This window comes from Carlito syrichta, unplaced genomic scaffold, assembly GCF_000164805.1.
Source record: "Carlito syrichta isolate Samal-C Ts95f unplaced genomic scaffold, Tarsius_syrichta-2.0.1 Scaffold305132, whole genome shotgun sequence".
NCBI lineage: Eukaryota > Metazoa > Chordata > Mammalia > Primates > Tarsiidae > Carlito > Carlito syrichta.
In genome coordinates this window covers 11,474-83,562 of record NW_007249228.1, presented here as the reverse complement: position 1 = coordinate 83,562, position 72,089 = coordinate 11,474, and the positions used below count along the sequence as shown (strand labels likewise).

The following is a 72,089-nucleotide window of genomic DNA, read 5'->3' as shown; positions in this document are numbered from 1 at the left end:
ACCTAACCCCAGTAAGAACGGCCATCATTAATAAAGCAAACAACAACACATGCTGGAGAGGATGTGGAGAAAAAACCCTAATATTTCTTAACTGTTTTCCACCCTAGGCTGCTCTGCCAGTTTCTCCTCAGGTCCTGTTAGATCGTAGTGGTCCGCCTTGTATTCTTGTGGCCATAAGTGAAGTTGCATCATTATTTTTTATGCACTATCTCCAGGGATGCAGAGAAGTGTATGCAGATTCAGTTGGGAGAACAAAACAGAAGTACTATTCTGCAGGTATAAGATCATCTCCCTTAAACTCTAAGGAGGGAAGAAATGATTCTGGAAGCAGCAGGTGTTAGGAGATAAGAATACACTGTTGTAAAATAGCGTGTTGCAGAAGCTGCCTGAGGAGTATGGATACATGACTTTTGTCTGCTGTCATCTGTGACAGGCTCATGAATTATTTCCATTCTGAGGATTTTTCTTGCAGCCCTCACTTCTCATTGGGTTCCCAAGGACCAACACACACCCTTTTCTTGTGGAGCATGACCTAAAGGAGAGGTAGTCCTTCACTCTCTTGAAATCCCACAGTAATTGGCAAGGGCCTCTCTCACAACCTGATCACATGCCCTCTAATGTTTTTTCTTTTCATTCAACTAGGCCAAGCCAGGTGTGGGTAATGAACCTTAAGCATTACCTCCCCATAAGATGTGTAAAGTGTCTGCTTTTAGTATTATTGCTGTTCCTTTCACTGCCTTGGTTATATACAAACAGAAAGATGCAAAGCTGAAATGATTTCTGCATGTAATTTAACAACAAAACCTTCTCAATTTAAAAAAAAAAACACCATAAAGGAATTGTTCTCATCATTGGTGAGATTACAGAATAAGACAAAAAATTAGTAAAAATTTTGTCAAATATTTGAAAAGAGCCTCAGAAATCCAATTTCCCTTACAGAGACATTATTGCAGCCTCATCTATCTGAGAAAGGCAGAACCACACCCTTGCCCTGTACCTGGGGAGGAAGTCCTTCCAGAGCCTGTTGGGGGCTTGAGAAGGAGGAGCCTGGTGATTGTGTCCCAGGGCAGGTGATCCTCTGGGAGATGTGCACATCCTCCAGGAACTGAGATTGAGAGGGACAATATTGTGTCTTGAAGTGGAGGATATTTAATGTGTATGATTCTTCTGAAGCCTCAGTCAAAATTAGATCCTGGGTCATTCCTGCCTAGTGAGGGGCTGCCTTGTTTCCAAGGCAAATTAGTCCATGCCCCAGGTTCTGTCTGCACCACAGAACAGTGTGTCTGTAATTTACTCCCAGTCCAGAGCTGCTGCTTGGCCCATCTCTGTGCCTTGTGACTCCAGCATCTGTATATTCCACACAAGCATTAAAGTTTGTAACTTAAGGCCTTGTTCCGTGTTGCCTTTAACTCAATTTGTCACTGTCCAGGACTGGCATGCTCAAGGGAGACAGAGACCACAGTGCCAGCGAACTTGGGAGTTAGATAGAAATCGGCTCAGGTAAGTCCCTTTTAATGGGCGATTGTAGGAGCAAGAGCAGAGGTGAGGTATATTCTGAGATCTCTTGGCCCCACAAGATGTGGACTAATTGGGACATCATTGTCTTCAAGCACTCCAGTGATGTGATGGCAAATCGAATGTCTGGAGTGGGAGAAATGCCTGCTATCATTTACTAGTTTTCTTGGTGTCAATATGCCCCCCAAGAGCTTGGCTGTTTTCAAGTTGCCACCACGATTTCACTGAACAGGGTTTTGGAGAGAATTTGCCTACTTGGCTCTTGTGATTTTCAAAAGCTGGCTTCAGTATATCTCCAGACTCAGAATATAAGATTTCAATGCTATTTTGTTTTGTTTTGTTTTGTTTTGCTTTTTGAGTTGGAGTCTCAATCCATTGCACTGACTGGAGTGCAGTGGCATGCTCATGGCCACCCCAGCATCAACCAGCTGGGTTCCATTGATCCTTATAACTCTGTCCTCAAAAGTGCCTGAACTACAGGTGCGTGTGACTACGCCAGGCTAATTTTTTGATTTATCGTAGAAATGAGATCTTGCCAATTTGCCGGGGCTGATGTTGAACCGTGGGCATAGGCAATCCACTTGCCTTGGCCTCCCAAAGAGCTGGAATTACAGGTGGAGCCATTGAGTCCAGGCCTCAATGTTCTTCAATGCTTAATACCTAACTCCCTAAAGTGAGGTACTAGAATCTATATGTAGGGTCAGAGAGTATGACTCTGGAGCTTGGAATGAACACAAACATTTTTCCAGAAAAAGGATTGCTGAGTCCTCTGAAGCTGCTGAGACCACAGAGCAGAGTTATGCTGACAGGTTCAGGAGCTCCTAGCCTTTGACTTGAAATAATGTCACTGAAGTGTTTCTTTTGTTTATATCAAGAAATAGGATAAGTTGATTAGAGTAGAGAGCCTATTCCTTCAAAATTGGTCATAGGAAAAGTCTTTTCTTTGCTACTCTCACCAAGAGTCTCAGGGACCATGTGTGTGTAGTTGACTAAAAGTTGGAGACATGGTATAAGATGGAAGTCCTTGAAAAAGCACCTGAAGGGCAGGCAGAAGAATTTGTGCCTTGATCTCATTTACTCTCAGGACACAGAAAAACTGAGCAAAGAGTGATTTGATGCTGCTGTTTGTGTGCACACACACACACACTCACAAATGTGTTTGCAAATGCAGTGTCTGAGCTCTAACAATTTCTGATAAATGGATTTGGGGGGACTGTGGTTCACTTCCCAGCTATGTAGAACTTGCAGCACTTCTATCATGGTCTCCCACATTCCATCTTTAACTTGGAGGAGTGAACTGTCTCCGAGGACTCCCAGAGACCTGTGCTCTATCATCATACAAGCTCTGGCCAGGGCTTGAAATGTTCTGCATACCAATTGTGGTTTCAACTACAGAAGTGTGAAGGTTATTATTAAATATATAAATTATTCATATTTATAATAAGTAATATAAAATATATAAAATAACATAAAATGCAAAGAACGTGTTATTATCAAGAAAATACCACATCTTCCTGAGTTGAAGGCTGTGGTTAAATTATTTCAAATCCAAACTCTATAGCAACAATTACCACAGATACATGGGTTAGGTCAGAGATGGGGAGCTGGGGAGAATTTGATTTTCAAAGGATGCAAAATTTTACTTAAATAAGAGGAATAACTCCAGAGATCTTTTGTACAAGATAACTATACTTAATAGCAATGTATTGTGTTCCTGAAAATTGCTAAGGGTGTACATTTTATATATTCCCACCAATGAAAAAGATAAATATTTGAGGTAATACATACATTAGTTAGATCACTTTGGTTATTGTACAAAATATATACATTTCAAAATACATGTTGTATACTATAAACATTCCATTGGTGCAAACATGATTGTGGGTTTTGCATTGTTGGAATATGCCATTTGATATTGGAATATAATCTTATGCAAATGTGAGCGGGGGCACAAAACATCCCTAAGCGTTCCTGATCCTAATCCAGGTTAAGTGAGGTCTAATGTGAGGCCCCAAAATTTACCTTTACCTAAACCACTTATGCACACAGCACTGACTTCTACCCCACTAATTTAAAATAAAATTTAAATTTAAAATATACAAATAAATAAATGTGGTTAGGGTACATAATTTTAATTTGCATTTTGCACTTTATATTTATTGCTAATGACATATTTCGTGCTGTTTATTTTATACTTATTTTAGTCATGGAAATGATGTTAGACAAAAAACAGATTTGAGTGATTTTCTTATTTGAGTTCGAAATGGGGCATAGAGCAGTGGAGACAACTCACAACATCAACAATGCATATGGTCCAGGAACTGCCAAAGGAACATACTTTGCAGTGGTGTTTCAAGAAGTTTTGCAAAGGAGACGAGAGTCTTGAAGATGAGGAGAGTAGTGGCCAACCATTGAAAATTGATAAGGACCAACTGAGGGCAATCCTCGAAGCTGATCCTCTTACAACTACAGGAGTAGTTGCCGAAAAACACATCAACCATTGGATGGTATTTAGGCATTTGAAAAAATTGTAAAGCTTATAAAGCGAGATAATTGTGTGCCTTGTGACATGACCAAAAAAAAAAAAATCATCGTTTTGAAGTGTCATCTTCTCTTATTCTACACAATGAATCTTGAACAGATTGTGATATGGGACAAAGCATGGATTGTACATGACAACCAGCGATGACCAGCTCAGTGACTGGACTGAGAAGAAGCTTCAAAGCACTTCTAAATCCAGACTTGCAACAAAAAAACATTAAGGTCATTGTTGCATGGTGTCCTGCCGGTCTAATCCACTACAACTTTCTGAATCACGGCAAACCATTAATTTGAGGTGTGCTTAGAATATCGATGAGATGCTCTGAAAACTGCAATGTCAGAGGTGTCTTAGTAGAAATTGAATGTGGTTAGTATAACATTGTCCTAGGAAATCGTCCTTCAATCTTCTTAGACATGTTTTGAACCTTTTTTGCCTTCTGTGGCTTTTCTTGTTTGGGGCCAGGTCAACACAAGAGAGGAGGTATCTCTACAGCACTGTACGCTAAGCATCATCATAGAAATGTAAGGCAAGTCCATCAGTTCTGAGAACTTCACTCTGGGATTTGTGTCAAGTCAGTGAGTTGATCCACTATAAATCTGTGAAGCATGTTCTCATATTGAAGCATCAAAAAGGAAAGCAGAACATTTGTCAGAATAACAGAATCGGGTACAGGAATGCTGCTAGAGATGAGATTACCTCCTAATGCCTTTACACTGACATGGGTCCCAATAACCACAGAACCTTGGCAGGAAGGAAACTTGGGAAGAAGTAGGTAGAAGCAGAAAGCAAAGCCCTGCCTATGGGTAGGAGGAGACCGAAGTCACAGTCTTGAAAGAAAAGTGAGTAGTCAAGCCTTGGAAAATCTAGAACAGAAGCACCCAAGTTGTATCCACATTCACTTAGGCAAGAAATGTGTCCTCAGAAGAGAAGTCTAGAGACCATGGCAGGAGGAGATAGGTCTGTGACCAGAGGACTCAACCTGGGAGTATCGATCCTGTGTTACATGTGCAAATTCAACTTAGGGAAGTCTAGAAACTTTACTTCTCACTATGACTTATCTATGGATTTCTGTTTTATAGTTTAGCCAAAAAGGTTTTCACATGAAATTTAGAAGATACTAGAAAACAGTCACCACTCCACCTGGAAGGTGATTGCAATCAGACAGAGAAAGGCAGTGAACCACAGATACACTGGTGGTCAACAGACCTGGGATTCCAGTCCCTTCTAAACCTCCTGTCTAGTTCATCTTCCCAAATATAGGTCAAAGTGGTCAGGCCATGCCCTGTGCTTAGAAGTGCACCTAAAGAAGTGGCCCCACTCATTGACCACAGCTTCCTCCAAATCGAAGGCCTATGAACTTTCATTTTCCTACTCATTCATGGTTCTACTGGGTGGTCTGACATGCTCAGATCCTCTCATGCTCCTGCCACACAGACAGTCTTGCATCAGAGCTACAGGACCCCTAGATGATGTATATCTCTCTCTGAGGTGTGTCTGCTCCTTTCTAGATACCTTATTCATCAACTCCTCCCACCTTTATAAGTTTCAATTACTATTGTAAATCCCATCCATACAGAATACTTTTAGTGGCTCGATTTTATTGATGAAAACCTAATAGATTTTAGTTCCAGAAATGGTTGAAAATAATAATCTATACATGGATTTTTGAGTGGGTCTGTGGTCTGTCTAGAATTACTGGGGTCAAATCTCCTGAAGAAGAAAACAGATACCTGGAGGAAGTCTACTGCTGCAGCCAGAAGAGGAAGACTTGAACCAGGTGAGCCCACTTATGCTAGATGTTTCCCGTGAACTTCCAGGACGTACCTGAGTCCAAAAGTCAAAGGGGCAAAATTTCCTACAGTTCATGCGAGATCTCTGCTGGGGGAAAGTGGAGCTATGTGTTCCCGCTAAAGGTTCATCTATCCGCTCATCGTCCACTCTTTCAATCACCCATTCGTTTTCTGTACAATAGGCATTCTGGTGCCAGGCCCTCCTGCTGGTACGTGCCACCGGCACAGCCGGGATCTCAGGAGTTTAAGATTTAGTTGGGAAAGAAAATAATTACACAAAGATTGGAAAATTCCAACCTTGCTAATTCTGCTGACTAATAAGCACATTATACTTTGAAAGCATATGAGAGGGAATTGACTTCTGCTGGAATGTGGGGGCAGGCTTCCCTCAGCAGGGTGAAAATGGTGAGATCAAAGGCACAGGTAGAAATCAGCTGCTAGAACAAGGAAGGATCCACGCCTGGGTCGAGAAAATGGCCGTTGAACTCCCTGTGAAGGGAAGTTATGTGGCACAGATGAGAGGCTCACAGCCTGGCTGGGGCTGAGAGTGGGAGAGGTTGGGGGAAGAGAGAACCTGCAGGACTTTGTGGGTGATTGTCCATCTGGGAAAGCCAGTCTGAAGGACAGAGACCACATGAGAGTTGGAATCAGGGAAGAATCCTGGAGAGATAAAGCAGTATGGTGCCCGGGGGAGAAGTAGTCCAAATACATCTGAAATTCAATTCATGTTTTATCCTGGAGGGCTCAAACTCAGGGAGATGACAAGGAAAGTCATAGCTGGGAAAGCCCTGTCTCTACCTAATAGGACAGCTCAGAGGTGCCACCGGAGAGCAACCATGGAGACACTTTCTTCTGATGTCCTGGGATCCACTCAGGCCTGAGTGAGTTTGCCTGCAGATGCACCACACACGAACAAAGCTCACATTGTCCAGGCTCCTCCGGGCTCTGAAATTATAGGTGCAGAGAACTCGGCCAAGAGCTCTGCTGAGTTAGGAGTAGGGTAGTGGCAGTGCTTTCCCTGCCTTTATGTGGAGATGGTCATGCAGCATCTTGGAGGAAGTGTTGACACAGAAGTACACAGATGTCTGGAAATGGGTAGCTGACTCCAGTTTGAGAAGGAAGTTATCTGTACTTGATCTGGCTACACTGTTGCCATTGGGGACCTCTCCATTGCTAGTGGCATCAGCAACCACTGAGTAATGGATCAGCTTCAGACCCAGTCCTTGGTCTTGTTGATACCTGTACATGCCATTGTGGTTCATATCCTGGGCTCATGTCAGTGTCATGCTCTGTCTTGATTCCAAAATCTGGAACTTTGGGGTTTGAGTAGTGCCAGCATTCCCTGGACCTGTAGACAATGAGGAAAAAGTCAGAGCCACAGATCTATTGGAGAGTCTGGTACTGGGTTGAAATCCATGTGAGGGCCCTGTCCAGAGGAGACAAAACACCACACAGCACAACTGGCTGATGCTCATGGCAGGGGCAGGATAGGGGAGAGGGGTTTTGGTGCATGTGCACTGAAGAAAGGGAACAGGGCTCTCTAGCAGTCATCTGAGACCTCCTTCTCCCTGAATGGTCCTCAGAATCTTCCTGTCAGTAGGGGTCATGCTCCTTGTCCAAGGATTAAATCCAAACGGACACACAAAGGAGTATCTTTGAAAGAGACGAATCGATTTGGCTAAATTGAGCAAGTCTTATGAATTTTTTAAGATTTTTAAGGTACATTATACTTTATTCCTGTGATGCTAGAATTCCTCAATAATATACTTGTTTTAGTGATTTAAATATTTTGTAGTCATTAATCTTAGGGAATTTTAAGACTTCTGTGTCCCAAATACTCCTTCAAAGTATCATTTCCTAATTTGCTTAATTGATCTTAATCCTATTAACATTCTTCTGTCTATATTGATTCTCTTTGGCATAAATTTTCAAGTCCTGGGACAGCACTTTAGCATTTGAGGAATTGTTAGCTCTGTTTTCAGTCAATTCACAGACAGATGGGACCCCTGAAAAACGAAGCCAGAGACCTACCTTTTCACCCAGATCCGTTGACTTCTGTGTTTGGGGAAAGGCTGCAGAGGACAGAACCACCTCAGGCTGGTGATTGCCCTCACCTTGTATAGGAAATGGCTGCCCAGTGCTGCAGATAACATATTGGGAAGGGGTGCTGAAGTGTGAGGGACTTGGGACAGGGAACAGATTCTAGGTAAGGAAATAGGCTCTGATTTTATTTGAGACATCATAATTCATGGAGAGTACTCCTCATGCACGATACCTGCAATTAGTTTATTAATAAATAAAAGGAGCTGAAAGACTTAGCTTGTTGCACAGAGCTCCACCCTTAGGAGGATCCCACACTTGGTTTAACATTCAGCTTTCAGGACCTTCAAATTCATAACAGTGTTTTCACAATGTACCCACCATAGGTCATGTCACTTGTCCTGAGTACACAATTTTGTCTCAGATTGCACGTATCACCTCATGTGTTCTTCCTCTGGGCTCTGGGTCTCAGCACATATGAGGCATAGGAAAAGGACACAGAAATAAAGTCAGAGCCAAGGGCCACACGGTGCCGTCGCCTATAAGCATGGGTCCAGCAAGTCACTAGTGGGTTTGACATCGGTGACCAGGACTCTTCTGGTCCAGGAGACTGAGGAACACATAGCATAGGAGACTGAGCAGAGCAGGTGGGTTTTCCAGCTCAAGGCTCAGGTTTCATGGTTGACACTTGAGGTCAAGGTCAGGAGAATCATTCTCCCTATGGGGTATCATCTTTCAATAAAGTATCATTGCTTGTGGTTTGGTTGACCCTAGCACAATTGGCAGGTGAACACAAATCCCAGCCCAATACTGAGGGTTACTCAGGCATCACATAGTAGCATAGGGGAATTTTTGGGTGATGGAAATATTCTATATCTTAATAGGGCGGGGGTTATATGGATATATACATATATATTGCTCAACAACTACTGTTTTGCTCTTTGAAAATGTGTAAAGCTTAGTTCATAGGATTTATGTCTTAATTCATTTGATTTTTATATGTCTGAGAAGATATATTTGAGGTATGCTTGGGATATTCTTTAATGAAGATAAAGTACATATTTCATTAATTTCATGCAATGAATTATCAGGCATATATGAATTCACTTCTGTAACTTCTGAGTCCTCAGCTTAAGATTCCTAGGCAAAATGTGTTCATATTTGCCTTTGCATATGTGGAGCTGTGGAAGAGGCTTTCTGAAATTAACAAAAGATATCCAGATATTATGATTCCTGCCTTAAGCTAGGTTCTTCTACTTTTATATTCCGTGTACAATTCTGTAGATGAGTGATGATTTTTATGCTCATTTTTTTTTTTTTTTTTTTTTTGAGTTGGAGTCTCACTCTGTCGCCCAGACTGGAGTGCAGTGGCCGCTCCCGGCCACCACAGCCTCGATCTGCTGGGCTCCGGCGATCCTTCCACCTCAGCCATCCAAGTAGCCAGAATTACAGGCATGCGCTACCATGCCCAGCTGATTTTTTGATTTATTGTAGAGATAAGGTTTCGCTGCCCAGGCGGGTCTCGAACCCGCAGGCTCAGGCAATCCACTCACCTCAGCCTCCCAAAGGCACAGGATTACAGGCTGAGCCACCAAGCCCGGCTTATGCTCATTTTATAGATAAAATCTAAGTAACCTAGTCTGTGAAATATTAGTCTCAGGCCTTGATGATGTGGTGTTAGCATAGGAATCATGGCCAGGTATCATGGATCCCAGTCAGAGTTCATTCTCTTCCCTGTTTTCTTCAGGATTAAATCATTTCTTTCTATAACCTCATGGAAGTAAGCAGGTCTGAGAAGGACACCAGAAATATCATTCTTATTTTGAAGGTAGGCATCTTTCTTTATGAAAATGAATTGTAACATAGAACTGTAAACACAGTTAGAGACAGAGACACACTTAGAGACAGAGAGACCAGGGTTATAGTGCCAACACTGCATCCTAAGAGCTACCTGCTTAACGTGGTCATGTTATTTAACCTTTGAGCCAATTCCCTCATCTGTACAATGAGAATAGCATTTGCGTCTTAAGGTTTTTCCTAATAGTTACATTTCTAAATAATCAAAAGCTTGCAAATGAAGAACTATTAATTGTTATATAGTAAATTGACAATAAATGATATAATTGTTTTTTTCTGAGTCTTATCCTAGGAACAGAACTGAACTGTTACTGTACTTAATATTCTTCAAGTGATTCTGTCATTCATGTGACAGACGGTTTCATGGAAACAGTTAAACATTATATATTTAATACTCTAGGACTTCAATGTGGTATGCACATACAAGGTAATATTAAACATTATAAAAGAAGAAAATCCTGCTGGCTGTGACAACACGGATGAACCTGGAGGACATTATGCTACTTGAGTAATCGAGGCAGAGAATGACAATTAGTGCATGATTCTGCTTATGTGACATAACCTAAATATTCAAATCTGTGAAAATAAACTCTACAATGTTGGTTTTCATGGGTTGGGGAGTGATAATATGGAGTTCTTATCTTTGGGCATAAAGTTTAAGTTAAGCATGATAAGTAAATTCTAGAGATTTGCTGTTTAATATTGGAACTCTAGATTATGATAATGTACAGTTAAAATGTATTAAGAGAATAGGTCTCATGATAAATGTTCTTCTTCAATATTGCAAAAAAGATAAGCTGTCAAAGAAGGGTAGGCAGTCAAAGAGGTAAAGTAATGGGAAAAATTGTAACATCGCACTATTCAAAAACTGAGTAACTACTTTGAAGGAACAACAACAACTTAAAATGCAGACCTAAATACTGTAAAAAACAAAGGAAATTTGATTTAGTTTAAATTTGTTTTCTTATTTTGTTTCCATTTTCTATATTAAGTCATGAAATCAGTTGTACAAAAAGGAAGCCCAACACTCTTATTAAATAAACAATAAAATAAATTAACAAGCAATATATTCTTGGGTTGTTTTTACTTTATTTTTGCCTCATGGAAGGTTGTTTCACGTACAAGAAGAATGAATTTTGCTTTAAAAACTATCCCTCAACTGCCAATCCCACCCCCGCTTCCCACAGTTTCCCACTACTGCCATCAGTTTCTTATAGCATTATAATTGTTCAGGGTCTGTTTATGAGTGAGAACATCTGGAACTCTATTCTTTGTTTTTGTGATAAATCACTGAGTATGATCGACTCCAAATCCATCTAAGTTGCTGCAAAGTCCATATATTTGTCCTTTTTTATGGTTGCATAATATTCCACTGTGTATATGTACCACATTTTTGTATCCAGTTCACCTTCGATGGGCAACATGGTTGGTTCCATGTTTTTGCTATTGTGAATAGAGTTGCAACAAACATACATGTGCAGGTATCTTTTTTGTAGAATGATTAGAGTTCCTCTGGGTATATTACCAATAGGGGAATTGCTGGATTATATGAAAGGTCAATTTCTAGTTCATTCAGAAATCACCACACTATCTTCCAAAGAGGTTGCACTAGTTTGCATTCCCACCAGCAGTTCAGGGAAACTGCTAGGGGAAGGAGGGGCAAACTTCATCAACAAGGGTACCTGCATGATCAGTATTTATATACTAACTCTTAATTGTACCCCACATCTTTAAAATAAAAATTTAAAAATAAACACATAAATAAATATATAAATCAATATATGTGGATCTCCCAAGAGAATAGTATACATACAAACATAAATGCAAAAACATTTTTCACTGGCTGCCTTACATGGAAAAGTTTTCTTTGAATATTGTAATCAACTCCTACACTTCAGTACATATTATTCTTTACTTATAAGATGAGTACATATTATTCTTTACTTATAAGTTGAATACATTATTCTGTACAATATGTTTTATTAAATATAGAAAACTTTAAAAAGAAACTTCCCAATTCCTTTCTTGTGCAGCTGGAAGACCCTCAACTCAGTCAGCCTCCATGAAAGAAATAAACTTGCCTCCTCCACAGGAAAGCTACAGTGCTACAATTTTCACCACTTTTTGTCACAATGAAGGATGAATGGAAATGCTTTGACTATAAGTCATGTGTTCCTTGGACTCATCAGGAAGAGTGTTTGATGACAACACAGAGGCATGACCTTGCCATCCTGCCTATGGAGACATGAAAAGAGAACGCTAGATTAGAAGAAAGATATACAGAGTGGAAGGGAAAGGGTGTAGAGTGTTTTCAGGCATCTAATTTATTTATTCATATTGATAAATATGAGATGCACATATTTTCAAAATACAGGTGATACTTTGATACATGCATATAATTAAACCAAGGCAACTGGGATGCACATCACCTAAAATATTGATTTTTTTCTTTGCACTAGGAATATTTTAATTATTCTTCTCTAGCTGTTTTGAAATGTACAACCAATATTCACTACCTCACTCTCTTGATCTATCAAACACCTGGTCTTGTTTCTACTTTCTAAGTGAATATGAGACCCAGCAAAGCTGTTTTGCTCAAATCTATAAATGACATAATCCTTACTTAGTGTGATTCTGTGAGCATTAAAAAGATCACATACAGAAGCAGCAGAGTGTCTGGGAAAGGGCTGTCAGCCCACCAGGGCCTGAGACTCTCTGGATGGCAGCACCAACCTCAGAGTCGCTTCCTGAGAGAGTACAGGATGCTTTTGGCATCTCCTTACAAAAGTGGCCTTTTCCAGTTGCTTTTCTAACAGGCCATCTCCTGCTCCCTGCACCCTATGACTGGACCAGGATATGTGACTCCACACACCTGCACATCTCCTAAACTAAAGCTGGGAAAGGTGGAATACACCATCCAGGATCCCACGGCATAGCTTATAGACCTCAATCGCTCCCTGTCATATTCCTAGCAATCATTTCCCAGCCCTTGTGGCCCCAGCCCCTTAATCTTCCACTGCCCATGCAGAGGCAGAAAAACTCCCTTGGTGCCAACGGAGGCTTCTGACACCCCTACCCAACCCTGCAGTGAGGACTTTTTGTCATGTGTTCACTTCCCACTCCAGGAATTGAAATCATCTTCCCCATTCCTCCCCTATGCCAGGCATCCTCTTCAGCTCTCCACTGTTGGGCCATCCTCCCACTCAGCCAGCCCCAGGGTTCCCAGTAGCAGTGTATAGCCACAGCGCCCCCCCCACAAGTGTCCAAAAGTTCACAGTCTCATTTATTGACACCTGACCTGGTGAGGTCAAGATTGTCCCAATCTGCATCAGAGTTACCCAGATTCCCACCCCTGCAACCTCCACCCTCTCTCACACACACCCTTTCTATGTTTTCCCAGAAGGGTGGATTTAGCTTTTCAAGCCACCCTTAGAAAAATGGCACATTAACCAACATTTTGTTGCCAAATAACCAATTGTTATATCATTGCAATTAGTATCTAAAGATAGAAGAGAAGAGCCAGAATAGTACCTTTCATGAAATTAAACAATGTGAGGATATCAAGCTGATACAGCCTGGAAGCACTATATTCCTTGGCTCCTTTTGACTAATCAGACTCAAAGTTTTTATATTTTGTACGCAAATTATTACTATTTTAGATGTGTATTTTTGAAGAGGAATTCCAGTTTTTAAATATATGTGTTATGTGTATAATGTATGCATGCATTTATAAATAAATAAAATATTGATATAACAACTCTATAAGCTATAACTTGGGCAGATTGAGTGGTCTGACATTACCTGTCACTACCCAGAAATACCTATGAGTTTCACCAGAACCTGTTAACAAATGCAATCCAAGAACTTTTTTTAATGTGGCTGAGTCACCTCAAGAAGACACACAAAAAAACAGTCATTCACACTCACACAGAAAGAGAGCACCTTTCAGTTGTCAAGGATAAGCACAGCTGATTTTTCACTCAGATTTATAGGGTCATTTCTAAGGTACACCTGTGACGTTTCCAGTTCCAACAAATCATTAAAAATGGAATTGTGGGGCTCAGAAGGAGAAGCAGCAAGATGGCGATGGGACAACCCGGTCTGTGAAACCCTCTGCAAAGGAGAACTGCAGTGGGTCTCTGACTCTCGCCCTGGGGGCTGCGGACCCCAACATCGCAGCCTGCTCTTCACACGGAGCTCGGCTGTTGCCACCGCTGGGGCATTGCAGCGGACTGGACAGTCACTGCAGCCCAAACAGCGCCACTGCCGCCATAGCCCCGCCCGGCTGCTACAGCCCCGCCACCACCGCCGTGGCCTCTGTGGCAGCCATAGCACATTGCACCACCCGGGCCGGAGGCAATCCACTTCAGTCCTTCAAGCCCCTTCAGGGAAGATCTGCTGGGATCGCTGCCACCTCTCCTGCGACCAAGGCGTCCTGCCCGCCGTAAGTCTCCTGCCATCTGCCCTGAGGCAGGGAGCCATCTTCAGCCTCTGCCGTTCCTATCCGACCCCACCCGCTCTGGGGTGAGCAGCTGAGATAGCACCACCTGCTGGCGATTCAAGGTAACAACACCGAAATGGGAGAAACAAGCTTGATAAAGACATAGGCCAGAGTGGTGAATGGAGGGTGATCTGAACTGTACTTCACAGCAGAACATGGGCAACTGACCCTAAATGCAATCTAATTTACCAGCTTGAAAAGAAAACTAGAAATCAGCGAAAGGACATTGGACTTAAACAAAATGTCTCAGCGTGTGCTTCATTGATTCTGTTAGTTTAATGACTTATTTCTATTCCTACTGTATTGTTCCTTTTTTTCCTTTTTCCTCTTCCTTTTCTTCTCTCTGTAAATCAAATCTTTGCATAAAGGAACAGCACACTAATAAGGTGATTGGTTAGCTTGTCTGTTAGCATCACTATATGTTTTATTTTATTTTTTTGTATGAGAGTTGGTTCATCTGTAGCTGTGGTCTATTGTTTTTAACTGCTTCAGTATAGGTCTCTCTATTTGTTGGCACACTCGTTTGTTTCCCCATTACTCCTCTATCTCTCCACGCCCCTCTTCAACCCACTGTCTGCTCCATTCTCTCCCCTCTGATAACCACATTTTATTTCAGGGAGTAAACCTACAGCCCCACTGCACGGACAGATTCCAAGGCAGTGGGAAGTGGGTTCCAGATTATCCACACACCTGTCAGCGAATAGCAGGACCTGCAGACAGATTTTGAATCACAGCTCACCCCTTAAGTAAATCTCAAAACTGCAAAAAGGACCACCCCAACCTACAGTGCAACTCCAGAATTGAACAAAGTAAAAGGGCATACATAAAAAATAGGAGATTGAACAAACAGAAGTAAAACCAATCCCTGTACCCCTGAATAACAGAATTAAAGAAGACGGTGACGTGGAGGGAAGGAAAAAGTAGGGAGGGGGAAAAAACCACACAAATGAAGAAAAACCAAAAGAAGTATATAGGTCTCACACAGATCCCTGGGATATCAGACACTGAAAAGACAGATTCTGGAACACAAACAATGAAGAGCCCCCAGAAAGACTGGTTACATGCAACAAACCCAGACATCAAGACATTAATGGAGAGAATTAAAAAAATTGAGGAGAGAGCCGGGCTTGGTGGCTCAGCCTGTAATCCCGCACCTTTGGGAGGCTGAGGTGAGTGGATTGCCTGAGCCCACGGGTTCGAGACCCGCCTGGGCAGGCAATACCTAATCTCTACAATAATCAAAAAATCAGCCGAGCGTGGTAGCGCGCACCTGTAATTCTGGCTACTTGGAAGGCTGAGGCAGAAGGATCGCCGGAGCCCAGCAGGTCGAGGCTGCAGTGGCCAGGAGTGGTCACTGCACTCAGTCTGGGCGACAGAGTGAGACTCCAACTCAAAAAAAAAAATTGAGGAGAGACAAGAGGAAAATATGAAGGAGCTGATGTGAGAAATGACAGCAGTAAAGAATACTGTGATGGAAATGAATAACAGACTAATAAGCATGGAAAGCAGAATCAGCCAAGCAGAAGAATCTCAGAGCTCAAAGACCAAAACACAGAACTAAACCAAACTGTCAAAAGCATAGAAAACAAGCTCAAAAAGACAGAACAAAGCCTGCAAGAGATGAATGATCACTCCAAGAGACCAAACCTAAGAGTAATTGGGCTTCCTGAGGCAGAGAGAGAAATAGAAGCCACAGTGGAACAAACATTTCATGAAATCATTCAAGAAAACTTCCCTCATCTCAACAAGGATGAAAAAATTCAAACACAGGAGATTCAGAGAACCCTTGCAAGACAACAAATGAAAAGACCAACTCCCAGACACATAATAATTCGCCTAAACAAAGTAGCTATAAAAGAAAAAATCCTAAAGGCAGCAAGAGAAAAAGGCCAGACTACCTAACAGGGAAAACTAATTAGAATAGCAACAGATTTATCCACAGAACCCTTCAGGTTAGCACAGCCTGGAGCCCTATCTTCAAAGTTCTAAAAGATAAAGAATTTCAACCAAGAATAACCTACCCAGCCAAACTAAGCTTCATTAGTGAGGGAGAAGTGAAATCTTTTCCAGATATCCAATCCCTAAGAAGCTACGCTGCTACTAGACCACCTCTACAAGAAATACTTAAGAAAGTACTGAACATAGAAGAAAAAGAAAAAAGAACAACAACATTCTTCACAAGAGTACAGGCAAATGATTGTAAACACACATGAACCAACTCCAAAACCCAAAGAAAGACAACAAACAAACAAGAACAACTCTGTAAGAACCTTCTGACAGGGATCAACTCTTGCATTTCAATTATTAGCCTAAATGTGAATGGACTAAATGCACCACTGAAAAGACATAGAATGGCAAAATGGATAAAATATCATCAGGCAATAATCTATTGCCTTCAAGAGACTCACCTCACTAGAAAGGACACCCACAGACTCAAAGTAAGAGGATGGGAAACAAACTTTCAGGTGAATGGAATACAAAAGAAAGGAGGAGTAGCAATCCTAATTTCAGACAAAATACCCTTCAAGCTATTAAAAATAAAAAAAGATACAGAAGGCCACTACATAATGATAAAAGGTTCAATCCATCAACAAGAAATATCTATCCTAAACATATATGCACCCAACATATGTGTGCCAAATTTCATAAAGCAACTTCTAGGAAAACTAAAGAATGATATTGACTCTAACACCATCATAACTGGGGACTTTAATACCCCATTCACAACCCTAGACTGATCATCAGGACAAAAAATCAGCTAGGAGATACGGAACCACAATGTGACGTTGGACCAAATGGACTTAATTGATACCTACAGAACACTCCATCCAAAGAACACAGAATACACATTCTACTCATCACCACATGGAACATATTCTAAGATAGACCACATACTCAGCCAAAAATCAAGCATAAGCAAATTGAAAAGGGCCGAAATTCTACCATGAACTTGCTCGGACCACAGTGGAATAAAAATAAACATTGACACCAACAAAGTCCCCCCAAAACCCACAAAGACATGCACACTAAACAGCATGATGCTAAACAACTCCTGGGTCAATGATGAAATCTAAACAGAGATCAAAAGATACCTGGAAACAAATGAAAATGAAGAAACATCTTACCAAAATTCTGGGATGCCCTGAAACCTGTAGTAAGAGGGGAATTTATATCCCTACAAACACACATGAAGAAAATGGAAGGAACGGAAATTCACAACCTAACAAGTCACCTAAAGAAGCTGGAAAAGCAAGACCACAAAAACCCTAATTTCAGCAGAAGAATCCAGATCACCAAAATAAAAGCCCAAATCCAGGACATAGAAGACAAAAAGATAATACAAAAAAATCAATGAAACAAAAAGCTGGTTCTTCAAAAGGATAAACAAGATTGATGGTCCCCTAGCTAGACTGACCAAGAAAAAAACTAGAAAAAAAACAAATAAGCACAATCAGAAACACAAAAGATGAAGTCACATCTGACCCTGAAGAAATACAAAAGATCATTAGAGACTACTACGTACACTTGTATAGAAACAAACTTCAAAACCTTAAGGAAATGGAGGACTTTCTGACATCACACAACCTACCTAGGCTGGAGCAAGAAGAAATTGAGACCCTAAATAAATCAATAACAATCAAGGATATCGACTACGTAATAAGATAACTTCCTACAAAACAAAGCCCTGGTCCAGATGTCTTTCCAACAGAATTCTACAAGACATTTAAGAAGGACCTGATACCAATCCTACTGAAGGTATTCCAGGCGATTGAAAAAGATGGAACTCTCCCCAAATCATTTTACGAAGCCAAAATCACACTGATACCCAAGCCAGGTAAAGATCCAACAAAGAAAGGGAACTACAGGTCAATATTTCTGATGAACATAGATGCTAAAATTCTCAACAAGATCCTAGCAAACTGGACTCAGCAATACATCTCAAAAATCATCCATCATAACCAAGTAGGCTTCATTCCTGGGATGCAAGGCTCGTTCAACATTCGTAAAACCATAAATGTAATTAAAGACATCAACAGATGTCAAAACAAAAACCACATGATCATATCATTAGAAAAAGCTTTTGATAAAATCCATCACCCCTTCTTGATAAAAACCCTTGAACATCTAGGCATACCAGGAACATACCTCAAAATAGTAAAAGCCATCTACGAGAAACCCACAGCCAGCATACTCCTAAATGGACCAAAATTGGAACCATTTCCCCTGAAAACTGGAACAAGACAAGGATGCCCACTCTCACCCCTCCTGTTCAACATAGTATTGGAAGTCCTGGCTAGAGCAATCAGAGAAGAGAAGGCAATCAGGGATATCCTAATAGGAAAAGAGGAAGTCAAGTTATCTCTCTTTGCAGATGATATGATTGTGGGAAACTATGGGGGGGAGGGGATTAATAGTAGCCAATATCTGTCTGGGGACGGGGAAACACCTCTTATCAACAGGGTGTCTGAATGAAACGTAATCGTATACCTAACCCTTAACTGTACCCCACAAAACCATAATAAAAAAAGAAAACTGATATTTACTACTCCCAACTTGATTAACATTGGTTTTTAATTCGAGGGTGATACAATTAAGATTATTCATTTAGTACAAATAAAGTTTCCACACACACAAAAAATGGGATTGTGAAAAATGTGGCTATGGTGAAGGACTTTTTACAGGATCATAAAATAAATAAATATTATTATAATGTAATAGTTTTGTTCCCAAAGAATATTTGCAAAGAACCACTTTAGATGCACTTGGGGCACTTTAGAGTCCTGGTGACCGATCTTGACCGTGAAGATATATTTGTTCAGAATATGGCAGAAGTTGTTTAGGAAATGGAGGCTATTCATAATGATACTCCATTATATTTCAGGTAGGTTGAGTTTCTTGTAAAAGGAGAATAGTTTAGTGATTAATAATATTCCAGGATTCTATGTAAGTGGGCATTAATGAATTTCTTTCACAAATATCAACCAATTCATTCACATACTTCAGTTTTCCTATGAAAGTAAAAGGAAGACTGTGATATAGTTCACTACCAGAATATGTCAGAAAAGAAGCAAAAACGATGGTAGGTGTGAGTCAGTCCTTCACAGATGAGCAATTTCTGACTGTCTCTGGGGAGAAGGAAGATTGTTCCAGTCCTGGAAATTGTGAGAACAAATACAATGAATGTAAAATCTTTCTGTGCTTTAGGAAATGTTCAAACAGCGATTTGGTCATAGAGTTTAATTGGTTGTGGTGGAAAGTGTCCAAACCTATTTTTGGGAATCAGATTTAACTCAGGGAAAAGTGGACAGGGCCTCACCTGTTTGTCATCAAGGGGTACTATGACCTCCTCTGTATCTTAAAATGGCCCTGGCTAAAAATCTGATGCTATTTTACCATAAGTATCATTTGCCAATGGCATTTGGTTATTCCTGTGCAGACAGTATTTTTTAAGCATATACCATTTTAAGATAACAAGAAGCATAAATGGCTATCACACTAGACTTCTATAAATTTTACTCATTCATTAGAACCCTCACATTAATGATATATTCATACAAATATAATTTAAAGAAGATTTAGTAGTGCTTCCCATAAAATTTAACACATCAAACTAGCCTAATTGTTTTAAGATCTCTACGAGATGAGAGAGAGATACAGTACATTCTCTCAGGTTCTCTTGGGACACAGTTAGAAAAGCCCAAATTCCATTCTAAATATTTAATTTAGAATTTAACTTTGTGAATTTTTTCCCCAAATGTCAAGAGATTTGGAATGTTTTATCACAACAGGGTCACAAGACACCGTGAAACAATGCTTATTTGCTTAACTAAAATGACAAAAGATTTTAAAGCAAAATACAGAAAATTACTTTCATGAAAGAACTTTTAGTAGCTTTAATGTCTAGTGAGTAAGTAGGAAAGAAGCAATTTTTCACTGTCACATATAACCATTGTGTGGGTACGGTTTATCATGTCTAAAAATATCTTTTCTCACAGAACTACTTTTCTATGTGTGACAGGACATATTTATTGATAAGTGGAGATATATTTTGTCTCATGCAATGTAAGAAGGCAAAAATAGAAAAATTCAAACCTTACATTTAGGAATTAATGTTCCAGTATTTTCTCTTATTTGAAAATGTCCCAGACATTTAACGAGCATCTATTCCTTAATTTATCCACTACTTAATTTAACATGACATAACTTAAAGTTTTCAAGTGATAGGAAAAGTTTATTTAGAAATTCATATTCCACTTACAATTACTTGAATTATTTGTAGCAATTATGAATAGATTACTTATGATAATTCGATATTAGGCAGAACTAGTAATTATTTCAAGTTATTTTCCTGTTAACCATTTTAAATCTGTAAGTATCAGGCATTCATCAACCAAGTATGATCTTTAAAGTTAAATACATGTGCTTTTGTTATATGTTGTGCCAGATAAAGAGAAAGTAAGGGATACTGCATTATATTCTTATCAACACACTTTTATTTATTTATTTATTTTACTCATAGTTTAACATGTAACATCTAATGGAAATAAAGTTACGTGTATATATTATATATAATGTTGACAACTTTGAACATATGTCTACCTTAATTAAACTAACAATAGCAAATGATCAAATTTGGTCTGTTGCATGAACTTGAAAGGCATATGTGATAATTGCTATTTCTGATAAATTACTAGATTTATGCACTGATTTTTTCATTAAAGCTAATTAAATAGACCTCTTTCATATTTTTTGGTAAACCTATGTATATATACACACATACAAATATCTCTTGGACACAAGACTTTAAAAATATATTGGTGAAGAAAATTTTTAAAACTCTGACAGTGATCTTAAACCAGGTGAAATGAGGACCAATGAGAGGTTCAAACTTCACCTGTACAATGACCACTTATGTCCCTAATCCTTAATTGCACCCCAGATCTTTAAAACAAAATAAAAAAATAATAAAAAGATTAGTCATGAAACAATAAAACACAGTAGTATAAAGTTACTGGTTTAAATGGATTTTTGGATTTAAATTATTTTTCTGACCAATTAAGACAAGTTAAGATAATCTATTCACATGATTAAACTTCAATTTTTCTTTTTTTTTCTTTATAAGAAAACTTACAAAAATTTTGGACCAAATATTGAGTGAAGTAGTTTCTCAGCAGTTTTACTTTAAAATAAAAATCCTGTTTTACCTGGTTTCTTGTCTTTTTTCTATTTCAAATTAGTATAGGGTTAAATGCTTAGATGTTTACATTTCATTGGAATGCCATAAGAGAAACCATCTTTAAATGGACTTTATCCTGTCTTTGTTTCACTATGTAAGTCAAGAATAATTACAACATTGATTTGTATATCTCTTTTACTTCAATAGAATTGGGGGGTGCAAATACTTTTGGTCTGGGCTTCAAGTGTACACACTACCCACACCTGTGCACATTATACCTGATAGGTAATTGTTTTTGACTCTATACGTCTTTCCCTTTCCCACATCTGAGTTTCCAGTGTCCATTATACCATTCTCTATGCCTTTACATATCCTCAGTTTAGCTCTTTCTTATAAATGAGAACACAAGTGTTTGATTTTCTGTTCCCAAGATAGTTTACTTAAGGCGATGTCTCCAATCCCATCCAAGTGGATGCAAAAGATGTTATTTCTTTCTTTTGAGAGTTGAATAGTATTTCATGGTGCATATGTACCACATTTTCATTATACACTGATTGGCTGATGGGCATTTGGGTTGATCTACATCTTTGCAACTGTGAATTGTGCTGCAGTGAACATGTGATTGCAGGTGTCCTTTTATATAATGAACTCTGTTCATTTGGATAGACACTTAATATTGGGATTGTTGGAGCAAATGGGGGATCTACATTTAGTTGTTTGAGAAATCTCCACACCACTTTCTATGGAGCTTGTACTAATTTACAATCCCACCAGCAGTGCATAAGCATTCCCTTTACTGTGCTTCTGGACCAGCATCTATTGTTTATCAGTTTTTTAATCATGGCCATCTTGACTGGTGTAAGGTGGTATCTCACTTTGCTTTCATTTGCATTTCCCTGATGATGAGAGATGTTGAATATTTTTTCTTTTTTCTTTTGGTCTATTAGTGTACCTTCTTTTTGAGAGATGTCTGGCCATGTCATTTGCCTGCTTGTTAATGGGGTTGGTTATTTACTTTTTTCCTTGCTGATTTCTTTGAGTACTTTGTAGACGCTGGATATCAGTCCTTTGTCATATGCATAGATTTGGAAATCTCCTATTCTGTAGGTTGGCTATTTGCTCTGTTGATTATTTTGCTTTGCAGAAGCTTTTGAGTTTAATGAAGTCCCAATTATTTATTTTTGTTTTTGTTATATTTGTCTTTGGGGTTTCAGCCATAATTATTTATCTAAGCTAATGTCCACAAGAGTTTTTTGTAGGTTTTCTTTTAAGACTTTTTGTGGTATCAGGTCTGACATTTAAGTCTTCAATACATCTTGACTTAATTTTTGTATACAAGGTTTGACAATTAAGTTCACAAATTTGCCACAGTGCACTTATATTGGTAACACCATATGAAAAACTTGATAAGGTTTCATAACCTTCATATAGCAGTGTCTCACAGCTGTGTTTGTGTTGATATGTGGCAGTGTGTTGCTGAGTGGCATTCATTATTGTTGTTGAATGTTTTTGTGTGCCATTGCAAGAATGTTGCAACTTGAATTAGAACAATGATCATACATTAAATTTCTTGTTAAGCTTGGTAAGAGTGGAAGTGAAATCAGGGACATATTAGTCCCAGTTTAAGGCATAATGCCAAGAAGAAAATGGCATTGTATACATGGATTAAATGTTTACAGAGTGGAGAGAAAGCGTCACCAATGAAGAGAGGTTCAGATGGACAGTAAGGAGCAGAACTGATGAAAACATTGTAAAAATTCCTTAAATTGTGCATCAAAAACAAACACTGACTATAAATGCATACCAGACCAAATACACATATAAAAAAATAGGAAAATCTTAACTGAAATTCTGGGCATGAGAAAGCTGTGTGTAAAATGGTCCTAAAGGAGCTCTTGCATCACGACAATACACAGTTCATACAGCACTGTACGTGAGGGAGTTTTTAGTCAGTACACAAATAGCTGTCTTGGAACACCCTCCCCACTCACCTGATCTGGCCCCCAATGGCTTGTCCCTTTACCCCAAAATGAAGAAAATATTGAAAGAAAGACATTTTGATGGCATCCAGGACATCAAGGGTGATACGATGGCAATGCTGATGGCTGTTCTAGAAAAAAGAGTTCCAAAATTGCTTTGATGAGTGGCCTAAGTGCTGGCATTAGCATATAGCTTCCCAAAGGGAATACTTCAAAGGTGACCACAGTGATATTCAGGAGCTAGGCCATGTGGTGCTCCTAGGACAGAAAGTGCTCCTGACAACCTGCCTCTTTCTTCCATTAGGAAGCCTTACTCTTCTCACTTAGTGTCCCTTCTTGAACGTGTTTAGGATTTTTCCATTTCTGAGTGCTTGTGGTCGGCCTGATCTTCAAAACAGCACTTGTACTTTGACACTAAGTCTGCTGCCCCTGCTACATACTTTCCAGTTTCTAACCTTTAACTGGTAACATTTTTGTGCAATGGTTTTATCCTGAAAATTCCAATAACTTTGTTTATTTTATGATGGATTATTTAAGATTACAGCAAGCTATGAAAAACTGTACAATCAGTAGAGTTGAGATAGCATTTTATAAAACCAGGAGACAGCCCTGTGCCCTCCTTGATTGTGTCCTGTTCCTCTGTTTCCACTTTCTGGTTAGTATTCTATGAGTGCCTAGATCCTTTTATTCCAACCCATGGGTTCTTCAATCATACAGTGTGTTGTTTTCCATGTCTGTAAATTTCTCTACACATAATGCTCTTAAGTTGTTTTCAATTTTTTGGCTATTAAATAATGCTGCTCCAGTATTCTTTTGTACTTCCTTGAGAACATATGCAGGAGTGTAGTAGCTGGTTCACAGGCATGTGACTTGTTTAATTTATACTACACTGTAAGCTGAATTGGCCTTCTAGGATTATAGATTTGTCTGCATTTGCTACAATTTATGTAAATAGACATACAGGATACTACAGGCTTCTTCACCCAGCATAATTATTTTGAATTTTGTCCATAATGTAGATATTAATTTTACCTTATTTTTATTTCTGAGTGGCATTCCTTTATATGACTATTTCACAACTTATTTAACTTTAGACTTATTGAAAGACACTTGGGTTGTTTTCATTTCTGACAAGTACAAATAAAGGTGTTTTGAGCAAACAATTTTTTATAGACATAATTCTTTTGTTTCTTTTGCATAAATAGCTGAGAATAGAATGGCAGGGTTGTATGATACAGTCTATATTTGACTTTTGAAAAAAGCCAAGAACTGTTTTCCAAAGGAGCTGCATCATTTTGCATTCCCACCAGGATGATATGAGAACTCTGGGTGCTCCACACCTGTGGTAGCACTCAGCTTGGCTAGTATATTAACTTTAGACATTCTCATGGCTGTGTAATGAGTGGCATCTTATTGTGGTTTTGGTATTTTCATAGTGACAGATGATGAGTATCTTTTCATGTGCCTAATTGTCCCCTTACATTTTCACTAGTGAAGTGAAGTCTCTTTTCACATCTTTTGCAGATTTTAAAGACTTCCTTATTATTTTTTGTATTACAGAGTTTTGAGAGCTCTTCATATAGTCTACCTAGAAGTCCATTATAAGGTATGTGATTTACAGGTATTTTCTGTAGTAGTTTGTTTTTTATTCTTTCAAAGAGAAATTTTGAATTTGCATAAAGTCCAGTTTTAATTTTTTATCTTATGAATTGCACTTTTGGTGGTATGTTTAAGACAATTTACTCTAAAATAAGGTGAAAAATATTTTCAAATTTTTTTATTTTAGTTCTTGCGTAATTCATGATTCTATAATTAAGTCTATAAACTTATTTTGAGTACATTTTTCTGCTTGACATAAGGTCTGAATTTAAATACGTTTTTATGTGTGCATACAAATATCCAATTTTTCCAGCACCACTTATTGAAATGACTCTCATTCTGAACTGTTTATGTAGCTTTGTTGAAAATCAATTGATGATATATGTAGGGTCTATATCTGAACTGACAGTTTTTTTCCCATTCTTCTCTTTGTGTCTCTGTTGCCAATAATTTTGGTTACTGTAGCTTGAACTCACTGTCAATCTTCCAACTTTTGTTTGTTTTTTTTTCCAATTTGTTTTAGCTATTCTTTGTATTTCCATATGGATTTTAGAGAGAGCCTGGCAAGTTTTACCAAAAAATGCATGGTGGGATTTTGATTGGGATTGAGTTGAATCTATCACCTAGTGGAGAATTACATGTAAATAATGCTGAGTCTTTCAACACATCAACAAACTATAGCTCTCCATTTACATAAGACTTCTTTGGTTTATGTCAGCATTGCTTTGTACATTTTAGCATACAAAATTTATACATCTATTGTCAGATTTGTCCCTAGTATTTAATATTTTGATGCTGTTTTTAAATTTCAATTTTAAATTGTTTATTGATGGTACACAGAAATACAGTTGATTTAGGTATGATTTTGCATCCTGTAATGTTGCAGAAGTCACTTCTTTTTCCACTAGAATATTATAAAAGGTTTTCTTTGTCTTTTGGATGAAGTGTGCATGACAGTCCCTAAAGTTACTTATGTTTCCAGTTGCAGATATGATTTTAAAGACTCTAGGTAATGAATTGTCTGTAGAGAGAGTTTTTCTTGGCAGAATAGTCAAAAATAAGATATAAATTCTTCATAATTAAAAAAGATAACAAATGAAATAAAATATAAATCAGCATTTCTATTTATAATTGTCTGTCTAGAATCAAGGGTCTCGCGGTAAGTAGTCTAATTCCATGAAAATGTTCACTTAGTTCTGACAGGGCACTGTGGAATTCTGATTCAATTTTTTGCTATGGCTTGCTATTTAGTTGGTACATTTCTGATTGGTGCTTTTTAAAATTTGTTCCGGGAGTGTCAGTTCCTAATCTGTAATTTATAGCAGAAACATTAAGGTAAGGGTAAGGTATAAAGAAAAAACTAACTATGGATAAACCCAATGACTTGTTTTACTTATTACAACAACGAACAATGTCAGAGTTGATAAAGGCAGAGTTACCTATAGAGGGGTGTTCCACAATTATTTATAAGGACTTTTGATACATAATTAATTAGGAATTATGGAATGAGCTTATGGACACTGAAAGCATTGCCAGTATCCAGATCCTATAATTTATGCCAAAGAAAAAAAATCTTTTAAAAAATCAATTTGTATAGTTTATGCTAGTTTTGTGCATAGATACAAAAGAAGCTTCTTAAACCAAAATGTATATAATTTCTGAGATCTCTTTATACTAGTAACAAATTATTTACTTCAAAGCAAATAACCTTCAAGTTTTGAAGTTAATAACTTTCAAATGCTGAATGTCTCTTTTCACATGGTTAGAGTGTTAAAAATCCTCAATTGCTAAGCATAATTGTGTAACAAGTATTGTGCAATGCCATCAGAAGAACATACTTGGCAGTAGTCTGTCCAAGAGCTAGAGGACAGGACCCTTGTTTGTCAGGAGGGCAGTATCAGAGATTCCTCTTCTTTGAGAGGACTTACAGCTCCACATGGCAGTTTAGGTTGAGTGTAAAGAAATAGGTCGAGTGTGAAGCAAGTTGATGTGGAAGCCACCCTATCCTAAAGCCTCATTTGACACAGGAACCAATATTTCTTGGTTCAGCTTACATACTCTCTCATGGGTACCCCATACATGAGTCACCACAGTCAAGGAAGCCCAAAGTATAGCTCCTCTTTAGATGCTTGGAGCTTGTTTATTGTTCCTTCAAGTTCAGGGTCAATTGACTAACCAGGAGTCATTTTTATCATAAGTAAGATTGCCTAGTAGCAGTTGAGAAAAGCCATCTTTATTTTTTTTCAGGGTAACAAGTAGGAGGTTAACTGAGTTAACACAAGTCATGTCAAAAAGGAAAGATTATTGTTAAATTGTCGCTCACTAATGTTGATCTTATCAAAATCTGGAAAATATCAAATAAACATGAACCTAATTCTATTTGTAGTCTCTCTTTTACAAGGTGGAAAAGGACATATCTGGTTGCTTAGTAGCCATCTCAGAAATTCCACAGATAATTTGAAGTATAAAAGATATTATAAGTGTTAGATTATTCTCAAAGCTGAGATTTGGGAAACAATGTTGAAAAGAGTCATCAACATAAATTGGTTAGAAGAAGAAAGAATAGTTGTTTTGGCTATCTCATATGTCAGTGTCAACACAATACTGAAACATAACAGGAGTTAAAGTAATAAACAAAAATAATTTTAGTACTTCCAGAAATGAAGAATTACTGTTACTTTTTGGGAAGTAATGGGAACTCCTGTGAGACAAGACGTCTCCATGCTTAGGACACCTGCAAACACTAGAAATAATGCACAAGGTAACCAAAGGGGAACACTGGAAGGTGAAGGAGTAAGTTGGGCTGTTGTAGCACTCTGTTCCTGGAGGAACGTAATAGCGATAGAGCATCTTACATCTTCCCTGTCCAACAGAAAGAAGTGACACTGGCCTGGTGTTTCCCAGTTTCCAAAACTGGTGAAAGATGGCAGCCCCAAGGGACTCACTTCTCCCCTGAATAAGAAGTCTTGTTGACTACATCAGGTGAATTGGTAGCAGGAGCAGGTGGATTGGTTGAACCCCACTGTCAGTAAGTCATAAAGGGTACTGCTCTGTGTTTGCAGGTCTGGCAGTCCTTTCTTCTCCTCTAGAGACCATAGAAGGCTGGTTACAACCACCCAGAGGCTTCCAGGACACACATATCTGTTCCTGGAAGTGCTGTTTTTCTTTATAGGCCTGAGATTCCCCTTCCAGATGCAAAAAACATGGCAACCAGATGGCCGCAAAAAGGAGATTCCCTCTAAACAACTCCCCAGCAGAGGAAACCCAGGAAGAGATGTCTCTCCTCTTCCACCAGCAGGTACCTGCAGACCAGAATGCACTGCGAAGGGGGATCCTAGCATAACATACGCTTCGTCCTATAAAACCTCTTCCTTTGTGCCAAAGCATTCCTTCTCCCATCTAGGTAAACTGGGCAGTCCGTTCTGTAGAAGCTTACTATGGACACTGAGGTAACACCAGCAGGGGAAAGCAGGAGCAAAAGTGGTACCAGATAAATCAGGCAGTCTCTAATAATATTACAAGTACCCTGAAAAGTAATTTTCATTAGAATGAACAGTCAAAGAACGAGGCTAAAATCTGGGTGCAGAACCTAATAGGATATGAACCTGCTAAAATGGGAATTAAATAGAACCCAGAAACTCCCAGCATGGTAGTCAAATGTTCAGGATATAATAGAAAATCACATGTCATTTCAAGTACGGAATTTACAACTTTAAATAAAAGAGACATTCAACTGACACAAAAACTGAGAGATAGTAGAATCATCTGACAAGGATTTTGAAGAAGCCAGTTGCTTTAGGCAATTACAAATATTTTGAAACAAATGACAATGTATAAAATCTCAGCAGAAAAATTATACAAAAAATGAATGTGAAATTATGCAACGGAAATAGACAACAGAGATTCAAAACCTCATTGGATAAGCTCAGAAGTAGAGTATACAGGACAGAAAGGAATCAGTGCAAATCTGAACAACAGAAAGCAGGCTGAATAAATAACAGTCTCAAGGACCTTTGGAACAGAAATTAGCAGCTAACAATCATGTAATCAGAGTTACAGAAGAAAGTCATATAGTGGGATGGAAAAAAATAGTGGTTGAAAACTTCACACGTTTTGGAAAAGAGAAGCATGAGGACACAAGAAGCCACTGGAACAGTAAATTATATACACCCATATAAATACACACAAAGATCATGTTAGACTAAGTTGGTCAAGAAATTAAAAAAGAAAAAATTATAATAATACACCAATATACATTATAAGCAAAATTCTAAAAACTAAAGACTAAGAAAAGAATCTTTAAAGCAACCAGAGAGAAGAAGTTGCTTCGCCCATAGAAAAACACCAATTCCAATGACAACAGATTTTTCATTCTTTTTAAAAATGTTTTTCTTTTGAAGATTTGGGGTACAATTCAGGGTTAGGGATACATTATTCAGTTGCTGATGAGGTGTGCCCCACTCTCCACTGGCAGTTTCCCTCTCCTGTCAATCCCATCACCCCTCCCCTGGCAGTTTCCAACTACTGCCAATCCCTTTCTAACAGCATAATGAAAATAGTTCATGGTCCGCTTATGAGTACGAATATATGGTACTCAGTTACAACTAGATTTTTCATAAGAAACCATGGGTTTCATGAGGAAGTGGTACAGTGTTTTTCTTCAAGTGCTGAAAGAAAATACCATCAACTGCAAATTCTTTTTTTGTTAAAACTATGCTTCTGGAATGAAGCAACAATGAACACCTTCTCAGAATAAAAGTAATAAGTAATTTGTTATCACCAGATCTACCCTTAAACAAGAGGTAATGGAAGTTCTTCAAATGAAGAAAATGGTAAAAGGAAAAGTCTCAGAGTATCACAAGAGGAAAAAATCAATTTAAAGAGCATTAATATGATTACATACAATAGTTGAGTCATTACCCGCGAGTTTTACAATCACGTGCAATTATTAAAGCACAAATTTAATATAGTATTATAATCCAGACAGTGATATTGAAAAGTGTAGAAGGTAAATGGACCTAAATAAAGGTACCCTTGCTTCACTCAAAGTGGTAAAATGTTGATACACGAAGCACGTATGTCTATTGTGATACCTAGAATGACTACTATGAAAACTATACAAAAAGGTATACTAAAAAACACTATGAATTAATCTGTGAATATAATTCTAAAAATATTCAGAAAAACTACATTAATGTAAGAAAAGAGAAATAGAAAAACTAGATCTAGAAGAAACAAATAGGAAATAAATAACAAAAGGTCAGACATAAATTCAAATATAGGCATAATTGCCTTAACAGTAAAGGTTTTGTTACACACAGGGAAAAAGACTTACCTGGGACCCAAGTGTAGGCACCAGATTAGTCAGAAGACCTCCTTTACCATACATCAGAGGAAGCACTCAGGAGAGAAGCCATATGTGTGCAGGGAATGTGGGTGACATTTCAGGTATATGTCCTCTCTCACTAACCACAAAAGGATTCACTCTGGGGAAAGACCCTCTTCATGGCAGAAATGTGGGCAAGGCTTTCGCCAGAACATAGCTCTTATTCTATTCAAGAGGACACCCTTGGAGGAGAAGCCCTTTGTGTGTCCTGAGTGTGGGAGAGGTTTTTGCCAGAGGCATCACTCCTCCAACACCAAAGCTCACACACCGGTGAGAAGCCCTTCTTGGGCCTTGAGTGTGGATGTGGCTTCAGAGATCAGTTGCTACTCATCAATTACCTGGTCACACACTCAGGGGAGAAGCCTTATGTATGTGGTGAGTGTGGGCACGGCTTTCACCAGAAGGGTACCCTCATCAGACACCAGACGACACAAACAAGAGAGAAGCCTCACCTGTGCCCCCAGTGTGGGTGAGATTTTAGCCAGAAGGTCACCCAAATCGGACACCAGAGGACACACAAGAGAAAAATCTTACCTGTGCCCTGAATGTGGGCTTGGCTTTGGTCAGAATTTCACACTCATCTAACACCAGAGGACACACATGAGGGAGAAGCCCTATCTGTGCTCCGTGTGTGGACGTGCTGATGGCTAAAAGTCACTCCTCACTAGACACCAGATGACACACTCAGAGGAGGAGCTTTATGTAGACAGGGTGTGTAGGCAAGGACTTGAACAGAAGTCATACCTTATCTCTGACCAGAGAACGTACTTAGGAGAGAAGCCTTGTTTTTGTGAGTTTGGACATGATTTGACTATTAGGTTGCCCTCATTCAACATCAGCAGACCCACTCTGAAGCGAAGCCATGTGTGCAGGGCATGCGGGCATGTCTTTAGTCAGAAGTCACACTTGCACAGACCAAGTCTGTAGACCAAGTTAGGGAATCAGCTCCTACCACAAGAGATGTTCTTCTGTCTTCTCCCCTTCCTTACCCTCCTTTCCCCTTCCTTTCCCTCTCCTTTCCTCAAGAGTGTGAAGCAGGCAGAAACCACCAGTAAATGTTCCATTTTCCAGAATGGAATGGGAAAAAAATGTCTGTCTTTTATTGATCATGAGATAGTTGGTTTATGGTTTACTTTCCTTCTTTTTTTTTTTTTTTTGAGTTGGAGTCTCACTCTGTCGCCCAGACTGGAGTGCAGTGGTCGCTCCTGGTCACTGCAGCCTCGACCTGCTGGGCTCTGGTGATCCTTCTGCCTCAGCCTTCCGGGTAGCCAGAATTACAGGCATGCGCTACCACACCCAGCTGATTTTTTTGATTTATTGTAGAGATGATTACTTTCAATAGTAGTAATGTGCCTTTGCTAGGGCTGCCATAATAAAGTACTCAAGTCTGAGTGGCTTTAATAGCAGAAAGTGGTTCTTAAAAGAGAATACCAGAAGTCCCAACTCAAGGTATTGACAGGTTGGGTTATTGCTAAAACCTTTCTTCTTTGCTTGCAGACGTCTGCCTTCTTGCTGCATCCTGTCAAGGCCTTTTTACCTGTGCATATGCTGTCCTGGTGTCTCTTCCTCTTCTTATAAATGATATCAGTCATTTTGAATAGGGCCACATCTATATTATGTCATTTAACCCTAAAACCTTCTTAACGGTTCTATGTCCAAATACAGCCACAGTGGGGAATGGGACTTCAACATATATATTTTGGCAGAACACAATTAGTCTGTAATTCTGGACACCAAAATTCATGTTCTTCTCTCATACAAAATTTTCCAGATCCTAAAGTTCTGGCTTCTTTTTGCTTAACAGTTTCTCCAATGTATTTCTCTCCATTCATATTTTACTCTAAGCACAAGGAAAAAAAAGGCCATGGTTTCATCACTTTGTGTAGACACCTCATAGAATATTCTGCACTTACATCACTTAGAGTGTCTACATTCCATAAAACACTAGAGCACAACTGGAGCAAATCCTTTGCAACTGTATAGCAAGGATTCCAGTTTCCAGTTTCTTCTTCCACATTTCTGTCTGAGACCTCACCAAAATCAGCTTTAACATCTATATTCCTACAAACAGTCTTTTAAAGGCAGTCTAGGATTTTCCTAACATGTACTTCAAAACTCTCCTAGCCTCCACTCATTATCTAGTTTTAAGCCACTTCCACATTTTAGGTTTGTTACAAAGCACCCTATTCCCAGTACCAAAATCTGTATTAGTGTGCTAGGGCTGACTTAAGAAAAACCAGACTGAGTGCCTTAAGCAATAGAATATTTATTATTTTCACAGTTCTGGCAATTGGAAGTTCCAGAACAAGGTGTTGGTAGGTTTAGTTTTTAACAAAGCCTTCTCTCCATGGCCTGCAGATGGCTGCCTTCTCTGTATCTTTACATGACCTATTCTTTAATGCATGTATTTTGTGGGTGTCTCTCCCTCTGATAAGAATACTGGTCATATTGGGTTAGGGTCACACCCTAAACACCTAATTTAAACTTTTATTACCACTTTAAATTTCCTATATTCAAACAATTTCATTGAGAATTAGGGATTGGACATGTGAATTGGGAAGGGGAAGGGACATAATTTAGTCCATAACATTCTTCCTGGGACCCTCAAAACTCGTGTCCAACCACCAACTCCTGCAATAAGGGGTGTTCTCTTAACCAGTCCTTTCCTTTCCCCGTAAGTGTAAAGATGGCAGAAATCACTAGTAAATGTTGTTTGACTTGCCTGACATGGAATGGAGGGGAAAAATATTCCTTTCATTGATCATGAGATAGTTGATTTATGCGTTCTATATAGCAGTATCTGTATTTTATGGCCTTTTCTTTTAATAAAATGCTACTTTACAAAGCTGCATACCTGGCTATGTGTCTTATTCTCTGATCTGTTGAGGAGAACCCAAAGTATTCAATCTCTTGGGAGAAATTGATCTATGGTTTTATTCTGAACCCTTGTCCTGTGCGAGAGTGATGTTAATATGACTTTCAACCTCATTCCTTCCCAAGTCCTCCAGAGTCTGCGATGACACCACCAGTCACACATTCATCCTTCTGGGCATTTATTCTCACTCCATCCCTGCATCTAGAGGTCCCATCATGTGAGCTGTGCCCACATGCCAGTGTTCCAGCTCAGAGTGTAAGGCCCTTCAGTCACTAGTCCTCCAGTCCAGGGCTAAAACTCTGAAGCCATGTACCCTTATATCTAGCTCTAGGCCCTGACCCTTTAAACATGACCGCCTCCCCTTTTCCCTAAACCCTGGAGCTCAAATGTCCCAGATCTTGACAAATGCCTATACTAAGACTACCTCTGGCCCTGTGTCTTTGGACCAAGTGTGTTCATTACAGACTGTCTCCCCAGGCTTTGGAGCCACTACTGTCTCAGAGGGTGTTTTCATCAAAATTAAAAAGAAGAGATTTTAGTTTTGGGGAATAAAATAAAAAGTGTTGGGAGGAGGAGTGAAAGAAAAATGACAGATAGAGAAAATGACAGATGGGGGATCACTGGTCTCAATATCTCAGTTAGGGCTGTCCAGACTTCAGTTATCTACAGATCAGTTTGTCAGGGACGGCCTGGGCCTACTTGGGGATGGCACTCATCAAAAAATTTCTCTAAAATTCCTTTGCCACAGCTACTTTTCTTATGACCAGAGCTGAACGTCACAAGGGAAGTTGTGTGAGTTTGTGTGCATGTGTATATTTGTGGCTATCTCTCACCAACAGTTTAACAAAATTTTACTGAGAATATAAATAAAAATAATAACCATTCTAGCATATATAATGTCCTTTTACTATAAGTGTTTTCCTGTAATGGATTTTCTATGAAAATTTACCAAATAAAGTCCTATAAGTGATACATAAATCAAAACCAAAAAATATAAAAAGTGATTTGTGTTTTTTATAATGTCTCTGCAAGATAAATCCAAAATGGTGATGAAAGAAGAGAAAAAGAACCCGTTTGATTGTTTAATAGAAAACTATACCAGAAATGAAATCAGTGTTTTATGGAAAGAGTAATTCGATGCCTAACACTACTACACAACATTCAGCTGCAGACCTTGGGAAAAGAAAAACACCCATCAAAACATATTCGACCAAATTACTTTGAACTCTGGATAAATAATGGGCCTGAATGTTAATGCCTAAAAACAGCACAAAAATGACTGGCGTTTCTTATTCTTTGTTTTTCTTTTTTCAAGATAGGGTCTCAATTTGTCACCTGGGTCTGGAGTATTGTGGTAGGATCATAGCTCATTGTACCCTGGAATTCCTGTGCTCAAATGATCTTCTTGAGTACCTAGGACTACAAGTGTGTGCCACTATACCTTGTTATTTATTTAATTTATTTATTCATTTTAATAGAGTCCTTGCTATGTTGCTCAGGTTGGTATCGAACTCCTAGCCTCAAGTGATCTTCTTCCTTGACCTCTCAAAGCTGTGAGGGTATGGGTGTGAGCCACAAAACATGGTCAAAAATGATTGTTCTTAAATGGAGCATGGCAATAAATTTCAAAGCGACAACATGGTCCTTCTTGCAAGTATATGCGAAGGAAGGGAAATTAAGCTCTATCTTCTGGAGAAAAGACTATCAAAGAATTTGGAAATGGATGCTAAAATTATCATAATAATTAATAAATATCTGAAGTAAGATATCTTGAAGATGTATAAATTATTGCTTTCTCTGTAATGTTTTCTCCACCTATTTCAGAACTCATTGATTTATCTCACCTGTAGGAATATAATAACCATAGTATTGTTTTTATTTCTTGAATTGTTCCCTTTTTGGGGGAATTCTTCTATAATGTAACATTTAGTCATTTACTTCTATCAGTATGGACTCATGGCTACTTATTTTATTCATTGAGTGATCATCTGACAGTATCATTTATTTTGTCACTCAAAGTGGGAATGCTTGCTCTAGAGTGTCACTGTCTCTCTAACTGCCTCGGAGATTCTGGTTAATCTTAGATTCAGCCTCTTGAAATAATTGCTCATCTTTGGTGGCTTTGTTCTGTCATTTTAAGCTTCTTTACTCTGTTTTTAACAGTTTGAATTAGTTCCATATTTTGGTGCTCAAACTCTGATTCTTCTTCTGCTTTGTTAATTCTGCTTTCCATGCTTACCAGATTGATAGTTATTTCATTCACTGTATTCTTTATTGCTGTGGTCTCAGTTATTAACTCCATCCTTTTGTCTCTTCTCATTTCTAATTTATTCTATTAATATCTTAACACCAGGGTTTGTAGTCTCATCTGGGTTTGTACTTTGAGACCTGTCATTCTGGAGGCTCTTCACTGTTTGAAATCCAAAGTCTGTATTCTCAGTTGTTGTCTTCCCAGGGATCTGTATGAGACTCACATTCTTTTGTTGGGTTTTCTTCATTATTCAAGGTTTTCCTCCTCCTCCCTTTTTTCCTCTCTTCTTGCATTCTGTTGTTCAGATATGGGGGGATAGCTTTTATTTCTGTTTGCTTAATCCCCACTCCTCCTTAGGTAGATCCCCTGGATTCATTCCGTTTTAAAGCTGAACTCTGGGTGAGGGGCTGTGCTTCTAGTAATTTTGAGATTTCATTAAGGGAGTAGCTGTGGTTCTGAAAGTATGTGCAGATACCAATATCCACTGATAGGTGTGTAGGCCCCTGGAACCCACTTCCCACCACCTTACAATTTGACCATGCTGTGGGGGTGTATGTTAGTCCCCTGAAATCAAAATTATATAAGAAAATAAAAAGAATGGAAAAAGAAAGGAGGGAGATGAAAGGAAGGTGAAGAGAGAGAAGAAGAGGGAAAACACAGAGGTACACCAACTGATGAATAAACAAAGAAACAAACAAAGATATAAAAAAGAAAAATAAACCCGAAAGTATACAATCATACAAACAAACAAACAAACCCATTGATGTACTCACCTTCAAAATACTCCAAACAGAAACAGAAAATCTAAAAAAACATCGAAACAACCAGAAACAAAACAAGTACAAAAATATAAGCAAAAACAGAAGGGCAACAACAACAAAATTAAAAATTAAAAAAAAACCCACCTCACTCTGTGGTCGTTTCTGGAAATTCAGATTTCTTTCCCAAGCACTGCTGTGGCTTTTGGCTGCTGCCACATTAGGAAGCAGCTCCTTGTCTCTGGTTTGTCCCCTTTGCTCTCAGCACAGGCTGATAGTGTTGCTTTCAGCATGAGCCAGACACCCATGGACCGCTGTGGGAGGAGGATGAATCAGATCTGGACTCATCTGACTATTGGCTGCTGCCACTGCTGTCAGGTCTCCCACCCGGAATGAAAATCTCTGTGACTGTTTCAGCATGGGAAAGGGGTGTCTGTCTCACCAAGTCTGATGGTTGATCCCAGAGGGGTGCAGAGATAGCCTCTGAATCTCAGGTTGGAGCCTGGGCAGAGCTGGGTGGGACAATGTAGGTCTCTGCCTGGCCCTGAGACAGAGATGGTGCCTCTTGGCACCTCCTCACCAGTGGATTCCATTCTAGATTTCTTCACCTTACCTTCTCCATGGTTTCTGCTGCTAGTGCCAGGGCTGCTGCCACTGGTGATAGCCATATCTGGTGTCAGGGGGTGAGAAGAACTGGTCTCTGTTGCCTCCTTTCAAAAGACCCCCCCCCAAACAGCCAATGATCCTACATGCCAGGGGCTCCAATCTCATGACAATGGTGAGTTCCAGTCATCTCTGGAGTCGAGCCCCAGGTGCATGAACCTGTCTCCCCTTAGATGGTCTTTCACTCATACACTGGCACACATTCACTCATGCAGATTATCTTTATGGACACTCGCTTTTGCAGAGACTCTCACAGTCTAACTAGTTCTGTTGCCATCCTGCCCCATCTCCCACCTCCTCTCTAAAATGTTTTAATAAGAGACTTTCTTTGATCCAGAAATGTTGGTGATAATCCCAAAAGCTACTTACTTTCCAGTTGCAGATATGATTTTTTAATAACTAGTTAATAAGTTGTCTGTAGAAATAATTTTTCTTCGAAATGACACAGTCAAAAATAAGAAATGGATACTTCATGATTTAAAAAAGTTAATATATAAACCATTATTCCTATTTATTAGTGTCTATCTTGAATGAAGAGTCTTGTGGTAAGTATAAGGGGGATACAAAAAGACCCAGAATTTATTTATTAAAAATTGTCAGTTTATTCATACATGCTTACATTTCAGTTTGATGCAATACACCTATTGAGATGCTTTTTTCCACTGCTCAAAATAGTTTTTGAACTCATCAGTTTTGATGGTTTTTAGTGCTTCTGCTGTTTTGTTTGTTTGTTTTTGGTTTTTGTTTTTTCTCACCATTTCCACAGTGGCAAACGTTTCACTTTGAGGACATTTTTCATCCAGAGAAAGAGGAAAAAAAATTTGCTTTGATGAGACTAGGTGAACTGGGAAAGGAGAGTACAGTGGTTGTGCTATTTTTGGAGTAAAACTGCTGAACATTCAGTGTGATGATCATAGGCGCATTGTCATAGTGGAAGAACCAGTCACATTTTTGCCACAACTCAGGACCTTTCTTCTGCAAATCATGACACTACGCTCTCAAAACTTCCAGATAAAAACTTTGGTTGACTGTTTGATCTGGGGGAACACATTTTGAGTGTTCTGCCAGGGGCCTGCACTTCAAAAGATAATTCCACTTTTGGGGGGCATTCTCATAATCTAATTCCATGAAATTTCAACTTCTGATAGGGCATTTAAAATCCTGATCCAGATTCTTGCTATGGCCTTCTACTTACCTGGTACATTTCTGATCAGTGATTTTTAAAATAGTCAACTCCTTATTTGTAGCTTAAGGCAGGGGTCTTTAGGCAAAAGTAAGGTAACAAACAGAAACTAACCGTGGGTAAAACGGATTGCCTTGTTTTTTTTATTACAACAATCAACAATTTCATAGTCAACAAAAGTATGCTCTTCTATTGAGGATTGCCCTATAATGACTTATAAGGACTTAGTCAAAAATTATATAGTAGTTATGGTATGAATGTATTATGGACACTAAAAGCATTGCCAATGTCTGGAGCCTTTAATTTGTCCTTGAGTGGAAATTATGGTATCTCCATTTGACAACTCCTTTAAACCTAGAAACAAAATCTTTTTGTTCAAAGCTAAATCAATTCTCCATTTATTTCTAATACTTTGCAAGATAATATAAGTTTAGATTTCTGAGTTCCTGGGTGAACTGCTTTATAAAATCATAAAACAATCTGTAGTACAAGCATACCAAAAATATTCAGAGGTACTTTTTTAACATTTTATTTTAAAGATGTGTGGCATAATTCTGGATTAGGTATACATGTGAATATCACTCAGGTAAAGTTTGGGCCTCCCTTTGATTCTCATTTTGCCTGGTTTGAGATCAGGTACCCTAGTTGATGTTGGGTCCCCCATCCCCACTCTAGCAGTATCTCACTACTACCAGTCCCTGTCTGATAGTATTATGGTAAATGTTCAGGGTTTGCTTATGTGTAAGAATGTATGGTACTCCATTCTTAGTTTCTATGATAGACCACTGAGTATTATGGACACTAAATCAATACAAGTCCAAATGTTTGTCCTTCTTTATGGTTGTGTAACAGGTATAGTATTAACAAATTAATGGTCAAGTGTTTACATACCTTAAGAGCAGAAAAGCCAGTATACCCTTTTTCAGATTATATAACATCTACACTTGCAGTAGCAAAGATGCCCCATAAATAGATATAGGCTGTTTAGTTTATCTAACTATTGTCAATAGAGTTTGGGCAGTTTCCATCTTTCAAGGTATTTTTGCATTTCATGTGATTTATTATACTTATTTTTTGAAATAATGTGTGACGTTTTCTTATTTTCCAATGTATTAAGAATATTGCTATATTTGTCTTCTCTTTTTATTTTTGGTCATTATGGCAAGAGATGTGCTTGTATTGAACTTTTAAAGAATAGCCTGGGTATTCCTTAATTTTTCTCTATTTTCCATTTGTTTTCAATTTAACTGATTTATGTTCCTATCTTAACTACTTTATTTCTCCTACTTTCTTTGGATTTACTTTAATATCTACCTCCTGCAGTGTCTTTTTTTTTTTGAGTTGGAGTCTCACTCCATCGCCCAGACTGGAGTGCAGTGGCCGCTCCTGGCCACTGCCGCCTCGACCTGCTGGGCTCTGGCAATCCTTCCGCCTCAGCCTTCCAAGTAGCTGGAACTAGAAGCGAGCGCTACCACGCTCAGTTAATTTTTTGACTTATTATAGAGATGAGGTTTCGCTTGCCCAGGCGGGTCTTGAACCCGCAGGCTCAGGCAATCCACTCACCTCAGCCTCCCAAAGCGCAGGATTACAGGCTGAGCCACCGAGCTCGGCTCCTGCAGTTTCTTAAGATATAAGCTTAGATCACTGATTTGACATTTCTTTGTTAATATATTCAGTTCTTTCCTACAAATTATATATGTTGCAATTTTTATTTTCATTCAGGTAAAAAATTATTTTCTAATTTTCCTGTCAATTTCATCATTAATCTGTGGATCATTTACAAGTGTGCTATTAATGCTTAAAGTATATATTTCTGTTGCTGCTGTCTACTTGATTTCTTTGTACCAGACTTCGCATGATTTCAATCTGCTTAAATTTTTTGAAATTATTGTATGGTCTGGAATGTCACCTATCTTGATGAAAAAAAAAACTTTTCCTCTTTTGCTGTATAAGTTATTTTAGTAAAAGTTGGCCTTCAAATTATGCCAAACTGTGAAACTTTGTTTTGACTTTTGCTTGTTTCCTCCCTTTGTATGCAGATTTCTTCCTCTTTACTCTATTTTTGTTCACCAGCCAGTGGATAAACTGCAGGGGACCTCTCTATTGTGCAAATATTTTTGGATGTCTTGCTCCTTAGAGCTTCCAACCCAAAATTGTCAAGATTAGGTGCCTACTCAATGGCAGTTGTTGCTTTATCAAGATTAAGAATCCTGGGCTTAGGCTGGACTTGACTTAGTTCCTTTGCTGTGCCACAGGGGTGCCATGAGTGTTTTCTCTTGTAACACTAAGGATCCCGACAGAGGCATGCGTAGTGAATGGCACAGCAGAAGAATGTTGAACTAGAATGCACAGGTTCTGACACCATCCTTGAGTATGGCTCTCATTACATGAGATTCCTTATGGTCCCATCTTCTCTCTGTAGAAGATTTCTCAGAATATTTTGGATGTCTAGATGCGTTACATTGTGCCTTTCAATTTCTGTCTTCAACCGATTAATTTGGTGCAGACCTAAGTGGTTTCAGAGACAAATTTGGGGATCTGGGGGCTATCTCCTAGGCAGCTGCTTTCTGTGTCATTCTTTTATGCTAGACAGTCTCCCTGGGGTAGAGAACAACATCCAGTAAGGCCATTTTGTTGATTGCCCATGTGGGATCCATCAAGTCCTGTGATGTAAAGATTAGCACTTTGGCATGCTGGCAAGCAGCAGTGCTAAGCAAAGCCCAGGTACGCTGGTCATGGGTTTTGCATTGGATGAGCATCTCCTGCAATTCTTAAAGACCCATCTGTTTTCTTCACAGGTCAAGAAGGTGAGCTGAACTGATGTGGTGGGAAGCACCATGCCTGAATCAGTTCTTCAATCAGTCCTTTATGTTGGCAATAATCTCTGATCTCTTCAGGAATGTGTGTTGCTTTTGGCTTAGTATATTCCTAGGCAGAGACAGATCTAGTGGCTTCCACTTGACCTCTACAATCACAATAGCCCAGTTCACAGGTCAGGGAGTCAATGTGGGGATTTTCCCAGTTGATGAATATGTCTATTCCAATTATGTTTTCTGGAACTGGGGAAGTAACCACAGGATGAACTTTGGGGTTAACTGGGCCCATTGTGAGATGGGCTAGAACTTAAAACTTCATTGATCACCTGACCTCTATAAAGTTATACTCTGCCTGGTGACATTTTCCTGGAATTCATGTCAGTTTGGGGTCTGTATCCAGAAATTCCCAAAAGGTCATATTATTTCCTTTTCCCAAGTGGACCATTACCCTGGCAAAGAGCTGTCAGTCTGGTTCAGCATGGCTGAGAGAAAGATTAAAGGTATGAGGGGGGACCTGGAAAAATCTGGAATTACTTTTGGGAGCACAGTCCCCTTGTAGTACAGGCTTCCTCCTGTACTACAAATATTCTAGAAACTTATGGGCATCAGTGTACTAGCTACCATTGTTGTGAGAGGCTGTGTTCCACTACAATGAATGTTTTGGGGTTTTTTTGAGATTCTTTATACATGGTTTTCCATTTAATGATGGGTGATTTACAAGTGCACCTGCCCATGTCGTGCTTAGTGTTCAACAGTTTTTGACTAAAAACAGCATGACTTCTGCACCTGATCTTGCCCCAAGAGACTTTTTATTGTTTCACTGTATGAAAAAAGTTCTAAAAAGGAATCATTTTCCCAATGTGGCAGAGATGAAACAAAAAATGATACATGATAAGTCACCAAAATTGACAAGTGCAAAAAATGTTTTGAGCAACAGAGAAAGCATCTTAATAGGTATAGTCCATCAGAGAGGACTCTGAAGGTGAATGAAGTTTAAATATTTAAGAGTAAATACACAACTTTTAATAAAAATGCCATGTTTTGGGACGGTCCCCCCTCATAAAAAGTTTCACAGTATAGTAGGGTCTTTTTTTGGTTACCCATTTTCTTCTTCATTCCAAAGGTTCTGGGTCTGTAAAAGAAACTGACTCAAGTCTGAGAAATGATTGAAGGGTCATAACTTCGTTTTGGTGGTAAATTAGGTTTTGTTCAGCTGACCTAGAACTCTTCTGCATATACAGATCAAGTAAGTGTTTGGCAGACTGTCCATATCTTTCTCGAGTAGGGACACCATGATCAACTATCTAAAGCCAAGGGTCTTCGTGAGTCAGACATTGTGATAACTGCTTTTGACTTCACTCTTCATTACAGTAACCAGACCTGCCCTGTCTTTGGCAATTTACTGCTACGACTTGGTTTCTGTCTCCCCATGATCCAATTATCTCTGTTATACTCAAAGATCCTAATTCAGTGTCAACAATCACACTGCAATTTCAGACCTACAAAGATGAGCAGTCACCGAGCTCTTCAGGGATGATGAAGCTTTGCTAGCAAATTTATTTTTTACAGTCATGGTGAAAATTGTGCCCTATGGTCCATTCTTGGGTGTATGAATGTGTTTTACATGATAAATCCAGTATAATGTTCCATTCTCCCTTAACCTATGGATACCTTTCTCTATGGTATGCCAAGGAAGTTCTCACATTTCAACTTCATTTATTACAGACCACCTTTTGTACCTTATTGTACTGAACCAAAGAAACACCTTTCTATCCACTTGAGCTACATCACTCAGTCTAGAATCATCTCTGCTTATTAAGCCTATATCAAAAACTTGGGTCTGATACAGATCTATGTTCCTTCCACCTTATCCCAGAGTCTTAATATGCATTCCAACACACGTTCCCTGGTTTATATTTGTATAAATTGGAAAAATCATGCAGCTCTTTTGGAGCATGGCATATTTCCTCATGGGTCACATTTCTTTTTAAGCTCATCCTTTGTGGTCTTTTAGGACTTGAGTCTAGTTATAAGGTTAGAAACAAGAAAAGGGTGTTGGTCAACTACTTTAGGAGAAGCCAATATAGTTTATCAGACAAAACAAGGTTATTCTAAGACAGTGGTGGAATGCCAATTACTATAAGCAACAAAAGTTCAGGTTAGATGTCCCAGACTTCATCAGAATCTTTCCATATGTTTCCAGTCCAATTTCAAGGATCCCATTCCTTCCCAGTAGATGCCCTCAGTTTAACAGAAGATACCTTGTGAGGTTTCAGGTTCAACTTGTGTTAATATTCAGGATAATATTCTAGGTTTTATATTCAGAAAAATTCCTACTCTTTGGCTATAGAAGATAAAGGTTTCTTACAGGGCAGATATAAATACTTTCAGGTGACTTATGTGGACCTTGAGCTGGGAATACGCAGCATTCAGCTAATTTTATGGTTCCATCACTTTCTCCAGCATAGCTGGGCACAACAAGCCATTTTCATTATACTCATTAGCTTAACAAAAGGTTCTGGAAATGATACACTAATAACATTAAATAGGTAGGCATTAATGACTCTTTTCAGTTTTTAGAAAGGGCACTGAAAGTCCATGGCATTGTGTTTATGTGTATACACAAATATCACCATTAAATATTCTTTTTTTCTGAGTCAGGGATTTACTCTGTCACTCAGGCTAGAAGGCAGTGGCATGCTTACCACAGCTTAGATGATTATTCTACCTTAGCCTCATGAGTTGTGGGACTACAGGCACATGCCACCACACTTGGCTTACTTTTTGATTTCGGCAGTGACAAGATCTCGCTATATTGCCCAGGCTAATCTCGAACTTCTTGGCTCAAGCAATCCTCTCACCTTGGCCTCCCAAAGTGCTGGAATGATAGGTGTGAGCCATCGTGACCGGCCAGTACTCTTAATCAGATACCAATTCAAAAAAGGCAAAGTTCCAAGTGACCATGTATTTGATAAATTTTTGTCACATATTTGAAACTTAAAATTAGAAGCAATGAACACACATTTTCTACAGAGAAACAGTATTGTTTTATATTAATTTAAGATAAAATTCCCAATATAATCAATATATGCTTTTCGCAACAGGAAAGTTTTAGGCAATTCATGATCACTACTGAATCTTTCCATAGGGAAGCTGGAATCAAGCAAACTGCAGCAACAACGCACTAACCAACAACAAATTCTGGTGAGTGGAGATAATCTGAGCTTGATAATTGGCACATTATATTATTTTAACGTCCATTTTTAAAGAAAAAGGAATGAGACAGGAAAGTTGATGAGGAAGTACGATCTATTTTCAGGAAAAAAAAAATTACAGAATTTTTTTCATGAGATAACCTAGACACTAGACTTAATACACTTACTATACAGAGACCTTAAATCCACAGTCTTAAATATGTTTAAAGAGGTAAAGTAAACTTTTTTGTGGGGAGAGTAGGTTCCAGTTCAAGACAGTGAACCGGGAGCAGCTAGTGAGAACCTCTCTCATGGAAAGGTTCTGAATTAGTGAATATTAGTTCTTTGGGGGGCTGTTTGGAAGACCAAATTGAAAGTCATTGGAAAAGTGTCTGGGGTCATTGAGAACAGAGGAGAGCAATCATGGGCAGACTGCAGAATCAGTCCAAGTATAGAACCAAGACACCATTCCCCATGAAAGGAAGAGTTGAATGACTGAGAGATCCCCTAGGTTTCCAGACATCTGCCATGGCAGACCCTAATCACAGGAGATTCCCCTGTGCCCCCCAACTCCAGCCAGATGCAGGAAGTTACTCAGAGTCTGGACAGGGGGACTGCTCAAAGCCACGTGTAACCCATCGGGCTCTTGCTCTCTTATTGGTCCAGCACCAGCTGCCTGAGCCCAGCCTATGAAGAAGACTAGGTGCTCTTGCATGCCCCCAGGACAGATGCTACAGCTGTAGAATATGCTACATGGGTGCACACTCCCTCCATTGTTCCCAGTCAAGGGCATCTTGCCTACTTCAGAGATAGGCCCTGACTGCAACTTCCCTGCTCCCACCTAAGCACTCCAGTTGCAGCTTGACTCCAGCTTAGAGTCAGAGGATAGGCATTCTGCAGCCCATACTACCAATGCCTCCACCCCTGCCACATGCAGGCCAGAGTAGGAATAGGGAAGTAGGGCACTTCTGAGATTCCCTACCAGGTAGGGGGTCCTGTTGCCCATGGCTTGTTGAGAGAGTGAAGAGATGGAGTGAGTCTATGCATCCACGGGACTGGTGCCACAGACCCCTGCCCCTGCAGCTTCTGATGAGGTAGGTAAAGTTGTCCCACCCGAGGTTCAATACAGCAACAGTGGTACAGTGCTCCTTTGAGGGTCCACCTCCCAGAAGTTGCTTCTGGGTCCTTTCAGGTTGCCACCACTGCTTTCTGTACCCCTGCCATATGCAGGCCAGAGAGGGAATGGGAAGGCAGTATACCTCTATAGCTCCCCACCAGATATGGCCCATGCTACCAGTGACTTAGGGAGGGAAAGGGAGGGGGGTGGTTCTGTGCACCCACAGGATGGATGCCATAGATTCTGCCCCCACAGATTTTAACCATGGGGACAGTAGAGGTCACTGCCAAGCACTCTCTAGCTGCCATCATCACTGCCTCCATCCTTGATGTGTGGAGGTCAGGGAGAGCGGTGACTCGGGGCACTGCTGCACATGCACCGGACTGATGGCACAGATCCCTGGCCCCATGGCTCCCTACAAGATGGGGCCCCTTGGTGTTGTGATGCTGCTCTGTACTGTCTTAGCACTACAGCTTTGGCTCAGAGTGCCTCCAGAACTCACTATCTAATCGCTCCCCCAGGTTGCCACCACCACTGCCTCTGCATCTGTAGAGAATGGGGAGCCAAAGCACTCAGCGAAGCCAATCAACCAAAGTCAATATATAACATACACCACAGACACATCTACAGAGAAATGAAATCTTTAAGCCCCATCCTAATGATGGCACATGAGAGAGAGAGAGAGAGAGAGAGAGAGAGAGAGAGAGAGAGAGAAGTCAGCTTCCCCAGATGAGGAGGTATCAGTGCATAAACGAGAAATAACAAAAATCAGAGTGTGCCAACCCTACAAAGGGTCCTGCAAGCTCCTGAGCAATAGATTCTTATCAGAAGGAATTGTCCCTAATGATAGATTTGGAATTCAGAATATGGCTGGGAAAGAAACTCAATACGCATTGAGAAAGAAGCTTGATGTCCAAACCAGAGGCCATAAAAACTGTCCACAAGAATTTAAAGCTGACACAGCCACCATAAGAAAGAATCAAACTGAATTTCTGAGCTGAATAATTCACTTCAGGAATTTCAAAACACAATTGAAAGCCTTAACAATAGGCTATACCAAGAAGAAGCAAGATTTTCAGAGCCTGAAGACTGATCCTCAAATAAACCCAGTCAGACGAAACTGAAGGAAAATAATTTTGACAAAATAAGTAAAGTCTTTGAGAAGTATGAAATTTTGTAAAGAGATCACATTTACAGCTCATCAGCATTCCTAAGAGAGAAGGAGAGAATGAGAACAATCTGTAAACTTTTTAAGAGATAGTCAAAGAACACTTTCCCTATCTTGCTAGCTAGGTCAACATAAAGATTAAAAAAAAATCAGAGAATTCCTGTGGTAGCATATGACACAACCATCCCCAAGGCACATACTAATCAGAATATCCATGTTCAACACAAGAGAAAAAAATCTTGAAAGCAGCTAGAGAGCAGGTACAGATCAACTATCAAGGGAGACTCATCAGAATAACAGAAGACTCTCAGCAAAAATTTTACAAGCCAGAAAAGATTGGGTTCCCTCTTTTTTAATGAGTTGAGCGAGGTCTTACTCGGCCACTGTAGTGCAATGACACAATCACAGCTCATTGAGGCCTGCAACTCCTGGTCTCAAGCAATCTTCCTGTGTCAGCCTCCTTAGTAGCTGGGATGACAGGCGTGTGCCACCACACCCAGCTAATTTTTGTAGAAACAAGGTCTCACTGTGTTGCCCAGGCTGGTCTTGAACTCCTGGCCTCAAGTGATCCTCCCACTCTGCCTCCCAAAGTGCTGGGATTATAGGCATGAACCACCATGCCCAGCCCATTTTTACCAATCTCAAAGAAAACCAGTGTCCACAAGAATATCTTACCCTGCCAAACCAAACTTTCTAAATAAAGGAGATAAAATGTCTTTCCAAGACAATTTCCTAAGGGAATTTGTCACCTCCAGAACAGCTCTACAAGAGATGCTTAAGGGAGCTCTAAACATATAAAGGAAAGAATAATACCACCCAACACATAAGTTCATGTAAGCACATAGCTTACAGACCATACAAATTGACAACAAAACAGAACACAAAGCAACTTTTTAAAAACACCATGAAAAGAAAGAATCCTCACATAACAATAATTACCTTCAATGTCAGTGGACTAAGTGTCCCCACTTAAAAGGCTCAGAATGACAAATCTGATAAAAAATACAGGGCTCAACCTTCTATTGTCTTCAGGAAACCCATCTCATTTCTAATGATACCATAACTTCAAGGTAAAGATATGGAAAAAGATTGACAATGCAAATGGAAAACAAACAGACAAAAAAAGCAGGCATTCCTATTCTTGTATCAGATAAAACCAAATTTAAATCAACAAAAGTAAAAAAGGATAATGTGAGGCAATACATAATGATAAAGGGCTCAATTCAAGAAGAAAAAATCATTCTAAATATATATGTGCCCAATGCAGGAGCATTGCTGAGAGGAACATTATAGTACTACACATGCACCCCAGTAAGACAGATCTCAAATAAACAACCTAATGTCTCACCTAAGGGAACTAGAAAAACAAGAACTAACCTAAAAGATAGAAGGAAAGAAATAACCAAAAATCACTTTAGAATAAAAGAAATTAAGATCAAAACAAACAAAATTTTACAAAGGATCAATGAATCAAAAAGCAGGTTATTTGAAGGATAAACAAGATTGACAGACCACTGGTCAGAGGGTTGAGGGAAGAAAGGAGAGAGGAGAGAGGGAGGGGAGGAGAGGAGAAGAGAGGAGAGGAGAGGAGAGGCGAGGAGAGGAGAGGAAAGGACAGAGAGGGGGAGAGTAAGGGTTGAGGGAGGAGAGAAGAGAAGAGGGAGAAAGCAACAGAGAGAGAGTGAGAAAGAAGAGAGGAAGAGGAGGGGGGGAGAGAGAAGGAGGGACAGAGAGAGGCAATGGGAGAGGGAAAGACTTCAAATATCAATAAATACTATCAGAAATGAAAAAGGCAATGCTACAGTTGATCCCAAAGAAACACAAAGGATTCTCAGAGATTATTAGAAGCATTTGTATGCATGTAAGTTAGAAAATCTAGAAGGAATACATAAATTCCTGGAAATACACAACCTCCCAAAGATGAAACAGAAATTGAAACTCTAAACAGACCAATAATAAACCATGAAACTGAATCAGATAAGGCATGGTGACTCATGCCTGTAATCACATCAATTTGGGAGGCTAAAGTAGGAGAAGTGCTTGAGCCCAGGAGTTCAGACCAGCCTGGGCAACAAAGAAAGAGCTCATCTCTACCAATAATCAAAAATTTAGCCAGGTGTGGTGGCATGTGCCTATAGTCCCACTACTCAGGAGGGAGGTGGAAGGATCACCTGAGCCTGGCAGGACGAGGTTGTGGATAAACCTGATCATATCATTGTCCTCCAGGCGGTAAGATCCCCACTCAAAAAAAAAAATCAAAAAAAAAATCTGCAGCCATATCACCCTTAGTACACCTGGTCTCATCTGAAGTTGAATCAGTAATAAACAATCTACCTACCAAGAAAAGTTCAACCAAGAAAAGTACCAGACAGATTCACAGCTGAATTCTACCAGATGTACAAGGAAGAAGGGGTACCAATCCTACTAAATTATCTCAAACAAGCCAGAAGGAAGGACTACTCCACAACTTATTCTGTGAATCCAATATCATCCTGATGAACATCCTTATTAACATAAAAACAAAATACTAATAAAGTGCATCCAAGAGCACATTTAAAAAATCATTCACCTTGGTCAAGTGGGCTTTATTCCTGGGATGCAAGGTTGATTCAACATACACAAATCAATAAAATGCAACCCACCACATAAAAACAGAATTGAAAATAAGAACTACACTGGAAGAAAAAGATGGCAGTGGAGTCAGTCAGACTATATCAGTCCTAGTATGAGTGAGTGAGTGTATGGTAAATTTTGCATGCATGTTGGTGAATAAGTGGGCATGTGAGTGGCTGACTGAGTGGGCACTTGGGAGCAAGTGGTCAGGGCTTTCCTGGTGAAAGAGCTGGTGTTGCAGTTGCTCTGCTTCATCCCTAGCACTTCCTGGGGTGCAGAAGCTGAGCACCATTTTTTTCAAATCAACAAAATCCTTCCTGGGAAGAAGCTGCAGTGCCTGACCACACACTGACTGCAAGAACTACAGAGGGAGCACAGTGAGGGAGTCCAGAGGCAAAGTCCTACTGGAGAAGACAAAAGTGGCACCTACCACCATCTTGAAATCTGGGCAGGAAAGTGCTACAGCTTGCTCAACACAGAGCAACAGAACTGATCTCTGTGGCTGGTGGATTAACTACTCAGGGGTTAATTGTGACCCAACGGAATATCCTGAAAGCACAAATTCTGTTGGGACAGGATGAGTCCTGACACTCAGGTGCTCCACCCTGCCCTGTCTCAGCTACAGAACAAAGGGTGTGGCCAGGAAAGAATAAAGAAGACCTCCAAAGAGATCCATGGTGAGTCCAGGGCTGACCCAACCCCCTCTTTCCCAGCAATCCTCTGAACATCAGACCCACATAGCTGGAGAATGACTGAGGATGATTGAGAGGTGGTATCTGAATGTCAGTCACAATAGAGGACTCTACTCCAGGAGAAGCCTAGCTGGGTCACCCCCCCAGCAGTATCTGAGGTGGAGACAATCCCACACCTCCCCACCAGAGGGGGATTCCCCTGAACATATGAGAGTGGTAGGGAAGGACTGAAGCCCCAACCACCCCCACTGCCCTCTTCTCTTTCCCTGGGCTGGACACTGGGGAGATTGTGAATGAGGCCCAGCACAGCAGGAGACAGCAGATGGACTATCTGTGAGCAGCTGAGAGTCACAATTGCAGAAACTGACACAAAAGGGTGTGTTTTACTTGTCTTTGTTTGTTTGTTTTTCAAACTTTTGCATACTTTCCTTTGTACATGAATGTGTACGTGAGGGTTTGATTTGCATCCCCATCACGCTTTCTTTTTTTCTTTCTTTTTTCTTTTTTTGTTTTTTCTTTATGTGTGTGCATGAATAACTGTGTTCATGTTTCAGTTTTTGTTGGTTTGTTTTTGCATACTTGTTCTTCTCTTTTTTTAGCTTAATATGTATGTGAATATATGCATGAGGGCTAGAATTGAATTCCTTTTTCTTTTCTTTTCTTTTCTTTTTTTTTCTATTTTTCTTCTTTAATTTTGTGTTGGGTATGTGTATTCATTTTTGGTTTACCTGGTTTTTTGTTGTTTTTTGTTTTGCTTTGTTGCATTTCCAGTTTGTTTGTGTGTGTGTGTGTGTGTGTGTGTGTGTGTGTGTGTGTTTTAAATTTTTATTTGATTTGGGTTCTACTTTTATTGTTCTGTGTTGTTGTTGTTTTTTTTTTTACTTTTTGAAAATTTTTGTCTGTCTACTTTCCCTCTACTTATCCCTGTTCTCTTCATTGCTGTTATTGTATCTTGGATTAGGTAAGACATGCACCCACTGTATCATCATATAGAGTGGTGGTGGGGAGTGGGTCTCAGGGAACCCATTCTACAATCAGTGAACATTGTGATTTGCAAGTAGTTTCTGAAGCCTAGCTCACCATCCTTGACCTTACAGGACTCTCAAAACTACAAGAGACAGCAATGCTTCCCACCCACAGACCTGTTTTGAAATAGAATTACTTCAGAGCCCTGATCAGGAAAGAAGAGACGGCTGAGCAAACATCAGAAGTGAAAGCCTATCCCACTGCCAAGGCATAATGGAACTAAAGAGAAATGAAAGAGATCTGTCACAAATGAGGAAAAATTAATGGAAGAACACAGGTAATTCCCAGTGTAACAAGAGAAAAATGCCTGAAAAATCAGACTTCAGATCCCAAACAATAAAAGTCACTAACAACTAACCCCAGAATACAGCGGATTAGGAAATTGATGGAAGAAGTGAATAAGACTCAAGAAAGACAAGATGCAATACTGAAAGAACTTATAACAGACATTATGGTCATAAAAATTTTCATCCAGGAAATAAATAACAAGACAACAAGCAGGGAAAGCAGAATTAGACAGAAGAAAGAATATCAGAACTTCAAGATGGAATTAACCCAATCTGAAAAAGTATAGAAAGAAAACTCAGAAAGAAAGAATAAAACCTCCAAGAGATGTGGGATTATATCAAGACGCCAAACCTATACCTGATTAATATCCCAGAAAGAGGAAAGGAAAATCAAGGACACTGGAGAGCAAGTATTTCAGGAGGTTATCCAAGAAAACTTTCCCCATCTCAGCAGAGATGTGACCAACCAAACACAAGAGATACAGAGAACTCACAAAGGACATCAAATGAAAAGACCAACCCCTAGACACATAGTGATTTGCCTACACAAAGCAGGTACAAAAGAAAAAATCCTAAAGGCAGCAAGAGAAAATGGTCAGACTATCTACCTAGGAAAACCAACCAGAATAGCAGCAGACCTATCAGCAGAAACACTACAAACTAGAAGGGACTGGAGTCCAATATTCAAAGTCCTCAAAGATAAATAAGTTCAACCAAGAATTTCCGACACTGCCAAGCTCAGAGTTCACCAGCAATGAAGACTTAAAATCCTTCCCAGGCATTCAATCCCTAAGAGGTTATTCAGCTTCCAGACCAGTTCTACAGGAGATGCTTAAAAAGGTATTAAACACTGAATAAATTTAAAAAAGAATGACGATAAACTTCCCAAGATAACAGCATAACACATAATCAATGGAGAATACATTGTGTCAGCAAACTTGAAAATACACACATACTTCAACCCCAAAGCTAAAGGAAAACAACAAATAAGGTTAAAATATTATAAAAACCTCATGACAGTAATAAAAATAACATTTCAATAATCAGCCTGAATGTGAATGGGCTAAATGCACCACTGAAAAGATAGAATGGCCAACTAGATAAAAAACCATGAACCAATAATTTGCTACATCCAAGAAACTTACCTCACCACAAGGGATGCACAGACTCAAAGTTAAAGAATGGAAAATGAATTTCCAGACAAATGGCTTACAAAAGAAGGCAGGAGTCATGATCTAAATATCAGACAAAACAAAGTTTAAGCTATCAAAAATTTAAAAGATATGGAAGGACACTTCATAAGGATAAAGGTTCAATCCATCAACAAGAAATATCCATCCTAAGCATACTTGCATCCAAAACAGGAGAACCAGCATTTATAAAGCAACTACCACGTAAACTAAAAAAGTTATTAACTCTAACACTATTATAGCTGGGTACTTAAATTCCCACTAAAAACAACAGACAGATCATCAAGGCAAAAAAATCAACAAAGAGATCTGGAACCTCAACTTGACACTTGGCCAAATGGACTTAATAGATTCTTGCAGAATATCCCATGTAACAATGACAGAATATATATTCTACTCATCACCACATGGAATGTACTCCATATCAATAACACATCCTTGACTACAAATCAAGGATAAACACTTTTCACAAGACTGAAATACTGCTATGCACCTTCTGAGACCACAGTGGAATAAACTAAATATCAACACCAATAAAATTTCTATTATAAAAGATATGAACAGACATTTCTCAGAAGACATATGGGCAGCCAAGAGACACATGAAAAAGTGCTCAGCCTCACTAATCATAAGAGAAATGCAAACCAAAACCATATTGAGATATTACCTAATCCTAGTAAGAATGGTCATCATTAATAAAACAAACAAAAAGCCCCACCCCTATGCTGAATCAGATAAAAGCAATGCCCAGGCAGACAACTAAACAAAACAAAACAAAACAAAAACAAACTGCGAGTAAATCTAGCTGCCTGCAACGAAAAACAAAGGGGAGAGGCAGATCAGAGCTGAAGTGACTTTAGTCTGATCACTTATTTTGACTTATGATTTTATAATTTTGACTGTTTGTTTTGATCACGTTTGTTGTTTGACTTCTGACTTACACCGTTTCTTGATTTTATTGGTCTGTCCCTGTGTAGCTATCAGTATTCTTTAGGGAATCTATCTTACATGTCTTTTTTCACTTCTTTCCGGCCTTGTGTCTCTCTCTCACCTGATAGTTGGTATGTATGTCTGTTTTCCCTCTTGCTCTTCTCTCTTCCTAACTTCCTATTGACCCCACCTTCCTCCATTATTTTCCCTTCTTAATTTACACCCCCTTTCTTAATCTAGGAACCAAGACTACATACTGCTGAATGGACAGATTGCAAGGCAGAGGGAAATAGGTCCCAGTGAGCTCAGACACCTGTTTGTGGATGCTAGAATCAGCATATACATACTGAACCCCAGTTTCCCTATCAATTAAACCTCAAAACTGCAAAAAGTACAGATTGCAGCCTATGATTCAACCTGAAAAGTGAACAAAGCCAGAAGACCCTCATAAGGAAGAAGTGGATATTGCAGAAGAGAAATAAAAGCACCCCTACCTTCCCTCAGAAACAGAATTAAAGAAGGGGAGGTAAAGGGGGAGAGAGAGAAAAATCTACACAAATGAAGAAAAACCAAAAGTAGAGTATGGGTCTCTCCCAGACCCCTGGGAGGGTAGACACTGAGAAAACTGACTTTGGAATGCAAACAACGAAGAGCCCCCAGAATGAAGGGTCTCAAACTACAAACCTAGATATCAAGACATTAGTGAAGAGATTAAAAAGAATTGAGGAGACATAAAAATAAACTAGGAAGGAGCTGATATCTGAGATAACGGTAATAAAGAATACTGTGAATGAGATAAATAACAAACTGATAAGCATGGAAAGCAGAATTACCCAAGCAGAAGAATCTCAGAGCTTGAGGACCAAAATATAGAACTAACCCAAACTCTTAAAAACACAGAAAATAAGCTCAAAAAGACAGAACAAAACCTTCAAGAGATGAGCAATTACTTCAAGAGGCCAAACCTAAGAGTAATTGGCACTCCTGAGGCAGTAAGAGAGACAGAGACAACACTGGAACAAACTTTTCATGAGATCATTCAAGAAAACTTCCCTTATCTAATCAGTGATGCAAAAATTCAAACACAAGAGATTCAGAGAACCCCTGCAAGACAACAAATGAGAAGACCAACTCCTACACACATAATAATTCACCTAAACAAAGTAGGCATAAAAGAAAAAATCCTAAAGGCAGTGAGAGAAAAAGGCCAGATCATCTACCATGGAAGACCAATCAGAATAGCAGCAGATTTATCTACAGAAACCCTGCAGGCTAGGAGAGCTTGGAGCCCTATCTTCAAAGTCCTAAAAGATAAACAATTTCAACCAAGAATAGCCTACCCGGCCAAGCTAAGCTTCATCAGTGAGGGAGAATTAAAATCTTTCCCAGATATCCAAACCCTAAAAATTTATGCTGCCACCAAACCACCTCTACATGAAACACTTAAGAAAGTACTAAACAGAAGAAAAAGAAAAAAGAACAATGTTCTTCACAAGAGTACAGGGAAAAGAATAAAATATACATGAACCAATCCCAAAACAAAAGAAAGACAAAAAAAAAAACCCAAAAAAACCAAATGGAAGAACAAAAACTCTACATAACACTATGATAGGGACGAACTCTCACATTTCAATAATTAGCCTGAATGTGAATGGTCTAAATGCACCACTGAAAAGACATAGAATGGCAAAATGGATAAAATATCACCAGGCAACAATATACTGCCTTCAAGAAACCCATCTCACTAGAAAGGACATACACAGACTCAAAGTAAGAGGATGGGAAACAAATTTTCAGGTGAATGGAAGACAAAAGAAAGGAGGAGTCATGATCCTAATATCAGACAAAATACCATTTAAGCTATCAAAAATTTAAAAAGTTCAGAGGGCCACTACATAATGATAAAAGTTTCACTCCATCAACAAGACATATCCATCCTAAACATATATACACCCAACATAGGTGTGCCAACTTTCATAAAGCAACCTCCAGGAAAACTAAAGAAAGATATTGACTCTAACACCATCATAACTGGGGACTTTAATACCCCAGTCACAACCCTGGACAGATCATCAGGACAAAAAATCAGCAAGGAGATCTGGAACCTCAATGTGACTCTGGACCAAATGGACTTAATTGATACCTACAGAACACTCCATCCAAAGAACATCAAGAATACACATTCTACTCATCACCGCATAGAACGTATTCCAAGATCAACCACATAATTGGCAATAAATCAAGCATAAGCAAATTTAAAAGGACTGAAATTCTACCATGCACCTTCTCAGACCACAGTGGAATAAAAATAAACATTGACACCAGCAAGGTCCCCACAAAAGTCACAAAGACATGGACACTAAAGAGCATGATGCTAAACAACTCCTGGATCAATGATGAAATCAAAACAGAGATCAAAAGATACCTGGAAACAAATGAAAATGAAGAAACATCTAACCAAAATCTCTGGGATGCCTTAAAAGCTGTAGTAAGAGGGGAATATATATCCCTACAAAAAACACATGAAAAAAATGGAAGGAACACAAATTAAGAGCCTAACATGCCACCTAAGGAAGCTGGAAAATCAACACAACAAAAACCCTAATTTCAGCAGAAGAATCCAGATCACTAAAATAAAAGCCCAAATCCAGGACAAAGAAGACAAAAAGATAATACAAAAAATCAATGAAACAAAAAGCTGGTTCTTCGAAAGGATAAACAAGATCAATGATCCCCTAGCTAGACTGACCAAGAAAAAAATGAGAAAAAAACCCAAATAAGCACAATCAGAAACACTAAAGATGAAGCCACATTTGACCCCGAAGAAATACAAAAGATCATTAGAGACTACTACGTACACTTGTATGGAAACAAACTCGAAAATCTTAAGGAAATGGAAGACTTTCTGACATCACACAACCTACCTAAGTTGGAACAAGAAGAAATTGAGACCCTAAATACACCAATAACAATCAAGGATATTGTCTACCTAATAAGAAAACTTCCTACAAAAAAAAGCCCTGGTCCAGATGGCTTTCCAGCAGAATTCTACAAGACATTTAGGGAGGAGCTGATATCAATCCTACTGAAGGTATTCCAGGTGATTGAAAAAGATGGAACTCTCCCCAAATCATTTTACGAAGTCAACATCACATTGATACCCAAGCCAGGTAAAGATCCAACAAAGAAAGAGAACTACAGGCCAATATCTTTGATGAACACAGATGCTAAAATTCTCAACAAAATCCTAGCAAACCGGATTCAACAATGCATCTCAAAAATCATCCATCATGACCAAGTAGGCTTCATTCCTGGGATGCAAGGCTGGTTCAACATTCGTAAATCATAAATGTAATTAAATAAATCAACAGATGTCAAAACAAAAGCCACATGATTATATCATGAGATGCAGAAAAACCTTTTGATAAAATCCAACACCCCTTCTTGATAAAAACCCTCGAACATCTAGGCATACAGGGAACATACCTCAAAATAGTAAAAGCCATCTAGGAGAAACCTACAGTCAGCATACTCCTAAATGGACAAAAATTGGAACCATTTCCCCTGAAAACTGGAACAAGACAAGGATGCCCACTCTCACCCCTCCTCTTCAACATAGTATTGGAAGTTCTGGCTAGAGCAATCAGAGAAGAGAAGGCAATCAGGAGTTTCCAAATAGGAAAAGAAGAAGTGAAGTTATCTCTCTTTACAGATGATATGATTGTGTACCTTGAAAATCCAAGAGAATATGTCAAAAACCTACTTACACTGATAAAGGCCTTTGGCAAAGTCTCAGGATACAAAATAAATGTGCAAAAGACAATTGCATTTCTTTACACCAATAATAAACAAACAGAAACCCAAATAAAAAGCACAATTCCATTCACAATAGCCACAAAAAAATGAAATACCTTGGCATCTTCCTAACCAGAGACGTGGAAGACCTTTGCAATGAAAACTACAAAACACTGCTCAAAGAAATTAAAGATGACACAAACAAGTGGAAAAATATCCTATGCTCATGGATTGGAAGAATCAACATAGTGAAGATGTCCATCTTATCTAGGACAATCTACAAATTCAATGCAACACCCATCAAATTACCAGCAATATTCTTCTCAGACCTAGAAAAAACAACACAGGAATTCATATGGAAACATGAACGTCCAAGAATAGCCAGAACAATCCTCAGCCAAAAAAAAAAAAAAAAGCAGGTGGTATCATATTACCAGACTTCAAACTTTAGTATAAAGCTACGTTCTTCATAACAGCTTGGTATTGGTATAGGAACAGGGATATAGATCAATGGAATAGAATTGAGATTCCAGAAGCAAAACCTCAATTTCTCAACCAACTCATCTTCGACAAAGCCTCCACCACCTACTACTGGGGAGAGGAGAGCCTATTCAGTAAATGGTGCTGGGAAAACTGGCTGACCACATGCAGAAGATTGAAACAGGACCCCTATCTATCCCCATGCACAAAGGTTAACTCCAAATGGATCAGAGACCTAAATGTAAAACCTCAAACCATAAGAACCTTAGAAAATGAAGGACATACGCTCATGGAAATCGGAACTGCCATCCAATTCCTGAACAAAACCTGAAACCCACAGGTCATAAGAGAGAAGATAGACAAGTGAGACCTTATTAAACTGACAAGCTTCTGCAAAGCCAAAGAAACCATCCAGAGAGCAGGTAGACAGTCCACAGACTGGGAAAAAGGATTTGCCAACACCAGGTCTGACAAAGGGTTAACATCTTGGATCTACAAGGAACTCAAACGTGCTGAAAAGAAAAAAAACAAACATCCCATTATAAAATTGGCAAAAGGTATGAACAGACACATCACAAAGGAAGACATGTGAGCAGCCAACAGACACATGAAGAAATGTTCAACTTCCCTAATTGTCAGGGAGATGCAAATCAAAACCACACTGAGATACCTCCTAACTCCAGTCAGAATGGCAATTATCAACAACTCAAAAAATAAAAACTGTTGGAGAGGGTGTGGCTATAAGGGAACACTTCTACACTGTTGGTGGGAGTGTAAACTAGCGCAACCTCTGTGGAAAGCAGTGTGGCAATTCCTAAAAACTCTATATATCAACCTCCCCCCTCTATATATGACCCCGCAATTCCCCTTCTGGGAATCACTCTATAGAAAGGATACCTGCACACATATGTTTTTCACAGCATTGTTCACAATAGCAAGAACCTGGAAGCAACCATGCTGCCCATGAAAAGAGGACTGGATTAAAAAAATGTGGTACATATACACGATGGAATACTACACAGTCAGAAAAAAGAACAAAATCATGAATTTCACAGCAACCTGGATAGAACTAGAGTCTATAATACTGAGTGACCTCTCACAGAAACAAAGATCTGAGTATCACATGTTCTCACTCATATAATGGACCTTGAAAATCCAATGTAATACTATAAGAAAATGACTGATAGCAGTGGGAAACTATGGAGGGGCGAGGGAATTGGGATTAACAGTAGGATATATCTGTCTGGGGACGGGGAAACACCTCTTATCAACAGAGTGCCCGAATGAAACATATTTGTTTACCTAACCCTTAACTGTACCGCACAACATCTTAATAAAAAATATTTATAAAAAAACCACAACAACAACAACAAAAAACAAAAAGATGCTGGTGAGGATGCAGAGAAAAAGGAACTCTTCTACATTGCTGGTGGGAATGCAAACTAGTTCAACCTCTTTGTAAAACAGTGTGGAGATTTCTAAAATAACTGGATATTGACCTTTCCTGTGACTTAGCAATCCCCCTACTGGGAATACACCTGGAGGAATTCCAATCATTCTACAAAAAAGTTACCTGTACACACATGCTTGTTGCAGCACTAGTTCCAATAGCAAAAACATGAAACCCACTGTGCTTCCCATCAAGACTGGACTGGATAGTTAAAATGTGGTACATATATACAATGGAATATTACACAGTCGTAAAGAAGGTCAAACATATGGACTTCACAGCAACTTGAATGGATTTAGAGTCTATCATACTCAGTGATCAATCGCACAAACAAAGAGCAGTGTACCACATGCTTTCAATCATAAGCGGACCCTGAACATTTACCATAATACTATAAGAAAGGGACTGGCAGTAGTGGGATACTGCTGGCATTGGAGAGTAGGGACACAACATCAATAAAGGTACTTGATCTCAAACCAATTGGAGAGAAGCAAAAGGAGGTTCAAACTTTACCTGTACATTGACTACTTGTATAACTAATCCTGAATTGTACCCCACATCTTGAAAATAAAATAATTTAAAAAACAAAAAATAAAAATAAGAACTACATGATTATCTCAACAGATGCAGAAAAAGCATATGGCAACATCCAACATCGCTTTATGATAAAAATCCTCAGTTATCAAGGCATCAAAGGAAAATATCTCAAAACAATAAGAGCCATCTGTGACACATCCACAGTGAACATCACACGACTGGGCAGAACTTGAACAAGACAAGGATGTACACTCTCACCACTTATTTTTAATATATCTCTAGAAGTCCTATCCAGAGCAATCAAGCATCAGAAAGAAATATAAATGGATCAAAATAGGAAAAGGTAAATTATCTCTTTTTGCAGATGATATGAGTCTAAATCTAGAAAAGCCTAAAGAGTCTACCAAGAGACACTTCAACCTGATAATCAACTTTAGTGAAGTCATAGGATACAAAATCAACATTCAAAAACCAGTAGCAAAGCTGGGCAGGGTGGCTGATGATAGTAATTCCTGCATTCTGGGAGGCAGAAGTGGGAGGATTGTATGTTCCCAAGGGCTCAAGACCAGCCTTCGGCAGGCAAGATCTCATCTCTACAAAAAATTAGCTGGACATAACTTTGCCTGTATGTAGTCCCAGCTACTTGGAAGGCTAAGGTGGAAAGATCACGTGAACTCAGTAGGTCGAGGCTATGGTGGCTGTGAGTGGATCACTGCTTCCGGCCTGGGCAACACAGTGAAATACTGATTTTAAAAAATCAGTAGCATTTCTATATACCAACATTCAAGCTGAAAACAAAATTAAGAACACAATCCCATTTACACTAGACAAAAAATAATAAAATGCCTTGGAATACAACTAACCAAGAAGCTGAAAGAGTTCTACAATAAGAACTACAAAACACTCCTGAAATAAATCAAGCTGACACAAGCAGATGGCAAAACATTCCATGCTCATGGATTGGAAGAATCAATACTGTTAAAATCCCATACTTTCTACAGCAATATATACATTCAACACAATTTCTATAAAAATGCCAGCATTATTTTTCACACATCTAGCAAAAAGAATATTTAAATTCATATTGAATCCCCCAAAAAAACCTGAATAGCCAATGTAATCCTAAGCAAAAAGGTGGAAGCATAACACTGCTGGATTTTAAATTTTACCACACAGCCATAGCAACCAAAACAGCATGGTACTGGTACAAAAATAGATACATAGATTAATGAAATAGAATAAAAAACTCAGAAGCAAAATTGCTGAGCCAGCTGATATTTCACAAGTTGACAAAAATAAAGAATCAGGGAAAATAGTCTGTTCAATAAATAATGTTGGGAAAATTGGCTAAACATATGCAGAAGAATGAACCTGGATACTTTCTCTTTTAAAAGAACAGAGTTTGAGGTCTCACACTTCTTGGTTTCAAAAGTACTACTAATCTACTGTAATCAAAACACTGAGGAAATAACTTAAAGACAGACATGTAGGTTAATAGAATAGAGAATCCAGAAATAAACCCTTCCACGTATTGATAGTTGATTTTCAATATGGATGCCAAGGACCTTCAATGGAGGAATGGACAGTCTTCTCAACAAATGGTGTTTGAAAAACTGGACATCCACATCCACACAGACAAAAATAAAGTTGAACCCTTACCTTACTCACTGAATGAGAGAAAATATCTGCAAATCATATATCTCATAAAGACTTAATATCTATTAAATGACTTAATATCTATTAAATATAAAGAACATCTAAAACTCAATGTAAAAACAGTCAACCCAATTTTAAAATGAACAAAAGGCTTTAATAGATGTCTCTCCAAAGAAGATATACAAATGCTTGATAAGCACATAAGATGCTCAACATGAACAGTCATCTGGGAAATGCAAATCAGAACTACAGTAACATATTACCTCACACCCATTGGGATGAACACTACCAACGAAACACAAACACCAAGTGCTAGTGAGAATGTGGAAAAATTTTAACTCTAGTGCATGGTTGGTTAGAATATAAAATGGTGTAGGCACATGGAAAACATTATGGTGAATCCTCAAAATATTACCATATCATCCTGCAATTTCACTTCTCAGTATATGCTGCCCCTGAAAATTGAAATCTGGAGAGACTTTTGTACCCTCATGATCTTACCAGAATGATTTACTATAGCCAGAAGAGAGAAGCAGCTCAAGTGTCCATTGAGGATGGATGGATAAATAAAAAGTGGAATATTATTCATTGTGAAAATGATGGATATTCTGACACACGCTACAGCATGGATGAACCTTGAGAACAATATGCTAAGTTGCATAGTTCAGTCACAAACGGACAAATACAGTATGATTTCATCTATATGAGACAGCAAAAGTAGTCAAATTTATAGAGAAAGAAAGTGGAGAGGTGGCTGCCAGAAGCTTGGGAGGAATGGGGAATTAATATTTAATGGTTTAATGGTTAGTTTTGCAAAATGGAAAAAGTTCTGTGTGTGGTTGATGATGACTGCAGCAGAGTAATGTGTATATGCTTAATGCCACTGACCTGTACTTTTAAAATGCTTACGATAGCAATTTTATGTTATGGGTATTTTACCACAATTTTTTAAAATGAAGGAGAAATTAAGACATTTCCAATTACAGAAAAGCTGAGGAAATACATCCCGAGTATATCTACTCAACAAAAATGGTGAAAGGAATCCTTGAGGAGGGAATGAAAGGTCCCTAGACTGTAACTTGAAGCCATAGAAAGAAGCAAAGACTAATAGTAAAGGTAACAACATAGGAAAATTAGAAAAAGTCAGTATTACTGCATTTGGGGTCAGTGACTTTTTTTTAAAATGTGATTACAAATATAAATGTTTAAACAATAATTATAAAGCTAAATTAATGAGCATACAACGTGTAAAGATGTTACTGGTAACAATGGTAATATAAAAGATGACAGGGAGTTGTAAAGGTGTAGATAAACAATATTTATGTCCATATGTTGAAATATTATTCAGCATAAAAAGAAATACTTATACATACTACTACATGGATGAGCCTCGAAAACATTAAGTGAAAGAAGCCAACATAGATGGTCACATGCTGTAAGATTTCATTTATATGAAATATCTAAAATAGTTCAATTTGCAAAGATAGAAAGGAGATGGTTGGTTGTCGAATGGGGGAATGGTAGAACGCATGTAGGATTTTTCTTTGAGGTAATACAATTATTTTTTACCTTGACAGAGATAAAGATCATACAATATTGTGAATATACTAAATGATACTAAATTGTACATGGTAAAGTGGTTAATAGTGGGAAAAACGGGTCCCCACAGGTAGAAAGGCTGGATGTGGAAGAGCCTGAGGGTGACCTTAGAACTGTAGCAGAATGTCTGAGACAAGGCTGCTTGGGTATTTGCATGTTTTTGGCCAAAAGGTTAATTAATTTTGTTTTGTAACTTTACCTCAATAAATAAATTAAATAATATATAAAATATATCCCCAAGTTATAGTCAACTACTATAATTTTAATATGAATCTTATCTTTAAAGAAAAAGCAGGCTTCATTCACAGAAATAAACATTAAATCCAGCAAGGCACCTGATACTAGCGGGTTGTTCGAGATAATGTCATAACTGGAGCAGAGTGCCCCACCCTGTAGCTATAGTGGAACAAACCAATACCCTCAGGTAGAAGGGCTGGATGTGGAAAAACCTTAGGGTGGCCTGGATACTTCATCAGGATGTCTGAGACAACGCAGCTCAGGTGTTTGCATATTTTTGTGTCAATAGGTTTGTACACCTGATTTACATCTTGTTCTACTGTGGTTCATTTACCTCACACTATGAGAGTTGGTTTATTAAATAGAGTATTATGTAATGCTAGAAAAGAGATAATTTGATGATAACCTTTATTTACCAAATTTTCTATTAAAAATATAATTAAAGAGTAAATCTACTAGGAAGAGACATGGAGTTCTAACTTTAAATTGCTAAGTGAAATAAGCTAAGCTGAAAAGGCCACATACTATATTATTCCCAACTATATGAAATTGTTTTTAAAAAAGGCAAATCTATAGAGATAGTAGAAGGATCAGTGGCTGCCAGTAATTCGGGGACAGAGAGAGAAGGATGTGTAAGTGGTACACAGGAGATTTTGGTGGGCAGTAAAAATGTTCTGTATGGTACTGTTAACAGACAATAGTTTCCATGATACATTTTCAAAACCCATAGGAGGTATAATACAAAATGCAAGCACTAATGTTAGCTATGGATATTGGCAGATAACAAGTGAATATTGGCTCACGATTTTAATGAATGTGTCACTCTGATGTAAGATGCCAATAACAGGGGAAACTGTGGTGGAAAGGTGATGACAGGTATAGGGAACTATGCATTTCTGTTCATTTTTTTGTGAACCTAAAATTGCTTGAAAAAATAAAATTTAAACAACATAAATCTAAATTGCCTTATATCTATCATGTTATTGTAGTTTGTGTTTGACCTGCTTCTGGGTGCCTTGTTTAACCTATCTTTCTGCCTATTAATTTTTTACTATTTAATTCTTCATGAGTTGCTCCATTAGAAGCTATATTATATATCCTTGACTTATTACAATCTTATTTTGACTACCTCCTTGTTAATATTTATACCTATGCCATGGCACCATGTCATGACTGCACATATTGCTCCTGCTTCCCATCTTCTCTCCTTCTGGGCTCCTTCATTCCACCAATGTTACCCAGAGAACTGACCTGCCAGATTCTATTTGTTAGTCTCTAAGCCTTGCAGTGTTATAAAAGTCTCCCAACTTCATGATGATTTGGGAACATCTTTGAGGCACTTTGGACCATCCATGCTACTTTAAAAGAGTGGTACACACGAATGAATATCATTTGGTCCTATTAACAGAGTAGAGATCATGGGATAATCCACTACAGTTATTTGATTGAGGAAACAGGACATAAAGCCGGCATCTTTGCTGGGGTATTTGGTATTGTTCTGTTGCTGAGACAACATGTTTTGTACTTAGCCTGGAATCTGGGTGCACTGATCAGAACAATGTTGGCTTTTTTTCATGAATAAGACAATCCTATTAAGAGTCTGGCACATGCAGAGTGCTCCTCTGATCCTCAGCTTCATCATGTGTACAGGGGAACGAATGAGGTCTCTACTAATGGGGTTTTTATGGATTTGGCAATTGTTCATGTGAAAGTAGCTGTCATGGTGCCTGGCACATGGGGAGATTCAGTGATGCATCAAACCTTGTCTTTGCTTTCCAGTGGAGGCTGATCAGCGCAACTGAGCATGCAGTTTGAGTCTGCTCTTCCTTCGGTGGCCTAGGACACAAAAAATGTGGCTATATGCATGTAGATTATGGGAAACATGCTGCATTCTAAAGGTTACCAGACATTTATGAATCTACAGTCAATCTATTTACATTACATTTCATGTCTGCCTCCCTGCTCTTTGAAATGTGAACCAGTTCAGCTTTTACAGAGGAGCATTTATGTTTGAGATTCTGCAAGGTGCCATGTGTCCCATGCTACATGGGTTGGAGTTAATTGATGTAACTTGACAGTGAGTCAGGCCTGGTGTCTGCCCTCAGGTTCCTATCCTTGGAGCTTGGGATTTTAGGGCAGGAGCCCCATAGGTGCCATCAAGCAGGAGACCATGCATGTCAGTAAATCATGGCAGGTCTTTCTAAAAGTCTTCCATATGCCAGGCAGTTGCCAGTTAGTGTTCATACAGCAGTGGCCAGAACCCTCATCAGACTCCCATTTTATTTTTGAGAGACAAGAGCAATATTTGAGAAAAATGAAGCAGAGTAACAGTCAAGAGAGTGACAGGCCAGGGACTCATAAGACCTTATGATCAGAAAAAACTGCAGGAGTGTTCCAGGGCGAGGGAACAGAGAACGCTGAGGCCCTGAGAGAATTTCAGGCACAGAAATCCATGTGGAGTTTGGATTTTATCCTGAGAACAGTAGCCAGCGAGAAGCAGAGGCAGCACAGGGTGCTGTGACAACATGGAGAAGATGGACCCGTCTTAACTGGAGAAGGTGACTGCTGAGCCCACAGTGATGGTGCAGCAGGGATAGCACGGGTCAAGAAAGGAAGGCATGCTGGTGTCACCAAATTTCGCCTATTGTAAGGAAGGATATGTGAACAGAGAAGCCAGCCAGCAGGGTCAGGCCAAGAAGGGTTCTGTGGGAGCCACACCACGGGGCTTGGCCTTTCCCCTGCAGTGAGAGCCACCTAAGGGATAAAGCAGCAGATGGGCCAGTGAAGAATGATCTCTCACTTGGGGTCTGTTTATCTCCTGGCAGTTTCCTTCCTCTAAGTCATCCCCTCTGGCACCCTCTGGAGAGAACTAAGTCACACCTGGAGAAAAAGCTCTCCCCCACCAGCTTCAGCCCCACTGAGGAGAGCACTCCTGGAGGGTGGTCAGATCTGCTTTGCACCTGTACCTTACCCCCAGACGCAGAACACTGGATCACTGAAGTGTGAGAAGCACATCCACTTGCCAGGAGAACTAAGGTACCAGACCCACCCAGGCAATGATGAGCAAGCAAATTATTGCTTAACATTCCAACAGAGTCACTGCCCTACAGAGAGACTGGGATAAGTTTGAACAAAACACACAGTCAAATAAAACAAGGGTCCGTTCATAAAGCAGAGCCTCACAATCACAAGTCTGCCCCCAAGGCTCCCTTGCAGCCCCAAAAACATAACACCACCCAGCCACATTAACCTGTGCACACCCTCTTGCTCAGGCTCTCAGATAACACCTCACTCATAAAAAAAGACACAGGACACACAACTCTCGCCTCACCTAAAGCACACACACAAATCATCCCATAGCCACACCCCCTAAATACACAAAACTTTACCTTCTAATAAGTATACCCACCCCATACCCCAAAATACACGTCAGTTATCCCTCATGTACTCAAATATGTGAGCTATATCTAAATTCCCCCCTTGTACACTAAGGCATTCCTATATACACTATACTCCTTGAATACACACAAACACACACACACACACACACACACACTCAACTCTACAAGTTGCCAGAACCTACACCCTACATCAACATCATCAAATCCCCTGAGAACTCATAGACTTGATCCGCTTACTAGAAATACACATACCCAACTAACCTGTCACATTGCTGCATCTGCAATACATACAAATAATTTTTACAATCTCCCCAATACCTGACACAACCAGATACACCCTGATCACTAACATATGTATAACATCAAAAGAAACAAACAGACTCAGGACCCCAAATTACACACTTAAGGAATCCATATTCCCAGAATACCTTGGTGTTTCAACACAAACACCCAAACCCACAAAGCCCCCCAACTCTCTCCAGAAATACACATCAGCAACCTCAGGCACAATCTACCTATCATTTCCCAAAATTCACAACCCTCTAGTGTACACACATTTCACCATTATACCCTAGCACCCCTAACCCTCCCTAGGCCACAAATATACACATTCAACACAATTTTCCCTTAATGAACAGCCTCCTCTTAATGAACAGCCATAAATTCTATCACACCATAAACCATGCATGTACAGTACACTGTCACCTCGAAAGCATCCTAATGTAACTTCTCTCAGATACACATAACCGTCTACACTCTCTCAGTAGAAATATACACTACACACTATACACTCACAGAAGAAAAATGGACACACAGACACTCCGTTTCCTGAATACATTCACATCTCTCAATTACACAAGCAGAAGTATCCAGACACCCAAATATACACACCCACAGAATACCCCCAGATCCAAAAAAACACACTGACATAACCCCACAATCACCAGATATAAACAAGACTCCCCACAGCTCCTGATATACACAGTCACAATTACACAGCACCATGGAACTCTGAAAATTCTCACTCACATAAACGCCCTATAAACCTACCAGATGCCTGATTATACATCCAGAATTTCTCATACCCTCAATACACATACACCATCAAAAACCTGAATGAAATCACAATCTATAAACTTTAATATAAAATCACACTCTCCAACCACAATCAAATAAATACTTAAATATATACACACATCCTCATTCCCTACAAAAATACACCCAATCTCAAGAAATCCCAAAATGCAGTCACACAAACCTTCCGACAATAACAGAATACTTTCAAGCCAAAGTCATTGATGAGGAGATCCCCCCAAACAGAATGCATTTATTTAAAAAGTGCTTACTCTTACATGTTTAAACTTCAGTTACCTTCAAAGTACTCTCCATTTGATGCAATATATCTACTGAGATACATTTTCTTTGTTTTTTTATTTTGAGATGCTTTTTCCAATGCTCAAAATAGTTTTTAAACTCATCCATTTTTTATGCTGTTTAGTGCTTCTGCAGTTTTTTCGTTCACTCCTTCCATGTCAGCAAAAAATTTCACTTTGAGGAGTTTTTCATCCAAGGAAACAAACAAAGAAATGTCACCTGGAGCAAGATTGGGTGATAGAGAGGGTGGGGCACATAAGTCATGCTATTTTAGTCAAAGACTGCTGAACAGTCAGCGTGGTATGGGAAGGTGCACTCATAAATCACCCATCATGAAATGAGCAAACGTACTGAAAGACTCCTCCTCAAAAAAAAAAAAATCACTGAAGCCAAACACAACTTCTCACTACAACACTAGCAGATACATTGATACCAGTGGGTTCCTGGGACACTTAGCTAGATGGGGAAGTCGGTACAAGGGGTCTGCCCTCCAAAACAAAAATTGTTTTTTAGGGGGCCCTCTTACTTCTTAATATATCATACAATCCATCAATCCCTAATATAACACATACATTCCCTATGTGCCATGAACAGTTACATATATACCATGGCTAAGAAGCTGAAGGCAAATGCATCAACAATCCTCAAACACACAAAGACATTCCCACCTTCTCCTAAATATGTGACAAACCTACATTCCCCAAAACATAATCATCTCACAGCCCTAAATACAAGCACACCATTCTCCAACTTGAAAAATTATAGGCAGAATTGGTCCATATCCCCACACAATATATATACAGCTTGAACATCCAAACACCAAACAAACAAACCCACTCTCCTCAGATTTAACTGAACACTTAAACTCTTACCTAGACACCATAAGCATACATATAGCTCTCTGTACTCTGAATACACACAAATTCAACATGCAGTGTGGTGAAAAGCATAACACTACCTCTTCTCAAATGCATGCATACATATGCACAATGACCCACAATACTCTCCAAACATACAGAACCAGCCATTTCATCCAACACTCCCCCCCACACACACATAACCAAAATGTCAAATTGGCTATTTACTGACAAAGGCACTCATGCTACATTTACCAAAAAATCAGGTATACACAATTCTTACACACATTAATATTATCCAAATAATCCCATATTTCCCACAAAAACATGACTCACTATGTCCTGTTTCATATCATTTTCCCATACCACCCTCTTCAAATGAAACACACACACTCAATGCCCTGATACTACATGCACATGTGCGTGCACACACGCACACACACACCACACACGCAACTTATACTACACACTACACAAACATATACACACCATTCACATATAAACACATCACGTACACACCACACACACCCATAGACATCACACACTCTACACATGAGCACACACACCACACACAAGCACACACATACAAACACTTCATACACCCCCACATTGAATTTTGGGGATGTCCAGTCAGCAATTTGATTAAGCGCTATTAATCTTCTGGACTCTGCAGATTGAAGTGGGGAGGAGTGTGAAAATACAGATTTGAGAATTATCAAAAAAGAGCTGGTGTGTAGCCGGGCTTGGTGGCTCAGCCTGTAATCCCGTGCCTTTGGAAGGCTGAGGTGAGTGGATTGCCTGAGCCCGTGGGTTTGAGACCCGCCTGGGCAACTTGGCGAGACCTCATCTCTACAATAAATCAAAAAATCAGCCAGGCGTGGTAGCGCATGCCTGTAATTTCGGCTACTTGGAAGGCTGAGACAGAAGGATCGCCGGAGCCCAGCTGGTCGAGGCTGCGGTGGCTGGAAGAGGCCACTGCACTCCAGTCTGGGCGACAGAGTGAGACTCCAACTCAAAAAAAAGAAAAAAAAAGAGCTGGTATGTGAAAATGTAAGCAAATATAAAAATGCAGAGAAGAGAGCATATTCCCTCATGTTAAATGATTTCCACTGCTGTGGCTTCTTCCTCACAGGACAGCTGCAATCTTGACAAGAATGCATATTCATGTTTAGGTCTATCAATTGTCTATTGTGATATTACTATAGATAAACAGTCAACTGCAGAATTCAATGAATGAAAAGCATTGACTCATTTGAGGTCTCTGATGGACATTGATTTGGGCTTGGCTCTGCAGGACAGTCCTTCTGCTGCCATGTGAGCACATTCACATGATTGAGACATTCAGCTAGCTTCCCCAGGTCACGCATCCTCGAGCAGCCTGGCCTGACGCTGTCTTCTGTTGATGGCAAAAGAGTAAGAGGAAGACCCCAAGGCAGGTCCCATAGCCAAGCCCAGAGTGTGATGGAGACTGTGCTGAGTCACATGATATATACTAGGAATATAGCCAGGTGAAGAATTGGGGTCATTCCCACCACAACTCAATGTAGAAACTGAGGGGAGAATTTTATCCAATAGCAGGTTATTGCTCTTGAACCATGGGGAAAGGCAAAAACAATTGCTCTATCTGTTCCTTCTCGGTATAGACACTGATGGGTGCTCTGAAGGATTATGAGTTGACAAGGTCTGCGTCTTGTAGGGGACAGAGCCTTACAACGCTAATTTTTTGTGAGGTAGAGAGGTTGAGGCTGGGGATTTAGAAGCAAGAGCAAGGAGCCTATATTTTCCCAGTGCCATCAGAAGAGGAGGTCATGGGTATGTGTCAAGTACTTAAAATACATCATTCACTGCTCAAAGCACTTCACATGGATTAACCAAATCTTCATTACCCTATATAGTTAGCACTTTTCACTGAAGAGACAAATCAAGTTTTTAAAGAATTAAGTTATTTTTATTCAGAAACCTTATGAGCAGTGTAGATCAACACAAGTCATTGAGAGAGGTTCTGTCAGACAGCTCCAAAACAGTGTTAATGCTTACATGGTTGAACTTCAGTCACCATTTGCTGTGGTGGTAATACTTTCTACACCCTCACTTGTTCCCTCTGCCACTTCTTGCAGTCAGGCTCTACACCTGCCTTCTAGAACTCCCTGCTCTGTTCCTAGTGTCTGTTGAATCCCCTCTACCTTCCCTGGTCTTTGCATGCTGGTCTGCTTCCTTTGGCCCTCTCACTACTCTTCTCTTTGACCCCAGGCACCCACAGCAGACAACAGAAAGGCATCCTTACATGGAACAGTTCTTCAGCAGCCAGACGATCACCCTCCACATGCCCTCAAATCCACCACTGTGTCATAATAGCATCCTGGGACACCACAGGACAGATCCTTTTTCCCTTCTGCTCCTGGGAAACAAAACAGCTAGGGGCTTCTAAGGATCTGGTCAGAGGAGCCACTCAACACACAGCTGGGGATGTCTTTCATGCATGTAGAGAAGGGGAAGGTACAGGGCACACTCCATGACATACACTCCCAAGAAATACAGGCTTCAGAAAAACTGGTGTAATCCAACCCCAACCATTACAGCAATTTCCTTTATACGAACTGGATGGAAAATTTTCAGTGCTGATTCAAGATACACCTGGTCCTCTCCCCTAAAACTCAGGCTCCATTACTTCCCATTTTAAAACAAAGAAACCCAAGAAGATCTACCTTGTATTCATTACAGTACATTTTATTTTGCATGTGTAACTTTTTAAAATATAAAAGCAGACAGAACTCCATTTGGCCAGCAAAAAACAACACAATTGGTACAACATTCTGCCATTTAGAACAGGATGTGAATGGGGCAGTGAAAGCAGTTATTGGAACATGCAGGAAAGTGATGTCAGCAGCTTTATCTGCAACAGGATTCACCATGAAAAGAAAAGAGCAGAAGGAGACTCACCTTAAGGAATAAGGCCCACACATCCTTGGGCATGTCCTAGGGAGGAGGAGTAGCTGTGGGGTCAGTTGGTGGACACGCTGATCTCATGGCTCCCTCTGGTGGGTTTGTGGCTCCATATGGAATAGAGAAAACGCAGATCAGTTCACCCCATCACAGAAACAAGAAGCTGAGATGTGTTCCTCCTGCCAGAAGTCTCCTGGTCTTTCAAAGATGAAATGAGGACGTGTCTAAATGGTCCAGGAACATCAGAGCTGTATTTTCCCACAGAAGCCCCCTCTCCCTCCAGGCCTTAGCTCCAAGTCTCCCCCAGGGCCGCCCTTCTCAGTTCTGTCCCTGTCACTTCACTGACCTAGCCACCGCCAGGCTTCTCCCACTCCCACAAAGCTAGGACCCAGCCTGCCAGAGAGGATAGGAACAAAAAATGGGATATCAGGAACATCAGGAGACACCAAAGTCATAGTCTCTTTGGGGCTCTGAGCCTACCTGTGACAGAAGATCCTGGGGATGTAATTGGAATGCCCATCCTAGTGAGACATAACATCGTCCCCAGATTGCTGAGGGGTCACAGACCAGCTCCTCCTCTCCTAAGCTCTCACCCACAAGAGCCATGCCTG

At 39.4% G+C, this 72,089-nt stretch overlaps 1 pseudogene; it reads left to right on the top strand.

Annotated features, from left to right (window-relative positions):
* The first annotated feature begins 19,322 nt into the window (after positions 1–19,322).
* Positions 19,323–31,437, top strand: LOC103263502 (annotated as a pseudogene).
* Positions 31,438–72,089: the final 40,652 nt, after the last annotated feature.